This window comes from Capsicum annuum, chromosome 6, assembly GCF_002878395.1.
Source record: "Capsicum annuum cultivar UCD-10X-F1 chromosome 6, UCD10Xv1.1, whole genome shotgun sequence".
In the NCBI taxonomy this organism is placed as follows: domain Eukaryota; kingdom Viridiplantae; phylum Streptophyta; class Magnoliopsida; order Solanales; family Solanaceae; genus Capsicum; species Capsicum annuum.
Window position 1 is genome coordinate 65,088,941 of NC_061116.1, and position 72,089 is coordinate 65,161,029.

General features: G+C 34.6%; 1 protein-coding gene across 1 annotated transcript; it reads right to left on the minus strand.

Annotated features, from left to right (window-relative positions):
- Positions 1 to 16,571: 16,571 nt before the first annotated feature.
- LOC107873378 (acid phosphatase 1) lies at positions 16,572 to 20,598 on the minus strand. Its single transcript, XM_016720215.2, has 3 exons — positions 19,811 to 20,598; positions 18,035 to 18,244; positions 16,572 to 16,961 (listed from the first exon to the last, which is right to left on the minus strand). The coding sequence occupies exons 1-3, from the start codon at positions 20,218 to 20,220 to the stop codon at positions 16,784 to 16,786; spliced, it is 798 nt and encodes a 265-aa protein (XP_016575701.1). The 5' UTR covers positions 20,221 to 20,598; the 3' UTR covers positions 16,572 to 16,783.
- Between the last annotated feature and the right edge of the window lie 51,491 nt (positions 20,599 to 72,089).

Genomic DNA, 72,089 nt, shown 5'->3' on the forward strand with positions numbered 1-72,089 from the left:
TTGTTCTTAAACTTGAAGAACTTGAATTTTTTAGTTTCTTAAAGAAGGGTTTGAATCTTGTTCTTGGGTTTTGATCTTTAAAGAAACCCTAATTTTGATGTTATGGATAAATGAGGAGTTATTTTCTTTGATTTGATGTGATTGGGTGTAATATAGGGTGAAAAAAGACCCCAAAATCCCGTTAAAAAGGCGTTTCAATATTGTTTCGGACAAAACTGACAGTCTGAGAGATGGACCGTCACTCTGGTGACTGACCATCACTCCAACTGTCATTTTTATGCCAGAAAACAGCCTTACTGCTTCAGTTGTGACATCCAAAGCGACGTTCCATAGCTAACTTGACGATCCATCAGCTTGCCCGTCGCTCCTGGACAGCTCGAATAGATCTCAGTAAAATGGCCATAACTTTTTATTCCTATATCGAATTTTGGAGAAATTGGTATCATTAGAAAGATAATTCAATTATCTATCTTTAAATGGGTCATGATCTCAAAAATTTGTAGTATAACAAAAGATATGCTCGCTTGAAGTTGACTATACCAAAATTCTTCTCAAGAATTCAATTGGTAAGGGATGTTTTGATTCGTCTAATAGCGAGGACATATTTAAGGCATTAATATACATCAAACTTGATCATAAAACTACCAAATCACTAAGATTTATTTCTTATGAGCTTGAAGCATGGATCTACTATCGACTGGGATTCTCGGGGTATTACAATATCTCCCCCTTGGGAACGTTCGTCGTTGAATGAGGTTGGTTAGGCTGAGATACTAGCAGGCTGAACTTAATTATTGGGCATGAGCATCTGAAACATGACTATATGACTGGAACTACTGATATTCTGAGTTCTTATACTGAACATCTATATCTGATGTATGGATACGTGACTGAGTTATTTTCATGAAAGCCTTTCTAAAATTTCTAATAAGCTGAGCTTCTTCTATTGAACATGCATATCTAATGCAAGAATGTCTGACTGAACTAACTCTTGAAAGCATAACTGACTATGCAATGATATTTGATGCAAAGTTTGTAATGAGGATTTGAGCATGAAACTGAATGGTTTTAAGGAATGAAAAACATCGGGGAGTTATAGGGTATCTCCCCCTTGGGACACTATGTCCCTCTAAGAATGCTTACTTTACTAATATACTGGGGCGATGCACAGGGAATCTACGGACTGGATCATAACTGAACCTCGGAGAGCTAAACTAATACATGACTCATGAACTGAATTTATCTTACAACTACTAGGACTTTCTTCCTTGGAATAGATATCTTCCTAAGATTTCTAATAGCATGACTAGATAGAAAGATAAGAAAACAAACTACACGGATCTGATTATCTGACTGCTAAACTAACTTAATGGCTCTACTAACTAACTCATGCTGAAAACTTAAGATCAAAATGGGAGAAAAGGATTTAAGGATGCATATCATAAAGATGAAGAACTCATAACGTTCCTGAATCTATATCGGGGAACTTTTCCTTATCATGGTGAGTCAAAAGCGCATAGAGTCTGTTCTGACGCTGACTATTATTGGCACCAAAAGTGCCACCCTGCTGATGTAATTCTCTACCACTCTGATCTAGCACTCTATATTCTCGCATTCTATGGCCTGGCTTACCACATCCAGAACATACCTGACTGTTAGCTCTACACACTCCTAGGTGATTCTTGCCATATTGTCCACAAAGTGGATAGGTACGAACACTAATTGCACTACCCTGGGTTTTGGAGCCTGGTACCCCATCCTGACTGACATTCTCAAACTTTGGTGCGGGTACACTAGCTGAGGATGGAGTTGGGACTGAAAATTTTTGGCTATGCTGAGAACGACTACCACCATGTGACTCGGCCTGAGAAAAGTTGTAACTACCTGCTCTGGATCTCTTATTAGATCTCTCTCTCTCCTTAGATTTATCTGCCTTTATCTGTTGAGCATGCATCATTAACCTAGCAAGATCCATGTCTCTATTGAGCATAACAGTTCTACACTCTTTCAAGATCAACCCGAATACACCAGTCAAAAACTTACTCATGCTAGCTCTAGGGTCAGCTATCAATTCAGGAGCATACTTAGCTAACTAGTTGAACTTAAGAAAATACTCCTTCACTACCATGGAGACTTGTATTAGGTTCATAAACACTTTTACCTTAGCATCTCTCATCTCTATTGGGAAACACTTATCTAGAAAGGCATCCTGAAACTCCTGCCAAGTCATGGGAGCTGCATCCTCCCCTCTACTCTTCTTCCACATCACTACCCAATCATGAGAAATATCCTTTAGCCTATAGAATGCTAACTCAACACTCTCCTCCTCATCAATATGTATAATCTGGGTGATCTTCTTCACCTCCTCAAGATAAAGTTGTGGGTCCTCACCTGCTACTGACCCAAAAAATTTTGGCGGGTTCATTCTCATAAAATTTTTTATCTTGGCTGTAAATGAATCCCCATCTTGCTGAGGTGGGGTCGCATCCTAACGATTCCCCTGAACATTAATTATCACATCTTGGGCTAGCACCTGAAAAGCTGCTCGAAATACTACATATGATACATTCTCATTTGGAGGATCTACGGGTTAAGGTGGTTGGTTATCAACCCTATGGGCATTATATCTGTGAGGAGGCATATTCTTTAAACGAAAGGAGAAAATCTATTAGACTGAGAGTTCAACTTGAGCTCATACTCACTCGCATGATATGAATACTGGAAAAAGGGAAACTACTCTTAAAACATCTTATATCCTCCTATACATAAGTGTGACTCGTAACACACCCATGCATAAGACTACTAGATGTGGATTTTTAGACTTCCTAGGATACTATTGAACCTTAGGATCTGATACAAACTTTGTAACACCTTGATTTTTCTTGAATCAGAATGACACACGGTGCTCATGATCCTGAAGGACCACAAGCTAACCCTCTGCTGGTACCTGTAACTGAGCACTACATAATATACTAAAATAAATATAGAAAACTGGCAAAAACTTTCCATAAGGTTCAAAATATCTAAAATACTCAAAATTGAAAACTGAATACTGATATATATCTATCCAAAAAGTCTCTAAACTATCTGAACTGTGGAGTTGATGGGACATGTCCCCAACTAACTTCATCTGTTGAAAATAAACTAAATCTAATACAATAATAAAATATGGATCACCTTTGAATGAAGAGGACTCACTACTATGCCTACTGCTGCTGACTAAGTCTGGATGGCTATGGGTGCTCTGGATCTCGTACGTCTGAACCTATGGTATAAGACACCATAGCACAGGAAAGTATACATTAGTACTTTGAATATACTGGTATGCTAGATGAGGTAAGGCTGAATGCAAGGGCTTATGCATGAACATTACTGAACTGAATAACATGAGAATATAGAATGGAGATATATGCATAAACGCATAAACCAAAACTGAAATCACAGTAACACTGAATACGAACTCTGAATATTGGTTTCTAAATACTGACTTACTAATGACTAAGTCTACTAATACTGATATCTGAGTTTACTAACTTTGGTATACTGAATAGCTGAATCTACTCATATTAATAACTGATTTCTGAGCTTGCTACAATCGACTGACTAAGTTTGAGATCAAACTTCTCTAATGGATGATCTCTAAATCTACTAATAATGGTAAGAAATGATTGTATCTGAGATCAGACCTCTCTAGAAGAAGATCTCTGAATCTTTTAATAATAAAAATGATGGGCTGAGTTTGAGATCAGGCCTATCTAACGGGTGATCTCTGGATCTATTAGTACTGATACTAATTAACTTTATGTGAGACCAGGCCTATCTAGTGGGTGGTCCATGAATCTATGGAACTATCTAAGTTCCTTACTGAGATCGATGACTGTATCTGACAATCCTAATTTCTAAGTTCTACTATGAAGACTGATACTGAAACTGCCATTATGGGAGTTCTCACTTAACCGACATACCCTAAATTTGAACTAGTGGGATCCAAGCTATAACCCCAGCTGGAAAGGTGTCAATACCGTGCCATGGGTAAAGACCACTACTATGGTCAAGCCTCTCTAACGGGTGACCCTAAACAGGAAGTCAAGCCTAAAGCAGTATGATAGTCAAGCTTTAATCTAATGGGTGACTCCGGGTCCTGCGTTGGCTATGCAGTTTTGGAGTTCAGGAAATGTTACTAACAACTCTACCTCTCTAACGGGGAAGCCGTCATCCCTACACTCTCTCAGAGCTAGTTTCTACTCCCAACTAAAGGACTCTGAACTGGTTCTTAGCTGAACTTAGACTGAGCTAAATTTGTTATTTTTTATATTTCTTGACTGATCTGAATGAGTTTACTTGGTTTCGTTATCTGACGGAATGCCACTTGGATTCTACTATCTGGCTAAAAGCTACTGAATTTTATTAGCCTACTGAGTCTCACTGATGTATGAGTTAAATACTGAATACTACTGGGTACTACTGAATACTAAATGCTTCTAAGTACTGTTAAGTCGAAACTAAATACTAAGTCGGATTAGACTAATACTAAGACTGGATTGAACTTATACTGAGATTACTAAATTTTATTAAGTTCTGTAACTGTCTGAATTCTACTAAGCATAGCACGACTGAGATTATCTTAAGACTGACTCATCTCTAGACAAGCAGCTAAATTTTGGGTATTAAATACCCCCAAAACTCGATAACATAAATATCACAAAACAGGACAACTCGTACATGACATGACAATAGGCTATGATCCACAACATAATCAATGTGACATCTTGCCAATCACTTGAATATCATGAATATGTAATGGTATAGGAAGTGCATACTAATATCTCAAAGCTCGCTGAATAAGGAATACACGTGAATGGGAATGCATACAACATATCATAAATTATTCAATAAGGCTTTTCAACAAACACTTGGCTTACATGAACTTATACATAATTGGAAATTTCTTGCTAACCATGCTATAGTGACTCTATTTCCTTCACATAAGCATTTTTTCAAACATGTGGGGAGCATGCTTTAGTTATACATCAAATACTACACCCAAGTTTCATGATTACACCAACCAACTTGTAAAATTTAGGTATTTAACATGGACATGATGCAATTCAACCCATATCAAGATCAAGACTTGCAACTTGTATTCAAAAACATGAATTACAACTCAAAAATAACATGAACAGGAACTTTGATTCACACAAATCATAAAAATCTCATAAAATTATAATCTTTGAATTTAGAAAAGGATTCTTGAACTTCTTGGGTGGAATGGACCCAAGAATTAAAATCTAACATACCTTAAAAATTTGAATCTTGAAAGATAACTAACGTTTCTTAAACGTTCTTGTATTGGGAAACATGGATCTTGATGTTTTCTTGATGGTTCTTGCACTTGAAGAACTTGAATTTCTTAGTTTCTTGAAGAAAGGTTTGAATCTTGTTCTTAGGTTTTTATCTTGAAACAAACCCTAATTTTGATGTTATGGATGAATGAGGAGTTATGTGCTTTGATTTGACATGATTGGGTGTTTAATAGGGTAGAAAAAACCAAAAATCCTGTTAAAACGATGTTTCAATGCTGTTTCGGACAAAACTAACGGTCTGAGTGATGGACCATCACTCTGGTGACTGACCATCACTCCAACCATCATTTTTGGCCAGAAAATGGCCTTACTACTTCAGTTGCGATGGCCAAAGTGATGGTCCATCGCTAACTTGACGGTTCATCAGCTTGCCCGTCGCTCCTGGTTAGCTCGGATAGGTCTCAGTACAACGGCCATAACTTTTTACTCCGATACTAGATTTTGGATAAATTGGTATATTTGGAAATATAATTCAATTATCCATCTTTTTATGGGTCATGAGATCAGAAATTCATAGTATAACAAAATTTATGCTCATTTGATTTGACAATACCAAAATCCTTCTCAAGAATTCAATCGGTAAAGGATCTTTTGATTCGTCTAATAGCTAGGAAGTATTTAAGGCATTAATATACATCAAACTTTATCATACCAAATCACTAATATTTATTTCTCATGAGCTTGAAGCATGGTTCTACTATCAGTTGGGATTCTCAGGGTATTACAACCCCAATTAGCTCAAATTAGGGCATGTTTGTTAAATGTTATCTCCCATAGTTTAAGTTCAATATTCAAAATACCTTAGTTCAGGTTTACATGGCCAAGTGTCTATATATCAGTTATGTAATTATCCAGATCATTTCAGTACATATTTATGCTTGGTCTTGCATTCTATTTTCATGTTCATACATTCATGCTCAGTTTATGTGTATATCGGTCAGTCCTCATCTCCCATACCATTACATTAAAAAGTACTAACTGCATTCTCTTTTGTGCTATGTGTCTTATAATATAGGTATGGATAAGAAGTTCCCCGATCGTACTTAAACAGTTCGTGTGCCACTCAATTGCAGTATTGGTGAGTCCTCATCAGTCGAGGACTAACTATATTATTTATCATGGTTTCTAGTATTTTAGTTCATGTTTATTCCAGTAGTCAGGTTAGTTGTGTACCTTTCCCCACAAGTCATCATGTTTAGAGACTTTCAGACAGTTAATCAGTTAGTTATATTTTCAGTAATGTGTTTCAGACTCCTTTGTTATTGACTTGACTATTTAAACATTTATTACATGACTTTTGCACAGTATTTTGTTGTCTTCCATCAGTATTTATAGCTTATTCCAGATCATGGGTTAGCTTAGGGTCACTCATGGCTTTAAGCACCGTATTACAAATAGGGGGTATGCTTGGGTCGTGACATTAAGACTAGATATTCAAGAAGGGCTCACCAATAAAGATAACGCTAAGTTGTGTGTTGCGGAGTTAGAAGCTCTTGATGAGAACAGGCTAGAGGCTCAACAAAATATTGAATGTTACAAAGACTGTCTATCTTGTTGTTTCAATAAAAAACTCGCTTGAGGTTCTTTCAAGTTGGAGATCAAGTCCTTGAAGTAAAAAGGCCCATTATTACTTCTCGTAAGTGTAAGGTCAAATTCACCCCAAAGTGGGATGAACCATATGTCGTACAAGAAGTATATTCAAATAGGATTACAAGCATATCGATGCAGATGGTGAGAAAATAAGTCCTATTAATGTCAAGTTCTTGAAGAAATAATATCCTTGAAGGAAGATGCTACTCGTTAAGGCATGAGTATAAATTGTATGTACACTCCTGAGCCGAAAGAGTATAAATTGTGTACGGCTCAAAAAAAAGTCCACTGGGTTGAAAACCTCAAAAGAGGAGGCCTAGGAAAAAGTCAAGACTCAAAGAAAAAGAGTTCTCTAGGTTGAAAAACTCAAAAGAGGCAACCTAGGCAAAAGTTAGGACGCAAAAAAAAACACTCACCTAAAACTACGTTGTGACTTGATCCTGTTCACTGAGGTATATAGGCACTTGAAATTTTATTCAGAGTTCAGTAGCATGAGTGTCAAAAAATACATGTTTCCACTTGATCCACCATATAAAAGTGAAGTCTGCAAATGTTTTGATTAAATTTGGAACTTATGCCAAATATTTGTGGCTTAACGAGGGCAGCCCATCAAAAAGAAGGGAGCTCCTTCAATGAAATTTGGAATGCTAAAGTTCTCCAATCCTACAACTAAGGGAGAAAATCAACCAAACTTGTAGTTTGAAGTAAAAAAAAAATATCAAGTTTGCATAAGACTCCAAATTCACCAACTTTGAATGTTGAACCACTCAAATCGCCAATTTTGCGAGTGAAAGTTGATAAGATCTCCAAGTCTTCAAATCAAGGCCTCCAAAACTTCCATGCCTTAAGGTGGACAAGATTTATCCTTTTGCACCTTAAGCTGGTCTCTTTATGGATTTATCCTTAAGAAGATATAAAAAAAGTTTCCATGCCTTAATGTGGACAAGATTTTTTCCTTTGCACCTTAAGTTGGCCTCTTATGGGTTTATCCTTAAAAGAATCTCCAAAACTTCCAAGCCTTAAGGTGGACAAGATTTGTCCCTTTGCACCCTTAAGCTGGTATCTTTACGGATTTATCCTTAAGAAGATATAGAAAAAATTAATGCCTTAAGGTGGACAAGATTTATCCCTTTGAGACCTTAAGTTGGCTTCTCACGAGTTTATCCTTAAAAGGATCTCAAAATTTCAATGTTTTAAGGTGGACAAGATTTATCCCTTTGCACCTTAAGTTGTTCTTTCATGGGTTAATCCTAAAAAGGAGCTCGAAATTTCCATGATTTAAGGTGGACAAGATTTTTCCCTTTACACCTTAAGCTGGTCTCTTTCGAGGATTTATCCTTAAAAGAATCTCAAAACTTTCATGCCTTAAGGGGGATAATATTTTTCCTTTCGCACTTTAAGTCAATTGTTGTACAGTCATCATCTTAATGCCAACCTTCCTAAAAAATATTTGTTCTTATTATTAACCTTCCTAAAAAATATAGTATTAATGTGAAGGCTATACGAGTAGTCCACCAACTGAGGGACCTGGTCCCTACTCAATGTATGCAGTAATGAACAAGAGTACATAGAAAATACAAGAGAAATAATGCACACATAATATTTACGAGAAAACCTCATTGATCAAGGGAGTAAAACCACGACCACCACATGGGATTTTCAACCACTTTAATATCTTCAAACAATCTTAAATACAGACTCTGTAGTTAAAGGATTAACCTCTTAATCCTCAACAACTTGAAATATCTCTATTATAAAACTCCAAAGTAATAACTTTATTGGTAACACTAAAATAACTAACTTTAACTAAATCAATCACTGGCTAACTCTAACCTCAACTGTTAACTAACTCTAGCTAACCCAAAACATATGAAGAGAACAAACAATGAACACCTATAATCTATGGACTAGAGAAGTAGGTTAAGAATTTACAAATTACTAAACAAGGACTTACATATTACATGATCATAAGACAAAAGTGACGATTGAGCAGGTCCCTGTTGCAAGTGAGGTTTTGGTCAAAAAATTTGCTTCAAGAGAGATTGAGAGTTCTTTGCATATGGAAGATTATATTTTCTTGTTTTAACATGTTCAATATATATGAGACAAAAAAACCTAGAATCTTTTTGATTGGTTAGAGCAAAAAGATTGTTGCAGCTGTGCCACTAACTTTTTGCCATCCGATGTTATTTCCAGTTATAATGTTGACTTGGTACAGAAAGAATAGACCCGATAAACCTGGTCCCTGAGTAGTTGCTACTTTATTATCAGAATGGTTTTGTATGGATCTGCGGGAACCAGGTCCCAAGGTTGGTTTGTCAATAATCAAAACTAAGAACTTAACTATTTCCCTCTTTTTGATGTGACAAACCCCTACTAAGACGATCACAAGATCATTTACAAATTTCTTTCCCTTGTCACTGATACCTATGAGAACTCCCCCTGATACACATACTTATTAAATAATAATAAAGCATTTTCTCAAGTTCTGCCTTCTTATAGGGATATGTTCCTTTTCTATTGACCCATACATATACCTCATCTTTCCTTTTTTGGCATCATCAAAGAGGAAAATAGTAAACCACGCAAAAGATAAGTGCACAAATTAACTCATAGCCATTGAGGCTACACTTACATGAATAAGTAAAAGCAAGGAAAGAGAGAAAGATGATAGCATCAAGACACAATATTCATTAATCATAACAACCAGCATAATACATTGTTTAAAATAAGAGCATAAGAAACCCAAGTACTGAGTAAACACCATGATAACAAAAAGAAGGACATTTTCGTATACTATAAGGACCAGGTTATATGGACATTAAGCAAAAGGACTAGAAAGAGGACCAGAGAGTTGGCAGAGAAGAAGAGTCATTAGTTTATTTCCGGTTGCGTGGTTCTTCAAGAGTTGTTGATTTAAGTCCTTAACCTTGGCTTCTAATTTCTGAACCTTGGCCCTTAGCATTTTATTCTCAACATGGAGACCCTCATTTCTACATGGTTCCTCCTCTTGCAACATTAAGTGGGTTTCCTTCAACATAACAATATCTACATCTTTTTGTGCCAGTAAGATATCATTTCTTCTAACACACTAGTCAACCTGGATTGAACCTCAATCAGATCGACCACCACCAACTTAGACTTGACTTCACTCCTCTGATGGATGCACTCATTTTCTTCCAAGGTAGACAGGATGAACATCTGCTTAACTAATCCATCCTTTCTAAGGCCACACTCCACATAAAAATAATCAAACACTTTGTTCAATAGGAACTCGTAGGCTAAACTATGCTTGGCACTCTTCGTCCTCATCACCTTGTGCATATGTTATGTCATGATAGCAGTAAGGTTTATATGATTGAGCTTGTTTAGTGATTCCATTAGGAATAGGTCAGAGCTACTTACAACAGTATATTTTTCAGTACATAGAAGGGGAGCTTTCTTAACTAATTCAAACAAAAGTTAAAATTCTTCCTTAAGGGACTTCTTGGTTACAAATTTGATATTCAAATCATCAAGTTTGCCAATATACCTCAAGAACTTCTCAGACCCACAATCGTCCTTTAGGGATCTAGTTTTTTGAGTGGTCACTTCCAAAGACTCAGCCAGCACTTTTACATCAAGGTCAATGTTCACATTATGAACTTGACTAGTCAAGTATAGGGCATCATCAGAGATAGTGTGGTTGTGATTGAACATTCTCAACTCATTTCATCGAGTACAAAAACATGGGGCTCAAAAAGGTGTTTCCAACTCTAAAACTTGACCATCTCCAATAGCTCAACCATTTCCATCATACCAGCAATCTCTGGGTCAAACACAGGTCTTCTTAATAATTTTTAAGTATTAAGAATCTCTTATCTCTCTTCTCTCATAAAACCTATTTCTTTTTCTTTAGAGGTGGATGCTTTATTGCTGGGACCTGGTACCTTAACAGATAGACCAAATCTTTTGAAGGATATGGAAGTTTTGGGATTAGGACTTGGTCTCTTGAGATCCTGTGACTCTTTCCTTTTTATCTTACTTTAACTAGTGGATGCAGGATTATTAATTAACACCCTTTTGGTTTTTATCGTCTTTGTTAGGGGAGAAATTCCAGCCTTAGACTTTTGTCTTTGAGCAGCCACACGTTTGGCTACATCATCATCAACCTCTTCTTCAAAATCATACTCACTCTCTATATCATCTGACTCCTCCACAGTTACCACATTTTTTATGGGCATATCAAACTTATTCACAACCTTTTGCTTTAAGATCTTGTTCTTTCGAGTGTTAGGCTTACTCTCTACCAGGGCAGCTTCCAATAACTTTTAAGAACTCGACCAGTTCCTATGAACTTTAGTAAATTTTGATGGATGCTAGGCTGTATTAAATACTTTTTATTTTGTAACTTTCTAGCATAAGGGTTATCATCACTGTCAGTGTACTTTTTTTCATCTACAAGCTTGTCAGTCACATCGAGAATAATTTACATAATTATATCTTCTTCATTAATATTTATAGGGCCATTATTTTAACGTCCTGTGGCTAAAGAAATAGGGGTGTTGTCCCACTTAGAAAGAGAGGGAGTTCCAGTTCCCTTAGGTAACTCTTCACTAAGAGCTTTCAACCCTTGGATGACCATGGCCGTGCTTATAGTAAGTATATTAGAAGACATGCCTTTCTCAGATGACAGATCCTCATTAAATATTTTCTCAGGAAAATTATAGATAAAGGAACTGATGACGGGCGGCCCTGGGGACCAGGTTGAGAGAATGGTTCAGGAATAGACTCAGACTCTTTTTCATTGAAATGGAGATAACCGAGGTGTCAGAGAAATTAAGTAAACTGATCATTACTGGAAGAAAAGAGGATGGTGTATTTGTGGCTTCTAGAGAGATAAAAAAATGACATCACTTGCCATGAAGATAGAGTAAACTAGATAGAGGCAAAAGGATTGTGAAATTCGGTATCATAAGGAGGTGGGGGAGAAACAACTTAGAGTGTTTTGGGTTTACTTGGAGAAGGAGATAAAGGGATGAATGAGACATAGCGAAGAGATTTCTTGATTGTTATATGCTAGAAGGAAATTACAGAAGACCCTAAAAATGAGTCATTCCTGAGGTGCTCTTCCGGTCAACTAAGTACCCAGCATAGTCAGCATCAGCATAGTCATGGGGAACTGATTGTAGCTCCAAATATGATATCATCTATATAAACTTGCACAATCATAAGTTTCTTCCCCTGATCTTCAAAAAAAGGGTGTTGTTAATCTTGTCTTTTTTGAAACAATTTTCCAACATAAATTTAGAGAGTTTTTGATACCAAGCCCTGGGTGTTTGCTTCAATTCATATAGTGTCTTGTCAAGCTTAAACACATGATTTAGAAAGTCAACATCTTCTAATTTAGGAGGATGCTTTACATATACTTTTTCCTTGAGAATTCCATTGAGGAAAGCACTTTTTATATCTATTTAAAACAGTTTGAACTATATGTAAAAAGCAAAATCTATGAGGATTCGAATAGCTTTCATTCTTATAATTGGTGCAAATATTTCATCATAATTTATCCTTTTTTCTTGATTATATCCCTTCATAACCAACCTTTCCTTGTTCTTGATTGTGTTGCCATATTCATATGCCTTGTTCTTGTATTTCTACCTAGTGCTTATAACAATTCTGGCAACAGGGGGATCAGGTGTCATACTTGGCTTCTCTCAAACTGATGCAACTTTCTTGCATGGCATTTATCCAATCATCATCTTTTAGAGCTTTCTTCACATTCTTTGGCTCAATTTAAGACAAAAATGCTGAAAAACATACAAGTTTCTAGCTTGATTCCTAGTTTGCATTCCAGAATCCAAGGAGACAGAGTATTATCAAGAGGATATGAGAATTGATGCTTCTAGTTAGATTTTTTTTGAGTAGGCTAAGATGAGATGGGACTAGTTCCCATAAATATTTTACCCTGAGGGGACTAGTATTCTACTGAGCTTGAATGAGGATTCAAATCTTCATAACGAGATTGGGGTGAACTAGGTTTGTGATTATAAAGTGAGTTATCCTCATCTTCATAGGTTGAACCTGGTCCCTTAGAGTCTATAGTATCCTTTGTTCTTTCATCTATCTTATCACCATCACCGTTTGAGTTTTATGAAGATTGAGAAGTTCTTCAAGATCTGTAGCATAATAAGTATGACCTTGACGAACTTCCCACTTGATCAAACACCACATGCACACTTTCCTCTAGTTCAAGTTCATCAATGCTTTTATTTAACAGATCTTATATTTTGTGAGGTCACAAGCAAAATCTATCAAGACAGCTGCAAGATTTAACTCCTTAAGATAGTAATCTTTAAGATTTTCTTTAATGTCCATAATAGTTACCTTATTATCATCTTAATCATCAGATTTGTCCATCAAAGCAAAGAGGGAGTCATAGATCTAATCATCGTCTTCAATCACTATTATTAAAGCATCCTTCTATTTCCCAAACTTACTGGAAAAGTCTCTCAATGCTGCAAGAGTTTGATTCATAATTTTGTTAGATGTAGCTCTTCTGCTGAATTTCTTAAGGACCCGGTCCTTATCTTCTTTTTGTCACCAGTTGTCTTGATATACTCCTTATACTCCATTTTGTGAAGAGGACAATATTTTATAAAGTGACCTGTTTTTCCACACTTGTGGCATAATTCGTTATTCCTATTATGCCTCCTTGAATCTCCTCTTCTAGTTATTCCACTATTCTTCCTCAAAATATTGAGGAATCTTTTAGTGATGTATGTTGTCTCTTCATCCTCTTCACTGGATTCTCCTTTATAGATTTCCGCAACAAATTCTTTTCCTTCTTCTGTTCACTTTTTGCTTTGTCTTTTTGTTTATTGAGTTCATAAGTTTTTAGGTTTCCAATCAGTTCATCCATGGTTAGGGTTTTTAGGTCCCTGACTTCAGTGATAGCATTTACCTTTCTCTCCTATGACTTTGGAAAAATATTGAGAATTTTTGGGGACATGTTTGGTAGGTTTAATCACCTCATCAAGACAATATAGTTCATTAGTGATGGTTGTAAACCTGGTATGCATCTCTTAAATAGTTTTACCTTCCTTCATGTTGAAGGCCTCATATTGAGTGGGCAGCATATCAACTTTGGATTATTTAACCTTACTAGTTCCCTCATGAACCACTTATAGACATTCCCAGATTTCCTTGGGTGTTTCACAAACTGAGATCTTGCTATATTCTTTAGGACCATTTGTACATACAATGAGTTTCTTGGCTTTGAAGTTTTTCTCGATCTTCTTCTTGACAGCATCATCAAACTCCTTCCTTGTTTTAGGAACAATGAGGTGACTTCCCCAACTTTCACAGGCTTAGTAGGAACAAAGATCTATTGATAATAACATCCCATAACTCATAGTCCTCAGCCATGATAAAATCATGTATGCGAGTTTTCCACCACCTATAGTACTGACCATTAAATCTAGGTGGCCTAGTAGTGAATTCACTTTCTTAAAAAATTTGGTGGTGCTGCCATTGAGACAATCTTTCCTAGGTGTTAACCATTTAGGAAGAACCTTCTCTGATATCAACTGAAAGACACGAGTAGCCTACCAACTTAGGGACCCTGTCCCTACTCAATGTATGTAATAATGAACAAGAGTAAATAGAAAATGCAGTGTAAGAGAAAAAATGCACACGCAATATTTACGTGGAAACCTCCTTGCTCAAGGGAGTAAAACCACGACCTACCACGTAGGATTTCCAACCACTTCACTATCTTCAAGCAATGTTGAATACAGACTCCGTAGTTCAAGGATTAACCTACTTGTCCTAAGTAACTTGCAATAGCTCTATTACAAGACTCCAAAGCAATAACTCTATTGCTAAAACTGAAATAGCTAACTGAATCAATCACTGGCTAACTCTAGCCTCAATTGTCAACTAACTCTAGCTGACTCAACACACATGAAGAGAACAAATAATGAAAACACCTATAATCTATGGACTAAAGTAGTAGGTTAAGCGTTTACAAATCACTAAACAAAAACTCAAATACAACACGAGCCTAAGACAAAAGTTATGACTAAGCAGGTCCCTGTTACAAGTGAGGCTTTGGTTGAAAGATTTGCTTCAAGAGAGATTGAGAGTTCTTTGTATAAGGAAACTTAATTTTTCTTGTTCTAACATGTTCAATATATATATGAGACAAGAAAACCTAGGATCTTTTTATTTGGTTGGAGCAAAAAGTTTGTTGGAGCAGAAAGGTTGTCGCAGCTTTGCCACCAACTTTCTAGCATCCGGTACTATTTGAAGTTGTAATGCTAACTTGGTGCAGTAAGCATAGACCCGATGAACCTAGTCCCTGAGTAGTTGCCCCTTTATCATCAGAAGGGTTGTGCATGGCTCTACGGGACCTGGGTCGCAAGGTTGGTCTGTCAATCATCAAAACTAAGGACTTAACATAATACCAAAATAGTGATGGTAACTTTTTATGCGCAATTTGCTGGCGGAAGTTCATAAATTTTATTCAATCATAGAACGCAACGTTGTAAAATTTGCTTCAAACTTTGTTAGAATCGTTACTGCCTGCATTTGTTTTGCTAGTTTTTTGGGGCTAAGAGCTGAGTTGATGTGAAGAGAGCAGGAGAATCTGCAAGATTTTTTCATCATCAAAAACAAAGAAGGTCGAGGATAGCCTGCAGAGGCTACAATGCACCTTAATTGAAGGGAACACGCTTTTTGAGTTGCTTAGTGTATAGCCCATAAGAAATTACACAAGGTATTTCACTCGCTTTTCAGATAAAAGAGAATGCCCTGAATTGTTGCTTTCAACCATGACCACAAGAATCAGACTAGAAATTGCTATTTTATCCGATGCAGTTAGCTCTATTCCCTGACCGCACTTGTTACACAATTGTATGGGCCCTGTTAAAGGTAAAGCATGCTACAACTTTATATATTATAGATCATTTACTCCATTGTTGTTGAGTGTACAACTAATAATGAGTGTAAACATGTGTTCTTAACTGTTGAATTAAGGCCTGCAGGGGAGGATCGATTGCCAAACGTCTCCTAGAAATCAGAATCTAATGACAATAAGTACATGGAATGTATTTTTGATCTGGATATATGTCCCAGAAAATGCATCTGCAAGAATGTTAGAGGTCCCTTCTTATATTTGTTGCTCATCTTCAAGAAAATACTTCAGAGCCTACTAATATGAGCAAACAATGATGGACTTGGTAAACATGGTGCTCGTTTAAATTTACGCACAACAAATACTTGGATACTAAATACACTATATTGTGTCTTACAGAGTAATGTTATCTCATCAAATTATTCCTTTCACCACCATTCAGTTAAGTTATATCAATATTTGTGGGATCAAAAGGAATTTAGTTTAGTTTCCATCCCTGTCCCTCAGTTGAAGATTAAATAATTTAAGAAAAACATAACATCTATTCATCGTTTTTTCCTCGCTAATGTAAGATCATGAAGATGGATAATATGTGTTCTGTGGTAATCCACATATTAGTTGCCAAATACTACCAAGGCTGTGAAAGAAACAATAGTTTATAAAGCAGCAAACTTCTGAAAATTCGCCAACTTCAGAACGTTGCTATGATACAGCAGTGGAGCTAAAACAAAACAATACAGTAGAGTGGTTTAAAATCAGAGAGATGGAAATGGTGGTTATTCACAATTGTTGCTGCTATGGCATACATTAATTGAATCATCAATAATCCCACTCAAGGGATTACAAGAATTACAGTTCCATCATTTATAATTGGCATGTTGCACCAGCATGGGCTACCCAACCTACTGAAAGAAGACTAGTTACAATTTTTACTTTAGGGAATGTAATAGATGGGATTTGGAAGCTTGAATGAGCGATTAGACATGGAGGAACCTAGCAGATCACTCCATTGATCTCCTGAGTTGCCCACTATTCGGAACCCCTCTTCTACCATCTCATTTCGTCTCTCTGATTTATAGGTTGTTGCTGTCTTGCCATGATCGTCTGAGCCTCTGCATAGAATCATTAATCAAAATTTCAATCCAGTTACATAGAAAGGCATGATACAGTAGGAACATTTGTACTGATCTGTGTCCTGACTATAGAAAAACAAGAGGTGTTCAAATACTAAGTGCAACCGTGGAAATTTATGGAGTCCACAAACATTTCCCTCCTCCAAGTTTCATGCCATATTCAATAAATAAGCATCAATACTAATGTTTTATCCCACATATTCAACCTCCATTCTGCACAAAACTAGTAATCAATCATAATCTGGGATCAGACCATCATGTCATGGATAAGTGAAATAAGTAAAAATCTGCATAAGCAAATAAAAAAGGAATTTTACAAGAACAATCTGCAGTACAGTAAAAAAGTTTAATTCAACATGACAATGCATCAACCAAATCTATTTGCCAGTGTTCACCAATGTGAAATCACATTGTGATTGGGGAAACATCTGATATAATTTGTGATTGGGGAAACAAGAATATTTCATAAGTTATCAATTCTTGGAGACAACTGAATGAAGGATGATTTTGCAGCAAATATATGCACATACAAGTAAGCAAGCAGCATACTCAGAAGCACCTAGATTAGAGGTAGTCAGACACGCAGTTGTAGAGAGTTAGGTTCCTATATACATGTTCAAAGCATTAACCTTCAGAGATTAACATTTCATTGATGAAGAATCTTGGAAATGGGAGCAAGTTCAACTTTTGTATAAAGTTCAAGAGTATACACACAAAAAAAAATTCAGCGACCAACCAAACATGTGAAACAAGAAGCAAGGCTTTTACTGCTTTCATTTAATGGACTTGTGTGATCCTTCCGAGAAAAGTAATAATGTGCCTTCATACATATCAAGTCTTAGTAAGATAAAAACGGAAACTAAATACGGGATTAGCAATGGCATGATTCGCAAAAACTGTTATGGAATGTTTCAAAGCATCTTCATAGGACACAGAACAAACATTAGACAAATTTCATTCTGAATGTTTACTGTTTCCTGTAAGTTTTCCATTTTTATCACCAGGAATGAAATCAACAAACTTTGTTCATAAAATCATAGTAATTTACTCACCTCAGAATGAGCTTGTCCCAATCGTGAAATCCAGCATTCATTAAATTCTCCACTGTAACATTTCTGTGTCTTTCGCTGCGCCCAGTTAGCAAGAAAACTTTGAATCCCAGACTCAGAACTTCTTGATAAAGCTTCAAACTGGACCCTAAGGCTGGCGCCATTCCCGTCTCAACCCATTTATCGAATTCCATACTATCAAATATCTCCAATCTGCAACATAGAGGTCAACACAAACCACCACTAGCTTAGTATTATACATAGTATGATGCCAAAAAAGGAAATCTCATGAACAGTAATATCTCATACAGTCACTGCACCACATTTTTTGATGGTACATAAAGAAACTTTATTGTTGGTGGAGAAGTTATTTTCAAAATACTGCCTGTTGATTTTAAATTTCATTTAATAAATTAGTCACACTTCTGATCAGGACAAGTGGGTTGGTTCGTTTCGTCCTCCTATCTACGCAATTCTCTGTCTTCGTTCGTGATCATGTTGGGCGAAATTTATGGTGCTTCACTTGTGTCTATGTACTGTCAATTGTGTACATATATGTCTGACCCACTCTCCCGAACCCACTCACGTTTCTGCTTTGATAATACGAAGATTTTTCAGAAGCAGAACCAACTCTAAGTAAAACAGGAAAAATCCCCTTCAAAATGGAAATTAGCAAAAGTGATAGTCAATGTATCTCATTTTACATAATGGATTTTGACTGAATAGGAAAATTTTTCAGTAAGATAGGTTTAAGAATCTATGGGGTGGGAGCTTCAGTCCAGGTGGAAGAATGACATGGTGTCACGTGCACACGCATCTGATCATGAGGGACCGATTAGGAAGTGTTGAACAAACATCCCCGAGGCTCGAATCAAGGAACAAAGTTCAATCCCAAAGAGACTCCGGAATCCACAATGTCGAGACCAGTGCCTCACCAGCATAGCTCGTCTAGCTCCGAAAGGGTAAGATCCAGAGATAGAGACAATAACCGATGATAAAGATAAGATATGTTCATCAACCCCAAAATCACGACAAAGGTTGAGATTTTCGCCAGTCAGTACGCTACAGCAGAGTTAGTGATCAAGTGGAAGACTATGAGAGGGGTGAACCCTATGCAATTAGTTCCCTAGTTTGTTCTCTATAAATAGTCCACTAGTCATCTATGTGGCCCCAAATTTCGATTCATACATTGTATACTCATACTATCTCTTTAAGCAAGAGTTCATTAGCTTCCCAATTCTTAAACTATTCTGGATAAGTTGTACTTAGGCCATTAAGGCCCAATTATCAAGATCCAATACACCGCTGGATCAAAAATTTTTTTATAACCGTGGTATCTGGGCCAACTTTCATGCACCTCGACTAAATCCACGGGATACGTGACACCTCCCACCAGCAACACCAAGGTTAGCAATAGATACCAGGTAACCTGTCCACCAAGGCTAGGATGGATGGGAAGAATCCCCTAGTATTTTTTTGTCTCTGCTGGGATATGAACTTGAGACCTCAGGTTCTCAATCCACTTCATTGACCACTAGGCCACACCCTTGGGCGGCATACACGGCTAGATCAATTTCGTGCTCCTATATTCATCCAGCTTACTTTTGTTGCCATTTCTTTCGTTCTTATTTCATTTACTAGATCATCAATTTAACTCACATGCCCTTAAACCACTAATAAATTCAACTATAACTTTTACGAGTAAACAAAGACGTGTAAGGGTACCAATAAGGAAGTAAATATAACAAAAAATAAAAACGAAATAGTGAAGAATCATACCCATAACCATGATCAGCATAATAGGGAAGATTAGAAAGCAAGGTTTCATCAACATCGAAAACCCACACATCTTTTGCATCAGCTCCCAAATTCACACTATTCGCAAAAGCTACAGCTTCATCAGAAACCCTGTCAATGTCCATGTTATAACCTGGACCCACAATGTATTGCCTGACATAGTGAGCACATTCCTCTGGAACAGTCTTCCATGGGCTTAAATTATTAGCTTCAACAGCAAACCTCCAACTCGTACACTTCAACTGAACCTCATCATCCTTGTAATACTGGGGTTCATTATTTTCGGGATACTCGATAATTAATGGCCTAGGAAAGACATGGGAGTTGAGATTTTCGTTACCAATGGCGACGGTAAACAGCACCAAGAATATGAAAATTCTCAAAATTGTCATTCTGGATATCAAGAAAATTCTTCCAATTTGGTCCAAGAATATGTGAAATACACAGTAAAAAATGATGGGTCCTTTTCTTGATTCCGATACAAAAGAAGTTCAAATTGTTAAGGATAACCCTAGTTTTTATGCAATTTAGGGGGAAACTGGAAGAAATCAGAAAAGATGAAGAGATTATATGGGCCCCAAAACTTGCTAATGAAGTAATGGAGTCAATAGAAGGGGGTTAAAGAATACGTATGTATGTATGTATATATATATATATAGTTGTACGTACGCGTACAAGACAGGAAATTGTGGTGATGGATTCCCAGCCAATAAGATTGCTTCATTTCCTACGGACGTTAATATAGGTTAGTGCCGTTATATTCACTTCTTTCCTCTTTTTTTTCTTTTCGGCCTTTTGTAATCCAAGTATCGTGGTTCGTCCGTTTCCTTTCACACGTGTTTTGTTGCTTAAAAAAAAAAAAAATAGAATATTGCCCGATTTTGACTTTTTTTTTTTTTTTTGCCCAAGATATCCCACAGCCGGCAACCGTGAGACTAATTCTTCGTTAGCGCATTTTGCATTAGGGAAGATCGAACTCCCGACCTCTTGCTCAAGGGACATAGCGCTGAACCACTATGCCAACTATAACTCTGGTGGTTGCCCGATTTTGACTTAGTATGGCTTTAATTAATTAATACAAATGAAATTGGCACAAATTTTTTGATGGCATTTTCATAATTAATGCATTTAGTAAGGGTGGGCTAGTAACTTCACAATTTTTTGACTAGCCAAAATATTCTTCAAACTTTAAAATCACCCTTTGTCAAAACCACAAATCAGAATTTCTATATCCAAAGAAAAAACATCTCCGTCCAACAATCTTTTGTCTAAGATTTCACTTGGCTAGTGGATCTTGGATCCCACTTTAATAGAAAGAGTTAAAGCTTTAGGATCCTCTTTTTAAGTCTCTTTTCTTCCTTCGATAAGAAACAACTTTTAGTATTACTATGAGAATGTGTGTTGCGTAATTAGGATTTAGGGATAGTGAGTGCTTAAAAAATTAAAAAAACTTAATGAGGTTTGAACTCGGGACCAAGGACCTTAACATCAACCCAAATTCCAATGCACCCAACCAACTTTCTATTATAGTAGGTGCTTTCATATGTTTTGTACATATTTTCATATATTTTCTATGTAATTATACCTATTTCACGTCGAGTTTAGTAGGTGCCAGAGAACCCCAAAATACAACATAGGTCCGCCCCTGGAATGTTTCTCCCTGATGGTTTATATAGATTTAAAAATACTTTATCAGATTAAATGAAATATATGTTGGGTTCAATTTGTGTGAATGAAAAATGGAGGGACACAACCCTTTGAGAAAACGACACATTGTTTTGGAAAAGAAGTGACTGTTCGAATAGTTGTGTTTGTTCAGAAAAAAGATACAATGTTTCGAATGAACAAACATGACACTTTCAAAGGATACACCTTTTCGGATGAATCATTGCCACCTTTCGGAAGGGGCACTTTATGGCTATATAAACCTGCATCTTTTCAACAGGTTAAGTATGAAAAATTTCTGCATAAGAAAAATATTCTCTTGCTTCCAAAAATTCTATGTAATCATCTCCCGTTGAGTGAGTTCGAAGAAAATCAGAAAGTTTGAGGTACCGCTACATTTTGGTTGTGAAGCCATTTTATCCTGGGAGAAAAATTCCGCAACCTTGGGTACTTGAGGGGAATTGTTTCCTTAAGGACACTCTGTGAATTCGGAGGACTTGGGTTTTTCTGCTTCATCTATTTTTCTTTAAGAAATTGAAAACATACTTCTTTGAAAGATCATTTTGATCTTGTGTTGAAGGTGTTGGACAACGTCATAAGTGTTCTTGGTTTATTCTTGAACTTGTGTTGAAGTAGTGTTGTGAAAATACAGATTTTGTGTACTCGAAAAAATAACAATCTTAAGGAAATAGTATTACTAATCTGTATTATTTCGTTTATTGTTTTTGCAGTAAATAGTTAAACTTCATATTGATAGTTCTTCAACCTTTTGAACTTGTGTTTGAAGTTCTTTAAACTTCATTTTGATAGTTCATAAATTGATTGAACTTGTGTTGAATTCTTAACATTTGGTTTTGCTATTTTCTAGAAAATAGTTTGAACTTCATTTTGTTGATGTTCATAAGTTGGGTTGAACTTATTGTTAAAAGTTCAAAGTTGTAAAACAGAGTTAAAACTTCATTTGATTCTTCATATGTTAATTTGAACATGTGTTTGAAGTTATTATTGAAAAATACAGATTTTATCAAAAATGAGAAAAACAACATTAAGGAAAGTATAAAAATATTTATTTTTTGTGTTTGTTTGGTGAAGGAAAAACAAATTTATCGCCATTTATAAATCAAGTATTTGATTAATCTGTATTGGGTTTGATTTTGTAGAGACTAAAATCTTTTGATTTCTACTCCCTCTATTAGAAGAATATAAAAACTTCATCGAGAAATCAGTATGAGAATTTGGTTCGAAAAATATAAAAACTTCACCGATTCGTTAAGATCTTTGTATTGGTTTCTGGAGTTTAAAATCTGTGGAATTTCACTCTGTTTGATTTTGATTATGATTTGAAGTCATAAAAACTTCGTTATGTTTCATAGTTCATTCGGTTGATGATTTTAAGATATAAAAACTTCATCATTTATTAGAAATAATTTGGCTAAAGATTAAATTCTTTATTGTTAATATTCTGAAATACTAAAGAGTATGTCAAAGATTGACAAGAAAATGACGAATGAAACTGAACAATAAATTGATTTGGTTGTGAATGGTACTGTCCCAACGACTACCAATGTTGTGTCATTAAGTCGTTCAGGTATTGCTCTAGCAATGAAAATGACAAAGAAATAGAAAAATATTTTGGTGTGAACTTCAAAGAATGGCAGCAAGTGATGTCATTTTGACTGACCAAACTTGCAATGCAAATGTTCACAAGTATAGATCCTCATATTCTTAAATAATAATAATAATAATAATAATAATAATAATGGTTGAAAATCAATTGTCTGATTTGAAAGATCTTTTGATTCATTCCAAGATAGACGGGGATAATGAGTTGAATGAAAAATCATCAATGATGGTTGCAAATCCAGTTAAGGATGATGCTCCAAATAATAAGAAGATGAAGAAATCTTCTGGACAAGAAAAGAGATTAGATAAACATGTTGGAAACAACTAGAAAATTTGAAAATCTATGTGATATAATCACTGAAAGCAATCTAGTTGGATATCCAAATGAATGGTGGTTTAATTTAGGAGCCACTAGATATGTTTGAGCGGACAAAGAAGCTTTTGCTACTTATGATTCCGTTGGTCCCAAAGAATTGATCTTCATGGGAAATAATATAATAGTCAAGGTTGAAGGAAGTGGGAAGATATTCTCAAAAGTAACTTTCGACAAGGTGTTAACTCTCACCAATGTTCTGCATGTTCCTACTATTAGGAAAAACTTAGTGTCGATGACACTTCTCATTAAAAATAGATTTAAGTGTCTGTTTATTTTGGAGAAAGTTGTAATAAGAAAGAATGAAACATATGCAGGAATGGGCTACCTCAATAAGGGCCTTTTCAAACTTTATGTAATGGTTATTGAAATGAAGAAAGTTGGGGCTTCTTCTTACTTGCTAAGAGTCAAACGATTTATGGCATAGTCGTTTAGGATATGTCAAGTACAAAATCTTGCAAAAATTGATTAACTTAAAAGTTTTGTCAAACTTTGAGTGTAATAAATCAAAATGTCAAATGTGTGTGGAATCAAAGTGTGCTAAGCATCCGTATAAGTCCGTTGAAAGGAATTCCAATTCCTTAGACTTAATCCACACTGACATTTGTGATATGAAGTCAACACTATTTCGTGGTGAAAAAAAGTATTTTATAACTTTTATTGATGATTGCACTAGATATTGTTGTGTCTATTTGCTAACTAGTAAGAATGAAGTAATAGATGAATTTAGGCAACATAAAACTGAAGTTGAAAATCAGTTAGAGAAAAAGATTAAAATGATAAGAAGTGATAGGGGCGGGGAATATGAATCTCCCTTTGCGGAAATATGTGTAGAGAATGGAATTGTCCATCAAACTACAGCCCCGTATTCACCTCAATCTAATGAAATTACGAAAAGAAAATGATGAATGTCTTACTTATAGGTTTAGGTTTACCACAAAACTTGTTGGGGAAGCTATCCTTACGGCTAACCGAATACTCAATAGAGTGCCCCATAGTAAGACACAATCAATTTCATATGAAAAATGGAAAGAAAGGAAACTCAACTCAAAATATTTCAAAGTGTGAGGGTGTCTAGCAAAGTTTCAAGTTCCTATGCCTAAAAGAGTAAGGATAAGGCCTAGGACGGTGGACTGTATGTTCATAGGATATGCTAAAAGTAGCAAAGCATATCGGCTTTTGGTTCATAAGTCCGAACATTCAGATATTAATGAAAATACAATAATTGAATCAGATAATGTTGAATTCTTTGAAAATATTTATCCGTATAAAACTAGACATGAACAGTATAGTAGGGGTCTAAACGATCTCGAAATGAACCAAGTAAAGATGTACATAATGATGAGAATCCAAGACGTAGTATACGTTAAAGAACGGAAACTTCGTTTGGATCGGATTTTGTAACATATGTTAGAAAATGAGCCTCAAACATTTAAAGAAGTGATGGTGTCTTCGAACTCATCCTTTTGGAAAGAGGCAGTCGATAGTGAGATTGATTCAATCTTAAGCAACCATACGTGGGAGTTGGTTGATCTTCCTCCAGGAAATAAACCTTTAGTTTCTAAATGTATCTTCAAAAGGAAAATGAAATCGGATGGTATTATTGACAAATATAAGGCAAGACTTATAGTAAAAGGCTTTAAACAGAAAAAAGGCCTTGATTACTTTGATACATACTCGCCAGTAACAAGGATAATATCGATTCGAATGTTAATTACCTTAGTGGCAGTATCTAGTCTTGAAATCCATCAAATGAATGTAAAAATAGTATTCCTGAATGGAGAATTGGAGGAAGAAATCTATATGGAACAACCCGAGGGTTTTGTGGTTCCAGGAAAAGAAAATAAGGTGTGTAAACTTGTAAAGTCACTATATAAAATAAAAGAAGCACCTAAACAATGGCATGTGAAGTTTGACCAGACCATGTTGGCAAACGGGTTCAAGATAAATGAATGTGATAAGTGTGTCTACATTAGAGACACTCCAAATTACTAAGTCATTATTTGTTTATATGTAGATGATATGTTGATCATCAGTAGAGACATTTCTGACATAAAGTCCGCAAAGTAAATGCTCGAGAGCAAGTTCGATATGAAAGATCTTGGAGTTGCGGATGTGATCTTAGGAATAAGAATCCATAGAACTCCACAAGGGTTGGCATTGTCACAGTCTCATTATATCAAAAAAGTACTTGACAAATTCAAGTATTTGGAATTTGGTATTGTCAAAACTCCATTGGATGTGAGCTTCGCACTTTAAAAAAATGAAGGTGAAAGTGACTCACAATTGGAGTACGCAAGAGTATTGGGATGTTTAATATATATAATGAATTGTACACGATTAAACATAGCATGCTCTATTAGTAAGTTGAGCCGGTGCACGAATAATCCCAACAAAACTCATTGGATGATAATGAAAAGAGTTTTGAGGTATCTTAAATACACCCAAGACTGTACTTTGCATTATAATAAATATCCTGCGGTACTTGAAGGATATAGTGATACAAATTGGATCACCGGTTCAAATGAAGTAAGATCCACGAGTGGATATGTATTTATAATAGGCGGAGGAGCAGTCTCTTGGAAATCATCCAAACAGACATGTATTGCTCTCTCTACGATGGAATCTGAATTTATCGCGTTAGATAAAATCGGTTAAAAAGCAGAATGACTCCAAAATTTCTTGAAAGATATACCTTATTGGACCAAACCTGTGGCACCAGTATGTATACACTACGATAGCCAAGCGGCAATAGGTAGGGCAGAGAGTATGATGTACAATGGTAAATCTCGTCACATAAGACAGAGACATAATACCGTTAGAGAACTTCTCTCTAGTGGAATTATCACTGTTGACTATATAAAATCAAAGGATAATGTGTCGGATCCACTTACAAAAGGCCTGCCTAGAGAAGGAATTGAGAGGACATCCAATGAAATAGGTTACGGCCCAGGACAAGTCAGCATGACGGTAACTCTACCTAGAAGGCTGGAGATCCCAAGATCTAGGTTCAAGAAGATCAAACAAAGTTGTGTCTGACAGGCTCAACATTGTTAATATACTCAACCCATTCACATGATGTAGACAATGTTTAGTAAACAAGAATAAGACTTATGGTGTGAAGTCTTTTAATGATTATCTAAATTTGGTAGATTTGACTAAATAGTTCAATCTACAGGATTGAACATTTAGAAATCACCTATGTGAGGGCGAAGTTGAAGCCGCTTCAAGGAGAATGTTCGTAAAGGCCTATTCTCTAAGCTCTCATGAGACCGGGACGTGTACATGGCTGAAATGAACAAAATTGTGAGAACCATAAATGGTAAAAGGATGGTTATGTGACATGTGTTGTCTAGGTGTACATTAAAGCTCAACGGTTCAAAGATATCAAATCTACCGATTGACCGAGTGCATCCGATGCATGATCACTACGGAAAGTTCAAAGGGAAACTCACTTATCCAGATGCAATCAGTCTTTGCTTGATGATCACATACTTGTCTGTAAAGTTTTACAAAGAATAGCCATTCACCATTCATGTGGGGGATTGTTGGATTCAATTGGTGTGAATGGAAAATGGAGGGACATAACCCATTGAGGAAAAGACACATTGTTTTGGAAAAGGAGTGATTGTTCGGATAGTTGTGTCTGTTTAGAAAAAAGACACAATGTTTCGAATGAACAAACATGACTCTTTCAAATGATACACCTTTTCGGATGAACCATTTCCACCTTTCGAAAGGGGTACTTTATGGCTATATAAACCTGCATTTTTTCCACAGGCTAATTATGAAAAATTTCTGCATAAGAAAAATATTCTCTTGCTTCTAAAAACTCTGTGTAATCATCTCCTGTTGAGTGAGTTCGAAGAAAATTAGAAAGTTTGAGGTACCACTATATTCTGATTGTGAAGCCATTTTATCTTGGGAGAAAAATTCCGCAACCTCGGGTACTTGAGGGGAATTATTTCCTTAAGGACACTCCATGAATTCAGAGGACTTGGCTTTTTCTGCTTCAAATATTTTTCTTTAAGAAACTGAAAACATACTTTTTTGAAAGATCATTTTGATCTTGTGTTGAAGGTGTTGGACAACGTCATAAGTGTTCTTGATTTATTCTTGAACTTGTGTTGAAGTAGTATTACGAAAATACAGATTTTGTGTACCCAAAAAAACAACAATCTTAAATATAAAGCGTTAAAATACGAAAAATTTAAGAAGTACCATATTTTAAAAAGTTTTAAGTACGTAATTACTATGTAATCAATGATTTTGTAAAGATTTGACTTTAAAAATAAGGAAAGATTTTAAATATATGAAAAAATGACAGTATTTTATGATCTTAATTCTCAAAAGCTAAAAAGGAGTAATCGCAATATTTTTGGGATAATTTTCTGATATTGTATTGACTAATATTGAATGATGATTACAACTAATGGAAACTAAAGGATAACTGAGACATGGAAAACTATCTACTCGACTTTATAGATGAGCTTGTAATTTGTAGAATGGAAGAGAAGAGAAAAGAAGAAAAGAGATCTAGGTTAGAGGATAGAAAGAAAGACAAGAGGATTCAGAAGAGAAGAGAAGGGGATTTGGATTATACCAGTTATGCGATAATACTCTGCCCAACGAATTTGTTAGGCTTTATAGCAGAACTCGTCCAGCTGGCTCGTCTGTGCCCTCGGAGCTCATTAACTGAATTCTGATAGTGGCCGTTGATTTTAGTGTTAGTTATTTCCTTCGTTGTCTTTCTAGTTTCGAACTTGAGTGGATGCATTCATTTTATTGCCATTTCTCACGTCATTACACCATACCACAAATATGATTCAAATTGATTCGTCTTTCTTAGCCCTCGCGGCAAGGAAAAGAGGTACTGCATCACAAATGCAAAAGTGATGATCCATCCATCAACTACTCAACTTTTCAGGGTAAAGAATTTTTGAAAAGTGATTTAAACTTTTACACTTTATTAAAAATCCCCGCAATAGATAAAAGTATTTAATTTTAAATCATTAAATGTTACAGGTGCGAGACACGTACGACTAAACTAGTATAAAAAAATTCTATTTGATTAAGGTAAAAATTTACTTATTTCTTAACAATTTTAATTATAGTTAGGTCCAACGAAACCTTTCCAACTCAAAGCGCGACAATATCATATTTTTAGTTAACACCTTATTAAACCGCAAATAAGCGAAGGAATCGAAAGGCTAAATGTCAAAAAATCTTTCACGTATGTTAGACGGGAACTTTTGAGTAATGACTCCCAAAGGGAAAAAAAAAAAAGCACCCATAAGATTCGAACACAAATTACTTTAGGATTTAATTGGTTTTGAATTCATAAATATTAAGAAATAATTAAATTTCTATTTATCAAAAAATATTAAAAAATATAGTAAAGGAGTCCTTTCCTAATTGAGCATGCATATAAGGAAATTTGTCTTTCATATATTTTAGGAACCTACTTAATATTTATAAAAATAATTTAATAATAATTTAAAGATAATATTAAATAACGATTTTGTCTATTACAAAATCTTTTAATGAGGGAAAAAAGTTCAGATAATATTTCATAATTTATTACGTGTACGTTATTTTATTAAGTACAAAAATTTTTAAAATATAACGTAAAATTATGAAGATAAAAAAGTGTAGTTAAATCAAGAGGAACATGATAAATCACAACGTAGCCAAAATAAATTCCCTCGTTTTAATTTATGTTAGTCTTTTTTTTATAAGTTGAGATTGTCCGAATTAATGACAACCATATTTTAGACATTCTATATAGTAGTTAGTCATATATTTATTTTTAATTCTAAAAGAACTTTATTTTGATGGAGAGTCATTTTTTTCCTCAAAAGTGTATATTTTTATTAAAATTGAGGGCATTTTAGATGATTATATGACACGACCCGAATCAAGGCCTAGTCTTGTTGGGCATCTCAAGTCCAATCAGGACCAGAGACCAACCCTAGTACCTAGCCACAACCGCCCTGCACCCTATGTCAGATGAATTCCGAACATATAACAAGATAAAACAATAATAGTTTAAAGACATTAAATAAAGTCTATAATCATAATCCAATAACCTCAACCAATTATCCAACCGGTGCTAACCCCAATGCCAATACCAATACCAAGGCTGACATCAATACCTACACCGTCCATGCCCACAGTAGTCTGACAAAGCCTATAACCATAATCAAATAATATCTGGTCGGGACATTCCCCTGACCATAGCCAAAACCAAAATCCAAGAAACAAAAATAATAAAAAGAAATCCATAGCATGAAATAGAATCTGAAGCTCACCACTTTAATCTGACTCAAAGTTGTTTCCGAATCCAAGTCACTGAGTAGGAGGAATGGTGGTATCGACGGTTCCTGCATCTCGTGGAAAAACGGTTAGCAAAGTGAACGCTAACATTTACTCAGGGATAAGATAAAATAATTCCAGTAATTTAAAATCAAATCAATTAACCATGTGTAATCACATATATACATATCTATATACCATATCGCGATAGGAAATAAGGTTTAGCATGTATTTAATACCTTTACCTGGGCTGTGTAGCTTTGGTCATCCTAAAACCACTAGCAGGCTATATGGGTTCAGCTCCCCCTACTGAAAGGGCCCCAGTGCGTGTTAGCTGTACGACTGGAGAAAAGAACCTGAAATGACTAGTACATCTCTCAAAATATAAAGTGTGACATCATGCACACGATTACCATGATCAAACCTCACATCGACAGACATGAATTTCTAGTATTGGTCCTCCTTAGACCTCTACCTTCCACGGCTATGCTACATCTCCCCATTAAACCCATAGTAAAACCATTCACAGTTTAACGTTTTACCAATGAGTCTTTTATTAGGCATTAACCATTAGTAGCGTCATACCAAAATTAGAGCTTGCAAGTCTATCCTTTTATGACATACCAATGCCATTAAACCAAGTTGACTCCAAAGTTTCCAATTAAACCAAGACCATGACCACCAAGGCCTTTCCAAACCAATTAAAACCAACCAAACCAATTTAAGTTCCATTACTTTTTATGTAATGCAAAGATTTCAAGAATAGTCAAACTATTTGACGAAATCATTCTCATTGGCATTTTAACAAACAGGCTGAGAGCACAAATATTTCAAAACCATAACCAAATAATTTGGGGAATCCATAATACCCCAAAATCTATTTACCATCAACATGCATCCCATAATGTCAAAATCATACTAAAAGCATGAAAAAAAATATAATTAAACCATGAGAAACATTATTCAACTATGAACATACAAAACCTCAAACCATTAGTTCAAACATAAGAATATCATGAAAATCACACACTAAAATAGATGCTCTTTGTAAAATAACAATGAGGGAAGAGTAATATGTCTTAGACACTAAGGAAGACAGAGAGAATTATTCTTGAAAGCCCCTAATTGATTGTCTTGAATAAACCCTAGCCTCTTGCTAGAACAGAGAGTTTGAGAGATTTTTAAGAGTGTTTGATTGGGAATAATAGGTTAATGAAGTCCCAAAAGGTGTTTTATGTCATGTTATCAAAGAAAGTTAAAAAGGAAAATTTCTAAAATGCCCTCAACTTAAAATTGTTAAATTACCGCAGGTGGTTACGAGTCGACCCCTTGACTCGTGACCATAACATATGACTCATACTATGGAGTCGTAACCAAATCAGTGAGTTGGACACTCATACACTATCCACCATACGAGTCGCACCTAAGGCAGAATCTAAAGAGATTGACACTGGACAACATACGACTTATCACAATGACTTATAACCTATCCTCACGGATCCTAGTGAGTCACTCATACTCAAAGACAAGTCAAGTTACTAAGTTTATGATTTGATAAAGGATCGACCTAATGACCCGTTACTACACCTAATGACTCATACCACTAAACCGTAACCTCAATAAAAACCCAACCACCATCACTGGACACCTTACGAGTTAGGTCACCTGACTTGTATCCACACGATATGACTCGTATGATAAGTCGTTACAAGGACAGTGAGCTCAAGGCTCAGGATGTTTCTAAGGGCCAAAACCTAGGGTATTTTAATTCTCCCCCATTTAGATCATTCATCCTCGAATGATGGGACAAGGCATTACAAGTACCATTTGGACTCTACACGCCTCTACTCTTACCTTTAACTAAGTTAAAAAATAAAGATGTTAAGAATAAAACATACCTTACGCACGAATTTTCGAAGCGAAAAATAGGAATAGATATTTGAACTTCATATCCTCTTCAGCTTCCCAAGTAGCCTCTTCGACTTTATAGTTCCTCCATAGAACCTTTACTGAGGCCACGTCCTTGGTCCGCAATCGACAAACCTGCTGATCCAAGACCTCAATCGACATCTCCTCATAAGATAAAGAATCTAAAATACCAATATCCTTGATAGGCACAATTTGCGATGGATTACCTATACACTTCCTCATTATTGAAACATGGACTACTGGGTGAATGGAGCTCAAACTAGAAGGCAACTCCAACTCATATGCAACACTATCAGCCCTCCTCAAAACCAAATACTGACTAATATACCGGGGTCTGAGCTTCCTCTTCTTCCCAAACTGTATCACTCCCTTTATGAGAGATACCTTCAAGAACACCCTATCCCAGCCTCAAACTCTAACTTCTTTTGCCTTACATTCACATAGGACTTTTGGCAACTTTGGGTAGCCTTAAGTCTATCTCGAATCACATTCACCTTCTTCATGTCTTGGTGAACCAAATTTGGGCCAAATATCTCTGCCTCACCAACCTCGAACCACCGAATAGGAGATCTACACATCCTATCTTACTACGCCTCAAACAAAGCCATTCCCATGCTAGAGTGGTAGCTATTATTATAGGCAAACTCTATAAGAGGCAAATGCTCAACCCAACTACCACCATAGTCAATCACACAAGTTTGAAGTATATCCTCCAACATCTGAATAGTTCTTTCTGCTTGCGCATCCGATTATGGGTGAAAAGTTATACTAAGACTTATCTTTGTCCCCATACGTTTCTGAAATGGCCACCAAAAGTGAGATAAAAACTGCATACCACGATCTAAGATGATAGAAACAAGCACCTCATGCAACTTTACAATCTCTTGAAGGTACAACATTGCATAATCATCTATCAAAAAATTGGTCCTCACAGGAAAAAAATGAGCAGACTTTGTCATCTTATCCACGACGACCCAAACAGAATCAAACTGATTTCGAGATCAAGGAAGACTGGTAACGAAATCCATGTTGATAACTTCTCATTTCCATACAGGCAGCTCGATTTCTTCTTACAATCCTCCGGGCCTCATGTACTCAACTTCACTTTTGGCACACCATGCATTTAGCCACAAAACTAGCCACATCCCGCTTCATATTATTCTACCAATACATCTCCTTAAGGTCATGATACATTTTCACCAAACTGGGATAAATAACATATCATGACTCATGTGCCTCAGCTAAGACCCTCTTTCGTAAACCATATATATTGGGAACACATAACCTCCCTTGGTACCGCCATGTACTATCACCACCAATCTTAAAAGGCCATCACCTTTTGGCCACCTACATCGCCCTTGATCCTCATCAAGATAGGATCTAACACTTGTTTCTCCTTAATCTTTGTACTAAGAGACGACTATGCCACCTCCTGCATAAATACACCACCGTCCTCAAAGTCCAAGAGGCAAACTCCAAGGTTAGCCAAATAGTGAATATCCTTTACCAACTCCCGCTTCTCCTTTTCCACTTGAGCTAGACTCCCTATAGACAACCTGTTAAAAGCATCAACAACCACATTAGCTTTACCTGGATGGTAGTGAAGACTCATCATAATTTTTAATCAGCTCAAGCCATCTTCTTTGCCTGAGATTTCTCTTTCTGAGTAAACACGTATTGCAAGCTCTTATAATCTAAAAAGATATCCACATGCACTCCATATAAATAGTGACGTCAGATTTTCAACACAAATATTACAACCAATAGCTCCAAGTCAAGAGTCAGATAATTCTTCTTATGGACTTTCAACTATCTAGAGGCATAAGCGATCACCTTGCCATACTGCATTAAGACGCAACCAAGCCCCATACGGGACATATCACAATAGACCACAAATGCATTCATGCCTTCAGACAAAGTCAAGACCGGCGCCAAAGTTATCTTATCCTTCAGCTTTTCAAAACTACCCTCACAAGCATCAGACTACAAAAACTTTACATTCTTCTGAGTCAGCTTAGTCAACAGGGCATCTATAGAAGAAAAACTTTCCACAAAACTTTTGTAGTAACCAGCTAAACCCAAGAAGCTCTGAATATCGATTGGAGTCGTGGGTCTAGGCCACCTTGTAACCACTACAACTTTCTGCGGATCCACCATAATCCCTTTACTAAAAATGACATAACTTAGAAAAGTGATAGTGTTCAAGCAAAATTCACATTTCAAAAATTTGGCATACAACTATTTCTCCTTCAGGGTCTACAATACAATACGGAGGTGATCAACATGATCCACCTCGCTCTTAGAGTACACCAAAATATTATCTACAAACATAACAATGAACAAATCCAAAAACAGACAAAATACTCTATTCATTAAATTTATAAATGCCACTGGGATATTGGTCAACCCAAAAGACAACCAGAAACTCAAAATTCCCATATTGAGTATGAAAAACGGTCTTAGGGATATTTACCTCCCTAATCTTTAACTGATTCAATCTTGGAGAAAAACTTAGCACCCTGCAACTGATCAAACAAATCATATATCCTTGGAAGAGGGTACCTACTCTTTATTGTCACGTTATTCAACTATCGGTAGTCAATACACATCCGAAGGAAATCATACTTCTTTCGCACGAACAAAATAGGTGCAACCCATAGGGACACACTAGGACGGGTGAAACCCTTGTCTTAAAGATCCATTAGTTTCTTTTTAAGGTGTTTCAACTCAACCGGAGCCATTCTATACGGAGGAATAGAAATCGACTAGTATCCGAAGCAAGATCAATCCCAAACTCAATCTCCTTATTAGGGGGGACACCAGGAAGGTTATCAGGGAAGACCTCAGGAAATTCATTCACCACCGGGACAGAATAAAAAGAAGGATCCTCTGAGCTAGAATCTTTAACCAAGACCAGATGATAGAGACATCCCTTGGAGATTAATCTCTGAACTCTAAGATACGATATGAACCTTCTCTTAGGAGCTAAGGAACCACCCTTCCACTCAATAACCGGCTTATTATGGAATTTAAGGACAACCATATGGGTCCAATAATTTAGAGAAGCATAGCATGAGTGCAACCAATCTATCCGCAATATGACATCAAAATCAACCACATCTAATTGAAATAGATCCATCAGAGTCTCTTAACCACTCACGAATACCACACAACACCTATAGACTCTTCTAGGCACTATAGAGTTACCCATCGGGTTATAAACAAAAAAGGGTCCAAAACACACTCGGGACCTAAACTAAAATGCATAGCCACAAATGAATCATATAAGAGAGAATGGACCCCAAATTAAGTAAATAGTACACATAACAGAAAAAAAGTTTCAACATACCAGTCATGACATCAGGCGATGCCTCAGACTCCTAGCGGGTAGTGAGAGTATAGAGTCGATTTCGACCAATATAGAAGCTAGATGGTGCACCCTTTGGTGTCAGAGCTAAAGAAGAGGCAACAGGAACCTTGTTTGCCCCCGAAGCAACCTTGGCCACCGGAAAACTTCTAACCATGTGCCCTGACTGACCATAGTTGAAGAACTTGTCCTTTCCCTCATCACAGTAAACCTGATGCAATCGACCACAAAAATATGTAGGGAGGATACCCGCAAGCCTGAGATTGGGCATCATGTGCCCTATAATTATCGCTACCTTAGAAATGCCTGTCACCGATGGCTTTGGGTAGAGAGAACTAGCCGTCGAGTAAGACACAGAATTGCACCGCTTCTTCTTGAGCCACTTTCTACCATCCGTGCCACTCTACTATTGGCCACCCCCTACTTAAAAAATCTAAAATTCTTCTCTACCTTTCTACTATCTTAACCTACTTCTTCTTTTCTTTCTCTACTTACTACATATACACAACCAACCTGGAGATATCCATATCCTTGTTCAATAAGGCAACCTTACTCTGAAAAATTAAATCTCAAGATAACCCCGAAGTAAACTTTCTCATTCTAGCCCTCATACTAGAAACTAACTCTGGAGCATACCGAGATAACTGGTGAAACTTCAAAGCATACTCCTTAACTAACATCTTACCTTGCTTCAAATTAACAAACTCTTCCTCTTTTGCTTCTCTTAACTCTTGAGGAAAGAAGCGGTCCAAAAAAGCATTAGAAAAACCCTTCTACAGGGCTGATTCAGCATCGTCACCCCTTGACTGATCCTATTCCTCATACCACCAGTACGCCATATTTTTCAGCTGGTAAGCGGCAAACTCCATGCCCTCCATATTTGTGGCATGCATAACACGGAAGATATTTTCTATCTCATCCAGAAAACCTTAAGGATCCTCCTCTACCTTAACACTGGTAAAGGTTCAAGGATTCAACCTCATGAACTGGCCAACCCTTGTAGCCTTAGAAGATAAAGTAACAGAAGTATCTCACTCAGCCTGAGAAACTAGCAACTGCGCCAACATATGGATAGACTAACGAAACTCAACATTCATCACATCAGCCTAAGGGGCTTGAGAAAGACTAGAGGCAACCGGTGGAACTCCAAGAGGGCAATCAGGAATTAGACCCCTAGATCGGGTCTAGACCCCATAAGTAAGATGGGTCCCATAAACACTGTCCTTGGGTGGGACAGAAAAGTTTCTGTGAGCTTCAGATCTTTGAGGAGGCATAATCTGATAAGCGAACAAATGGAAATTAGAGAAGATTTTAGGACCTTAGACCCTATAACTTGAAAACAGAACACAAGAAAGAGAAATATTCCAAAATGCCTTGTACCTATCCCTTATGAGTGTGGCGCGCTACACAACCTTAAAAGAGTCTCTACTCGATATGGATTTATCAGACACCTAATTGACCATGAACCTAGGGCTTTGGTATCAATCTAACATAACCCAAACTAGGTCCTATTCGTGTTGAGAATCTCAAGTCTAACCAGGATAGGAGACCACCCCCAATACCCAACCATAACCGCCCTGCACCCTATGTCAGATGAATTTTAAACATATTAAAAGATAAAGTAATAAAAGTTTAAACACATTAAATAAAGTCTATAATCATAATCTAATATCCTTAACCAATTATCTAATCGGTGTCAACCCCAATGACAATACCAATACCAATACCAAGGCTGACACCAATACCGATACCACCTATGCCCATAGTAGTCTGACAAAGCCTCTAACCAGAATCAAATAACACTTGGTCAGGATATGCCTCCAATCATAGACAAAACCAAAATCCAAGAAACAAAAATAATAAAAAGAAATCCATAGCATGAAATGGAGTCTTCCGGATTATAGAAGCGCACCACTTCAACCTAACTCAAAGCTGTCCCCAAATCTAAGTCACTAAGAAGGAGAAATGGTAGTATGGCTTATTTCTAAATCGCGTGGGGATACAACGCTCGAAGACAGTTAGCAGAGTGAACGCTAGCATATAATCAGGGATAAGATAAAATAATGCTAGTAATTCAAAAACCAAATTAATTAACCATGTTTAATCACATATACACATATATATACCATGCCGGGATAGGGAATGAGATATAGCATGCATTTAAAACCTTTACCTGGGCTGTGTAGCTTTTGTCTTCCTAAAACCGCCCAGGGCTATATGGGTTCGGCTCCCCCTACTGAAAGGGCCCAGTGCATTTTAGTCGCACAACCGGAGAAAAGAACCTGAGATGACTAGTACATCTCCCAAAATATAAAGTGTGACATCATGCACACAGTCACTATGACCAAACCTCACATCGGCAAACATGAATTTCTAGTATTGGTCCCTCCGGGACCTCCACCTTCCACGGCTTTGCTGCACACCTCTCTTTAAGCCCATATTAAAACCATCTACACGTTCCAACCTTTTACTAAGGATTCTTTTATTAGGAATTAACCATTGGTATCGTCATACGAAAATTAGAGCTTGCAAGTCTATCCTTTTATGCCATACCAAAGCCATTAAACCAAGTTGACTCCAAAGTTTCCAATTAAACCAAGACCATGGGCACCAAGGCCTTTTCAAACCATTTAAAACCAACCAAACCAATTTAAGTTCCATCTTTTATACAAGACAAAGATTTCAAGATTAGTCAAACTATGTGACAAAATCATTCTCATTGCCATTTTAACAAACAAGTTAAGGGCACATATATTTCAAAATCATAACCAAGTAATTTGGGGAATCCATAATATCCAGAAATACACTTACCATTAACATGCATCCCATAATGTCAAAATTATACCAAAGGCATGAAAGAAAACATAATTAAACCATGAGAAACATTATTCAACCTTGAATATCCAACACCCTCAACCATTATTTCAAACCATAACAATATCATGAAAATCATACACTAAAACACATGCTCTTTGTAAAATAACAATGGGGGAGAAGTAACATGCCTTATACACTAAGAAAGACGGAGAGAGTCACTCTTGAAAGCCCCTAATTGTTTGTCTTAAAGAAACCCTAACCTCTTGATTGAACAAAGAGTTTTAGATATTTTTAAGAGTGTTTGATTGGGAATAATAGATTAATAAAGTCTCAAAAGGTGTTTTATGTCATGGTATCAAAAGGAGTTAAAAAGGAAAATGTCTAGAATGCCCTAACCTTAAAACTGTAAAATTACCGCAGGTGGTTACGAGTCGACCCCTTGTCTCGTGACTACAACATATGACTCGCACTATGAGTTGTCACCAAATCTGTGAGTTGGACACCCATACACTATCCACCATACGACTCCCTGACCCCCACCCGTAACCAGACCATAGGACTCATATGGTCCAGTCGTACCCACGGCAGAATCCAAAAGGATTGACACTGGACAACATACGACTTGTCACAACAACTCTAACCTATCCTCACGGCTACTAGTGAGCCACTCATACTCAAAGCCTAGTCAAGTTAGTAAGTTTCTTATTTGATGAAGGATCGTCCTAACGACCCCTCACCACCCCTAACGACCCATACCACTAAACCGTAACCACAACAGAAACCCAACCACCATCTCTAGACACCTTAAGAGTTGGGTCACCTGACCCATACCCACACCATACGACTCGTATGATGGGTCGTTACAAGGACAGTGAGCTCAAGGCTCAGGAAGATATAGCTGAGCTAGACTGAAGTTGTTAATTCTCTAATAATAATAATAATAATAATAATAATAATAATAATAATAATTTTTATAATAATAATAATTATTATTATTATTATTATTGTTGTTATTATTATTATTATTGCCCAAACATTCAAAATATTTTTTTACTTTCTTTTGAATTTTAGGATGATATAGCTGAAGATTTTGCTGTGTTTGACTATATATTTTATAATGGATATTAGAAATGATGTACACGTTTGAATGTACACAACTTCTAACTGAAAGAAAGTATAAAATAAATTATGGGTTATTTGTCAAATTTGAAATATAACTTCAAGTTGAAAAAGTTGTATTTCAAATTTATATGACTGAACAACGAATTTTAAATAAAGTGAAAGTTGTTACAAAGAAAGAAGATGTTAATAGTCAGATGGGTCCTAAGAATAGAATTTGAAAAGATATGAGTTATGAAGGTAAGATTTTTTAAAGTACGATGAATGAAAAATTGAGATGAAAAAATAAAAAATAATTTTAATAGGCAATTCTAACTACTTAAGTGATCATTCAAAGAATTAACTCGATTTTTTCTACGTTCACGGACTCTAATTATCTACATGGACTTGATAAAGTTATTTTTTATTTGTCATAGCAAAAACTTCTGTAAAAGAGTATCAGACTCAAAACTTATATATTAATCTCAAAAATTAATTTAAAGATTCACTACATAATTAAAAAAAACATAAAACTAATTAAATGGTCAACCGAATCTATTAAAGATCACTCCAAAATTAAATTCTCAAAACAGAAAAAAAAAAACCTAAACCGTGTTGTATAACTAATAAATAAACACTTGATGTAAATAGAAAATAAAGTATCTTGGAAGAGTTAAAAAATGGCAAGTTATGAAATAAGAAAGAAGATAAATGAGGGGAACTAAGGGTGTATTTGGTATGAAGGAAAATGTTTTCCATGTAAAATATTTTCCTATTTTTTGTTTCTTACTTATTTTTTTATGTTTGGTTGGTGAGTGAAAAATATTTTTCGAAAAATATTTTCTAGTGTTTGGTTGGTGAATGAAAAAATATTTTTCAGAAAATACATTTTAGTGTTTAGCTAAATAGTAGAAAATATATTTTATAAAAATAATTTTTCACCCCAAAAAATATTATTTTTTAGGGTGTGTTCGGTATGGAGAAGGAAAATGTTTTCTAGAAAAATAAGTTGTTTCTTACTTATATTCTTGTATTTGTTACATAAGTAGAATTTTTTTCTAAAAGTATTTATATATTTAACAAAACACAATGAGAACGAATAGGGTAAGAGGGGTGAGATAAAAAAAGGTTTTGAAATTTTTTTTTAAAATAAAATAATTAAATCCTTATTTTTTGGGGAAGGAGGCTGGTTTGGGGGGGGCGGGTAGTAGGGGGGATGGGGTTGGGGAGTAAAGATGGGTAAAAAATTGAAATTTTTTAAAAATAATTTTATTTTTTTTTTGCGGGGGAGGGCAGTGAGGGTTGGATAGGAAAAAAAATTAAAGTTAAAAAAAATACTGGAAAAAATTATTATTCTTTTTTTTTTTTTGGGGGGGGGGGAGGAGAGGTAAGGATAGGGTCAGGGAGCGAGCGTGGGATAGCAAAAAAATCAAAGTTTAAGAAAAATACTTGAAAAATTTAATTCTTTTTTTTGGGGGGGGCGGGGGGGGGGGGGTGGTAAGGATGGGGGGCGGGGGGCGGGGGTGAGGTAAGAAAAAAATTAAAGTTTAAATATTTAATTCTTGTTTTTTGTGTGTGGAGGGGGAGGGGTAGAGATAGGGGTGGTAGGGGGTGAGAGTAGTAGGGGATTGGGGGTGGGGTAAGGGTGGGTGATTTTGAGAGCTGTATGAATATTTCAACTTGAGAGTGCGGTTGGAAGAGAGTTTTGAAAAAATATTTTCCTTACATTTTGATGGGAAGTCATTTTCTTTAGATTTGAGGAAAATAAGTTGATTTGAAAAAATATTTAAGCTAACCAAACATGAGAAAATGAAAAAATATTTTTCTTCATACCAAACACACCCTAAAAGCATGACTGAGAGCTAGTGAACGACATTAATGTGTCTTTTGATAGCTTGACAAACGGGTCCCCCTTCTGTCCATTTATCAGTCAATCAATGCTTCACGCAATTATGATTTGGTGTGCCTCAAACATAGTATAGGAATCAAACAATGCTTCACACAAGCATGACTAGGTGTGCCTCACACATAGTAAAGGAAACTTAGTAGGTGTTTGGCCATAAAAACTAAAAAAATTTGAAGTTGGAGTTGAAGTTGGAGTTGGAGTTGTGTTTGACCATGTATTTTTGAAAGATGTGTTTTGACTTTTGAAAAGTTTTTTTAAAATTTAATTCTATACCCCAAACTTTTTAAAACTATCAAAATTGCCCAACTAATTTATCTACTGATTATACTCATGAATGAAAAGAATTTCACATCAATGATGGAAGGGGTCCTGAGTTTAAAAATGAAAATACACCTACAAATAATGAAATATACTGATCTTTTAGCTTAAAAATCTTTATTTGTTGTTCAAAAGTGTCTTTTACCGAGAAGAAATATCTTTCAAAAATGTGTCCGGACTTGATTTGTTGTTCATAAAAAATGTCTTTCTTTCCAGATTTGCTCCAAAACTCATCTAAATCATTTAAGGGTCTTTTATATAATATTAAAAAAATTAAGGTTATATGTAATAAAAAAAACTTGGAATTAGAGTTGCAAAAAGGTGAAAACAAAAAAAAGTTGTTTTCACTTTTTTTCAAAAAAATTTTGAAATGTTTTTGGAATATCTATGGCCAAACACCATGATTCCATAAAGTGAAAAAAAATTCCAGAAAAAAGTAAAAAATATCTATGGCCAAACGGCCTCTTAATTGTACACCTTTTTTATTTTTTTCCTTAATTAAATTAGTTTAAAAACAAATCTTCAACTAAGTGAGGGAAGTCCCTTCAAAATAAACATAGAGTCAACGTGTGACCTATGAACTTTTAACTTAACACTTAAATCATTTGTTGGAATAGCATCATCTTCGGTATCCTGCAACTCTAATTGTTCTGTCCTTTACTCAGTAAATTAATACTCCCTCCGTCTCATTTTATGTGTCATCATTTTTTTTTGGCCATCTAAAAAAGTATCACCTTTTCTTATTTAATAACTATTTAAAGATACAATTCCACTTTTACCATTGTTGGTCCCACTTAATTAAAAATAATAATAGTACATTATTTTAATATATGACAATTTGGTAAAAAAATATCATGTCTACCTATTTCTTAAATTTCGTGTCTGATAAACTATAACACATAAAATGAGACACAAGGAGTATAATGTATATTCATATTCTTCTTATAATATTAAAAATAAAAAATGTTAGTGACAATTTTTAACGATTTAAAAGGTTCAAAAATAAATTAGGTCTCACAAATCAATAAAAATTAATTTTAGTCTCTATTTATTATGATTATAGTCAACAAAATTAGTTGACTTCGAATTTGGAAATATTGATTCAATCTTATGTTAGGATTGAATTGAGTCTCAAATTGTTATAACTATATTTAATATAAATGGTTGACTTCTAAATGGAGAATGCTGATTCAATCTATGTTAGGATTGAATTGAGTCTCAATTTTCTATGACGATAGTCAACATAAATGATTTATTTCTAAATAGAAATGTTGATTCAATCTATGTTAGCATTGAATTGAGTCTCAGTTTTTCACGATTATAGTCTAATTTGAAATCTAAGGGCTCTTAATTTAACACTTGATCAACTAGCTGGAATAACATCATCTCCGATCATCTGCAACCCTAGTTGTTTTATTCCTTTATTTAGTAAATCATAGTAAATCAATAAAGATGTACATGTATGTATTCATGTATGAATGTGTTTGTGTGTGTGTGTGTATATATATATATATATATATATATATATATAAAAACATCTGAATCTATTATCATTCAGTAAATTATTTACTGAAAAAATATATATTGAAATATCCGATTATTGAAATATCCGATTATTATTTACTGAAAAAATATATATTGAAATATCCGATTATTGAAATATCCGATTATTTTGGTATCAGAGCGAGAAGGTTTTGGGAACATTACCTATTAACTCGCAAATAATTTTCAAAATTTTATATGAAAAGACATAGATCATTTCAAGACATAAGGTGTAGTTATTTTTATTTATACCGAGAAATTAGAAAACAAAAACATATATTGACTAAACTACGTAATTTAGAAGAAGGTCAAAAAAGGTTATTAAAAGTTAAAAAAGTACGAACAAACTATTATCACGACTTATTGAGCGCAGTAAATTGGGAAATACAGGGCTGTGAAAGAGACTTAGAAAATAGTACTTCCGCAATAAGGTGGCTTAAAGAACGCATTAGAAGAAAAGCTTATCAGTTAGGATAATAAATGCCAATAAGATATATTGAGGTCATACGGCAAATACAACAACAATATTATAGGGAATTTATATATAAACATCAACTTGAAAAAATTCGTAAACAATTTGTAGAAAGACTAGAGCTGTTAAATAAAGAAATAAGAAATCTAGAAACAGATATTTTAAATTTTAAGGAAACAGACGAAATAATTACTATAACATCTAACTATTATAAAAAAGCTTTAATTAGCGAAAAATCTAGGTTATTAGAGAATATACAAGAAGTAGACTTGGATATAACTTATACAAATAGTAGATTGAGATATCAAACTAAGCTAAGTAAAAAATACCTTAACTTAAATCACCTGGGATAACAAAATAGCTTCTTTAAAACATCTCGATTACCTAGATCTTAGATTCCAACCTGAAAAGAAATATAGAATATTAAAAAATAACTCCACTATAAGGTGTAATTTTAATCAAGGAGAGCATATTTTACATTCGGAAGATAAACAATATAACACGATAATAGATTTCCTGATAAATACAAGTGAAAAAACTCAAGAAAAAGATAACAGTATAATAAGAACTCTAGACCAAATAGAAGTTACTCAAAGTAAAAACAAAAAGACACTAGAAAAGATAGAACAAAATTTAGATTATCTTAAGTCACAAGAAGTAGAAATAGACAGAAAAATCCAGTATTTAAACCATAAGTTTAACTTGGAAAAAATACCTACAAAATTAGAAATTGAAAAACTAATAGCAACCATAATAGAAAAACCTAAAGAATTAGAACTAAAAACAACTCAACTAATAGCTAAGCTTGTAGAACAAGTAGAAAATATAACAACAGAAATTAAGGACTTACAAAAAATAACAAAAAGATTAGAAGAGATATCACTTTCATGAGTGAAGAAGATATAAACTACAATAAAGCACTAGAAAAATCAAAAAATTATCATAGTGACCCTGAAGGACTATCTAGGCATATACCTTCAAGTCAAACAGATAAAATCCTACTAAAACAAAATAACACTATAATAGAATTACTATTAGACTTACACAGAAAAATAGACATTTTAATAAAAGGCAAGGAAACTCAAAAATCTCTCCACAAAGAGCCAGAATTACCCGAATTACACAAGAAAATAGACATCTTAATAAATAAAGAAACCCAACCAAAAAATAACCTAGAAATAGACGAACTAGTTAACCAATTAAAAAGAATTGAATTAACTCCCAAACAAGAACGAAAAAACATAATACGAAAACCACAAAAATGGACTTTCTATCAAATAGACGGAGAGCCATCGAAAATAATACAGGAGAAGAAAGACAAAGAATAAGTTTTTCAGAAAATAGAATAGGAAACAATAATATATTAGCCAGAATATGCAGACGACAACCTAATGCAGAACAGAATCAAGAACTTAACGAAATAATAGACGTAGATAAAGACCTACAGATTTTTCAACAACATCAATTAAAATTATTAAATCCCAAGACACTATATAATGCAGGATATTTTTCTACCGATAACCAGTTATATAGACACTATAGAGAAGAACAAATATCTGCCATAGGAGAAGACTTTAAGATACTAGATTTAGTAAATGCTCATTCTTTAAAACATCTAAAGAATAGAATGGTATTAATGCATATGGGATTAATAGTTATAGGAATAAAAGGATTAACTAGAAAAAATTTAGGATCCAAAGTATTAATCACTATATATGATGATAGATGGTCAGACATTAAAAAATCAATAATAGGATTAACTGAAGTAGATATGACTAATAATGGAGGAATATTTTATATAAGCCCAGACTTCCTAATGAATTTAAAAGAATTTGGACAAAATCTTAAAATAGGAATTCAGACTAAGGGATACGAAGAAATGAATAGCGGAAATAATTTACTAATGTGCATAGGTTTTATTGGAAAATTAACTTTAAGCAGTAATACAAAATTTAAATTAAAAGTAAATGATGTAGTCGAAATAATGGGAAATAAAGGCATAAGTTTAATAAAACCAATAAAAATAGATCCCGAAATATACGCAGGTTTAGAATGGAATTTAAATAAATTTACTAAACCACAAATTTTTACACCAGACTCTCATCTACTATATACTACAAGTAAGGGCGAAACTTCCGTAAGGTTTACAGATTACAATTACACAACTAAAAGGAATTTAGACGATGATGAAACAGAAAGTAATATAGAAACAGAAAGCGGGTTTATGAATATAGAAGTCCTACAAGAAGGATATGAAGTAGACATGGCCATAGAAAAGGCTGAAGCTTTAGCGGAAGAATATAAAAATATAACTTTTAAATGTAAAGGATGTCAAAAAGACAACATGAAAATCGAAGAATGCATAAAACATTTCAAAAACTGTTTAGAACGAAATGATAATTTCGGATATAGAAATAACGAAACTAGCTTTGAAAGAAAAGATGAAGACACACTTTCTATATTAAGTTCCACTATCAGTTATAAAGAACTAGCAGAATTGGAACCAACTAGCTCCTCGAGTGCTAGCCCATTCCAACAGACAAACCCTAATCCTCAACCAATAGATTATAGTACAGGCAATGTACCTAGAAGACCAGCAATTAGGATAAACCCAGATACAGAACTTAGGGGAGACCATATAAAACCAGCAGGAAAAAGAATGCCAATAGAGGAACCAATTAAATTACAAGAAGGAGGTAGTAAAGGTAAAATTCTAAATATAGCAGCACATGATCCCCAAATGTGGGATACAGTAATAGACTTATGGAAAGGAATAGTAGCTGCAGATTACTTAAGACATTATACAGAAACAGATACAGAAACAATGTATAAATATTTGGAAACTTTCCTAGGCGAATCTGCAAAGGCTACATGGGAGAGTTTTAAGACAAACTGCCCATATGACTTCCAGGTTCTATTAAGTATGGGACCTAACCCCTATAATTTTACAAATAAAATGCATATGTTATTAACAGGAAAAGATCCAAATAGTGGATTACTAGCTCTACAAAAAGAAGCATTAATAAAACTAGAACAATTAAGTATTTCACATTGGGTATATATAAAGAAATTCTTACAAGACTATTTTTATTATTGTACTGTCAGTGGAAATACTTTTAATGAAGAATTAGGCAAAAAATTATTTAATAAATTACCAGGAGCTTTAGGAAGAGAAATAGAGGATAGATGGTATAAGAGAGATGGGGTAGTTGCTAACCCAAATTTAAAATGGACAATAGGACATAGAACACAACATATAATGGATATATTAACAGAAAAATGTACAAACATACAAATACAAAAACAATTGAAAAGAAATGAAATGAATTTCTGTAAATCTGTTATATACACAACTCAAAATTATGATCAGAAACAACATAAAAGGTATAAGAAAAGAAATAATCAGAAACCATATAATAGAAAACAATACTTCTTAAGAAAGTCAAAGGCTAAAAAACCTTGGTTAAATAGAGATCGACATGTTAGAAAATATAGAAACGACAGAAATTATAAAAATAAACTAGAATGTTATACGTGTGGCAGTATAGACCATCTAGCCAACGTATGTCCCAAGAGAAATAATAGTAGAACTAGAAATTCTCAATTAATAGAAGATTTCCAAGAAACTTTATTAAACGTAGATGAATATATGTCCGATACAGAAAGTATATACTCAATAATAAGTATTGACATAAATGATAAAGATAATCTAAAATCTGACTCTTCTGAATCAGACGAAGATAACCTAGTTAACGAGCTAGGTCAAGAAATGGAAGATTTAGACTTAAGCAACCTAATGATTAATAATTTAATGAATGTTAATCAAGAATGTATACATGAATTTCAAAGAAATAAGGGTTTAGATAGTAATCGATGCCGTATATGTAATTGGTACCCAAGTAAAGACAACAGAGCTAAATGCAAAAAATGTTACCTAGAGGCATGTATAAATTGTATAGAAAACACTTTAAAAATAAAAGTAGAATCAGAAATAAATAATGGACAAAAATATACGAGCAATCAAATTTTAAACCTAAGGGTGTCTACACTAGAGACTCGATTAAATGATCTAGAACAAAGATTAACCATTCTAGAAAAAGGAAAAACAAAAGTCACCATAGAAGAAACGGATACACAAGAAGCGGTACATTTAGAAAAGATAGAAGCAGAACTTATGAATTTAGAAGAAAATAGCACTGGTCTAATATGCAACGAAGATAAAGAATTCTCTACCATAAAAGTATTAGTAAAAATTAAAATAAAAGACGTAGAAATAGAAACTCTAGCATTAATAGATCCTGGATGTACTAGCTGTTTAATCAATAAAGAAATAGTACCAGAATACTTATTAAAAATACTAGATAAACCTATAATGGCCACTCAAATGGATGGGTCGCACAATATTTATAATTATTACATAGACAAAGCACAAATAAGCTTTTTAAATACATGCAATCAATTCTATAACCCAGTGTACAATGCCAATAAAATACTAGCACGAGATTTAAATATAGGATCAGATTTTGTTATTGGATTAAGATTTTGTATACAGAATCAAGGAGGATGTCTCTTGACAAGGGACGGAATAATGCTCTTTAAAAATTTAACTTATACACCAGTACAAACAGTAACACTGCCTACAGTATTTAGAAAACTAAATACAAATAAAAAGAAATCGCTTCCAGAACCATGTTGCGACGATTGCCAAAATAATCAATGCAGCAACCTGCTAAGGGAAAATCTGGAAGAAGTTAGAACCTATACACTACTTAATGCAGAAGGACAAGAATGTTTAACAGATATCGAAAAAGACTATACCCTAATAAGTATAGAAACTCAGTTTTATAATTTTAGAAAAGGAATAGATAAAATAGGAATAATAAACAGTCCAAAAGACTTGGAAAATATAATCTCTATATTAGATGAAATGGAAATAATAGGAGAAAAACCGTTAGCTCATTGGGAAGCCAATGAGATAATGTGCAAATTAGATATAATTAATTTAGAGTATACAATAAAAACGGCACCTATAGAAGCAAATAATGAAGATACTAAAGAATTTGACATACAGATAAAAGAACTATTACAATTAGGAGTAATAAGAAGATCCACCTCTAAACATAGATCAGCAGCCTTTATGGTGAGAAATCATAGTGATCAAATAAGAGGAAAAGCTCGTATGGTAATAAATTACAAAAGATTAAATGACAATACTAGAACAGATGCTTACAAACTACCCGACAAAAGTGAGTTAATAAACAGAATTCAAAACAAAAAGGTTTATAGTAAATTTGATTGCAAGTCAGGTTACTGGCAAGTTAAAATGCATCCAGATAGCATAGAATGGACTGCCTTCACATGTCCAAGCGGACATTTCGAATGGTTAGTCATGCCGTTTGGATTAAAAACAGCTCCGCCCATTTTTCAAAGAAAAATGGATAATATATTCGGAGAATACAACCATTTCATCCTAGTATATGTAGATGATATTCTAGTTTTTAGCCCAACCATGCAAGAACATTTAGGACACCTACAAATAATTTTTCGATTATTCATTAAACATGGTATTATAATAAGCAAAAAGAAGATGGAGTTATGTAAAACCTATATTAATTTTTTAGGAATTCCTTTAGGAAATGGAAAAGTAAAACTACAACCACACATAGCAAAAAAGGTATTAGACATGCCAGATAAATTAGAAACAACAAAGGATTTACAAAAATTTTTAGGATTAGTCAATTATGCACGTGGCATCTATGAATGCTTTATGTCATTACATGGCCGACAAAAATAGGCCTCGTTTTAAATACTATGTAGTAATTCATGGAAAAACTAATGGCATTTTTCAAACCTGGTTAGAGGTACTAGATTCTATACAAGGTTTTAAAGCTCCTCTCTTTAAAGGTTTTAATGATTTCACAGAAGCTACTAATCATGCTAGGGGATACTTAGGCCCAAACTATTACATATCTCCTTCTCTGAGACAAAATCCAGATCAGATACCCCAGTACAATTTGCAAAAGGAAACTGGGAAGATTATTTTTTGTAATCACTGTTCTTCCATGACTGAAAATTTCAAAACTCTCAATACCCAGAAAGAGTCCTTACTCATGGAAAACACCAGCCTAATCAAACACATACACATGTTAGAAATAAAACTCAGACAACAGACTCCCGTGAGCAACACTGATGCACAAACCCAGACCCCAACTCCGAGTTCTCCATCTCCTCAAAAAATGGATGAGAAGGGTGTGCATTTCCCAATAAATGCTCAGAAATCCACTGTACCGGATGTTGGTACAGCTAGTCCGATTCAAACGGTGATCGGTAAAGACGCATCAAATCCGTTAATGGCTGTCACTTTGCCAAAAAGTGAAGATGAAGGTTGCTCTTCATCAAAAATCAAGCTCAAACCTAAGACATCAAAAAAGACTTTAACATCCAGAAGAAAAAATGAGACAATAGAGACTATAATCAAACAAACACTAGATAGATTTTTTAGACACCAACCTCAAGACAAATATATAAATGAAGGATCAGACGAACAACCAGACAACACAACGCCAGCAATAAATAATACAGAGAATAATTCTGCCAGAACAGACGAAGAAGACAGCATAGCGCAATTCGAAGATAGCATCGCACAATTCCAGGATGCCCAGGATCCATATGAAGACGACGACTCAGGCATGAGTTTCGACTCCATAGCCCTGCACAACTTGGATACGTAAAGATATTCAACACAGACTCTACAGTTATCCTAGTTTGTATTATTAGATAGTATGGTCAAGTGGGGATGCCCACTTTATGTCTTGTAATAGTCCGTGTCAGTCTGAGTGCTTCCTTTATCACTACTTTCTAAAAAGAAAGAAAAACTGTTGAAGCACGCGTCCACAAAGGTACGAAAGAATATTAATAACGCATGTGACGATGGGGCCCAATGCGTACCCAACTTGCATTATTAAAGTTTTCTTTCTTATCTTTTATCTAAAAGTGTCGGCCAATTATATTTCGGCCACGTAGAAGTTTTTAAACCACTCCTTTATGTAGTTTTTGCCTATAAAAGGCTCAAATTCTTGTAGTAGAAGATCAGAGTGAAATCAACCAACTCCACATCTCCTTGTAATGTTTAACACCTTTCTCCCAAACAACCTGTCTAACCCAGTGTTTTTCATATAAACTTTGTAACATCGTGTTTTCTATAAAGCTTGAAGTTTTTTCTATTCAAATCTTTGGGGGGTTCCCGAAAGGGAAACCTCTCTCCTAGTTACTTCATGTAAGTTCTTATATTTTCCCCACAAAAATATTTCTATTTATGTTTATGCTCTTATATATATGTTTGATAATTTCTGCATAACCATGTAAATTATATGTTTGATAATTTCTGCATAACCATGTAAATTACATTAAAATTCTTACCCTTAGTATATGGTTAGTCTCTTAATTTCTTAGTATCAACGATGGATTAACCTGTAAATTCCTAGGTATATATATATATATATATATATATATATATATATTATTAAATCATGAAATTTTATATTTTAATATTCGAAATACTAAAAAACTTGTGATATTTTTTAAAATATTGGTTCACAAATAAATTAAGTCTCTTGAATCAATAAAAAAATAAGTCGAGTCTCAATTTGTCACAACTATAGTTATCATAATTAGTCGACTTCTCTTTGTAAAATATTGATTCAATCATATTAGAATTAAATTAAGTTTCAGTTTGACACGACCATAATCAACAAAAAATACTTGACTTCTAATTAAAAAATATTGATTAGGCCAAAGTTAGTATTAAATTGAGTCTCGATATGTTACGACTATAATCATCATAAATGTTTGACTTCTAATTGAAAAATATTGGTTCAATCTATGCTAGGATTGAATTATGTCTCAATTTGTCTTGATTATAGTCAACATAAATGATTGACTTCTAACTGAGGAATGTTGATTCAATCTAGATTAGGAAATTGAATTGAGTTTCAATTTGTAATGACTATAGTCAACATAAATGTCACGCCTGATTTCTTGAGACATGATAGCGCCTACTTTATTCCTAGTGGTAGGCAAGCCAAGCCTTAGCCTAAAACGATAGGTAATGGGCTAATGACATAATCTAGAAAAGACCACATATAATGATAATAGTAATAATAATAAGCGAAAAAACAGAAGGAGACATATGAAGTATATCAATATGAGAGGGAAAAGGAACAAAATATACAAACAACTCCCTTCCAAGACCTGGTAAGGTCGGTACTAGAGCCACTACTAAAAGATGCCCAAGTACTATACAAAATCCAAAATGTACAATATATACAAGCAGCCTCGAGTACAAAAGACTAAACTGGAACAGATAGAGGAGGATCAACCTTGGACAACAAAAAACTTTCCCTACTTTGGATCAGTATTAAAAGATAGAAATTATGTCAATGGCGAATGCTAGTACTCAAATTGCATCAAGGTAAAGAAGCAAAAGTGTAGTATGAGTACGAAAGCAACGGGTATTCAGAGACATCATTGGCCGACTGAGCGTAATACAAGAAAAGTATAACTAAAATGCAAAGGTATAGTATAAGTCAATAGTAAATAGGGATAGAAAGGTAAATAATTATCGAGCTATACAAATGCAATAAAGTAATAAATAAAAGCAATACAGGAAGATAAATAATGCAATAATAAAAGACAAACCAAACATAACCTAACTGGGCCTCCATAAGCTCGCCAGGAACACTGAAAAAAATAATTAACCTAACCATGCCCCCATAATTTGGTGGGACATGCAAGAACTAATTAAAGAAAATAAAGGTAAATAACCCATAACTGAACCAATTCCATGAAACCATAGTAAACCTTCAGATGTGCACCGAGCTTGAACCAGTACCAATGGGTAGTAACGAGAGGCTAGATGTCGGGCGTGAACCGGTAGTGATGGTATGAACCGAGCTTGAACCAGTACCAATGGGTAGTAACGAGAGGCTAGATGTCGGGCATGAACCAGTAGTGATGGATAATAACAAGAGGACATATATCGAATTCAAATCAAAAATAGTGGGTAATAACAAGAGGCCACATACATCATATATAATGGAATTCATGATCAGATGCTGGACTCAAATAGAAACTCAGAGGAACCACAACTCCTAGAATAACAGTAATTAGTACCAGAACTCCCAAATCACTATATCAGATGCTGGACTCAAACCAGAACTTATAGTAATCATACCCAACTGTAAAATTAATCCAAACCATACCATAACCGATGCCACAGTGGTGCGAAATTTCACAATAAATGACAGAAATAAAGTATATGCAGACCTTAAACTGTATCTAAAATATTTAAATAACCTTTCATGTAATTTAGTTAAAAAAAGATGAATCCAAGGTTTCACAACTTATATACCACATCCTAAGCTCATAAATACTACATCGTACTAAAAGATAATGGAACTGAAATTCACCAGAATAGAGTCTTAACCAAATAAATAATGCATGATATCTATATTAAATGGTACACAAACAATAACTACCTGTCCAAAACTAAATAGCACATAATTACCATAAATAAGCTCAATTTAAAGATAAGGTAAGCCTAGCCTACTTGAACTCTAAAGCTAAAAACCTCTTCGAGAAGCCTCCGAATAGTGCCATACTAGAATCTAAGCTTGAATAATTGATGTGGATAATTATTTTCCTTTTGGGAGCCATGTTTGATATCAACATATATTTGTCCAAAATCATATATTCAACATATTTCATATATAACATGTACTAATTTTAGTACTATTTTCATACAAAGAAGGAAAAGTCCCTAAGAAATACTTATTGGTAGTATATATGTAACACCCAGATTTTTGGCTCTAAGAATTTCTTGAGTTTGGAGCTCACTGCTTATACTATGAATCACCTAATAAGTCGTAAGTTTTTCTTATAGGTCGTAGGGCTTGAGTCATATAGTGACCAGTGAGGGTTGCCCATGTTTTTGTTGTGAATATGACTGAGATGTCACAAGTTGTAATGACTCTTTGTGAGTCGTAGGATGCTTTCCGTAGTCAAACCAGTGTTGGTGCCTAAGTCACTGTTGTGGTTATGACTAGGACCATTCGATTTGTAAGGTTTGTGTATGAGTTGTAGGGTATGACTCATAGGGGAAAAGTGAGAAGGCCCCATGTATCTACACAGACTATAAGTCGTGGACTAGAGGTCATGAGTCGTGAGTGACTTTTAGTCACTAGCGATAGTTTTGTCTGTGTTTTAATTAAGGGCACTTTGGTCATTTTCCCCAATTGTGACCCACGACTTAAAAACACTTTAGGGTCTTACTATTACTCCAAAAGAAATCAAAATACACTTCTCTTTTATCAAATTACTCAAAGTAAGAACAACGCTAGGGTTTCTTAAGATTGATCATCTATGGCTCAAAGGTTGATTTTCCTTCATAATTCTGAATACTTTCAGGCATGTACCTCTTTCCTTAAACTTGTTTTACTTAAAGTATGTGTTTAAATGGTTATTCATGTGGATTTGAATATAGATTTTGAATTGGGTTGAGGGTTTTGGAAGGATTATTACTTGATTTAAATCATGGTTTTAATGCAAGTGCTTATGTTTTATTATATACTTTGAAACTCGTTGGGGTGCATGAGTATGGTAAATTGGATAGGGTCGAGGTATTCCCCCAAATTGATGCTTGATATCCATATGTTTAGCCCTAAAGTGATGCACAGTGCACTTAGATAGGTTGATGGCACTAGTGTTATCACACCTAATAAGAATAGATTCAAAAGCTAAGTCAGAGTCAAGAAACTGGTGTATAATCCAAAAAAATTGAGTGCCATAGCTTTCGACAACTATGTATTCAGCTTCTGTGGTTGAAAGAGGCAATGAAATTTTGTTTCTTGCTATACCAAGATATAAAAGCATCACCAAGAATTTGACATATTTCGCTGGTGTTCTTTTTGTCACTTTTATCTCCTACAAAATCAGCATCTGAATATCCGATTAAATTAAAATAAGAAGAGCAGGGATACCATCGATCGAGGTCTTGTGTTCCTATTAGATATCAGATGACTCGTTTGACGGCGGTGCGATGAGATTCCTTAGAAGTTAATTGAAATCTGGCACATTTTCATATGCTGAACATAATATCTGGCCGACTTGCAGTTAAGCAGAGTAGAGATTCAATCATCCCACAGTGCATTTTTCATCAACGTCCTTTTCGGCCAAATCTAAACCAATTCTTGTGGATGGATTCATGGGAGTTCCATAGGCCTTTCCCTTCTCCATGCCAAACTTTTTGATGAGTTCTTTCGTGTATTTGGCTTGACTGATGAAGGTGCCCTTAGGAATTTGCTTGATTTGTAGTCCTGAAAATAATATGAGCTCGCCCATAAAACTCATTTTGAATTCTCCTTTTATCAAATTAGCAAAATTCTCGCACATAGAGAGGTTAGAACTACCAAAAATGATATCGTCAACATAAACTTGCACAATGAGGAGATTTGAATCGAGCTTTTGAATAAATAAAGTTGTGTCAATTTTACCCCTTTGAAAATTATTATTTAGTAGAAAAGTACTCAGTCTCTCATACCAAGATTTTGGGGCTTGTTTGAGGTCGTAGAGTATTTTTGATAACTTGAAAACATAATTTGGAAATGAAGGATCTTCAAATCCAAGGGTTGTTTTACGAAAACTTTCTCATGAATAAATCTATTTAAGAAAGAACTTTTTACACCCATTTGATATAATTTAAAACATTTGAATGCGGCAAAAGCTAGTAAAATTCGTATTGACTCTAACCTAGCCACAAGGGCAAATGTTTCATCGTAATCAATATCTTCCTGCTGAGAGTAGCTTTGAGCAACAAGCCTGGCTTTATTTCTGATAACTTTACCTTCTTCATTTACCTTATTTCTGTAGACCCATTTGGTTCCGATTACTGAGCAGTTTCTTGGTCTTTTAACTAATGTGCAAACTTGATTTCTTTCAAATTGTTCTAGTTTTTCCTTCATAGCTTCAACCCACGATTCATCATTGAGAGCTTCATCAGTTTTCTTCAATTTGATTTAAGACACGAGGGCAATGAATGCTTTTCTCCTTAATGATGCTCAGGTTTGTACTTTGTTTTCTGGATTTTCGATGATGAGTTTATTTGGATGGTTTCCATCCTGATTCAACTCTTTCGGAATGTTTGGCCTCCCTATTTCTGTTGTAGGAGTCGACTCTGTTGAGGGTGTAGTCGACTTGTCTTGAGAGGCTTCTAGAGTTGTTCTGAAATCTTCTCCAGTCTGTACATTACTTACCTGTTCTTCATCAACACTTATACTCGTAATGCAGTGGTTAGATTCATTAAAGATAATGTTCATTGATTCCTCAACAACCAATGTTCTTTTAATAAAAGCCCTGCAAGTACGACTAGTGGGAGAGTACCCAAGGAAAATACCTTTATCACTTTATGGATTGAACTTTCCTAGGATATTCTTACCATTATTATGAATAAAATATTTGCAGCCAAAGGGATAGAAGTAGCCAATGTTGGGCTTCTTTCCTCTCTAGAGTTCATACGGTGTTTTCTTCAAAATAGGTCTGATCAGACACCGTTGGTGATATGATATGCTGCGCTAACTGCTTCTTCCCAAAAGTAATCTGGGCGATTGTGTTCTAACAGCATTGTTCTGGTGGTTTCCTGTAGGAACCGGTTCTAAGAGTAACCATTTTGAGCACAATATTCTTCAAACGCCTTTCAAATTCTCCTCTATGATCACTGTGAATGTAGGTGATGAGGTGCCCGGCCTCTCTCTATATTTTCTACAAAAAATCTCAAAAATTTGTGAAAGCTTTATGTTTATATGCAAGAAACATAACCCAGGTAAATCGTGAGTAATCGTCAACTATGACAAAAACATATCTTTCACTACTAAAAAAGGCCCAAAAACGACGGCCAACGTCACTTTTTTGGCCAAATCCACGAAAAAGTGTCGCACTCACTTGTATCGCAAAAAGACCCGTTGTTTTTTGAAAACGACGACCTGCGTCACTTTTTTTTATGACGGATGTCGCTTTTTAAAAAAAAATCTATTATTTTTAGAAATAGCGATGCTGTGCATTTTTTATTCTTCATGTGAAGAACACATGATTAGCAAAAAGCGACACTGTGCATTTTTTTTGTAGAACACATGATGAACAAAAAACTACGGATGTCGTCATTTTATTAAAGAAAAAAATTATTTTTTTTCCAGAAAAACTGACACTGTCCGTCGTATTTTGAGAAAAATAAAATCTTTTTTTTTAGAAAAAGCGACATTGGTTGTCGCTTTTTGCTTTTCATAATGAAGACAAAAAGCGATGAACAGAATCGCATTTTTCAAAATTTATTTTTAAAAAAATCAAAAAAGCGACGAACAATGACACATTTTTGAAAATTTATTTTAAAAATTTCAGAAAAACGACGGACAAAAGGGACCCTGTCTATCGCTTTTCTGTATTTTTTTGGATGCGGAAATTTGCATTTTCTACATCTCACCTGCCAAATAAAAATGCAATTCAATATATACAGTCTCATGCAACACACATTTCTAAAATAACCATACAACGCACTACCTTATCAAAATATTTAAGCAATTCAAATCTACAACACTTAACAATCAATTCAAAATCTAAAGTACTTAATAATTAATCCAACAGCATCCAAAACTCTTAGACAATCCTAAAGTTTCTTCATTAGAGTCTATAGGCATCCTAGATTTCTTCTTAGCAGTTGACTTCGGACTCTTATCAGGACGAGGTCGATCACCGCACCACCGGATGTCATCTATATGCAACTTTACATCAAAACATATAAAAATCAAGTCATTAGTTCATATGTGACTACACTTAACTATTTTCGAGTTACTAGTACACATTTCAAGTCACTACACTCAAACAATTTTCAAATAGCTAATTGACATTTTATTTCACTATACTTAACCATTTTCAAATAACTAATTCACATTTCAAGTAACTACACTTAGCCATTTTCAAGTCACTACTACGCACTTCAAGTCACTACACTTAATCATTTTCAAATAACTAATTCACATTGCAAGTCACTACACTTAAATCATTTTCAAGTCACTACACTTAATAATTTTTAAATAACTTATTCACATTTCAAGTCACTAGTACGCATTTCAAGTCACTACACTCAAACCATTTTCAAATAGCTAATTGACATTTCAAGTCACTATACTTAACCATTTTCAAGTAACTACACTTAACCATTTTCAAGTCACTAGTACACATTTCAAGTCACTACACTTAATCATTTTCAAACAACTAGTAGACATTTCAAGACACTACACTTAATCATTTCAAATAACTAATTCACATTGCAAGTCACTACACTTAATCATTTTCAAATAATTAATTCACATTTCAAGTCACTATACTTAACCATTTTAAAGTAACTACACATTTCAAATAACTATTCTTAATCATTTTTAAGTAACTACTTCACACTTTAAATAACTATGCTTAATCATTTTCAAGTCACTACACTTAATCATTCATTTCAGGTCACTATACTTAACCGGTTTCAAGTAACTAATTCATATTTCAAGTAACTACACTTAACCATTTTCAAGTCACTAGTACACATTTCAAGTCACTATGCTTAACCATTTTCAAGTAACTACGCTTAACTATTTTCAAGTCACTAGTACATATTTCAAGTCAATACACAATCATTTTAAAGTCACTAATATACATTTCAAGACACTACATTTAATTATTTTCAAGTCACAAGTTCATAATTTCAAGTCACTAGTACACATTTCAAGTCACTATACTTAACCAATTTCAAGTAACTACGCTTAACTATTTTCAAGTCAATAGTACACTTTTCAAGTCACTACAATTAACCATTTTAAAGTCACAAGTATACATTTCAAGTAACTGCACTTAATCATTTTCAAGTCACAAGTTCACAATTTCAAATGACTACACTTAACGATTTTCAAGTAACTAATTCACATTTTAAGTAATTACACTTAACCATTTTCAAGTCACTACTACACTTCAAGTCACTACACTTAATCATTTTTAAATAACTAATTTACATTGCAAGTCACTACACTTAAAATATTTTCATGTCACTAGTACACATTTCAAATCACTACACTTAACTATTTTCAATTAACTAATTCACATTTAAAGTCACTATACTTAATCATTTTCAAGTAACTATAATTTATTATTTTCAAGTTATTAGTACACATTTTAAGTGACTACACTTAACCATTTCCAAGTCACAAGTTCACGGTTTCAAGTAACTACACTTAACCATTTTCAAGTCACAAGTTTGCAATTTCAAGTAACTACACTTAAATCATTTTCAAGTCAATACACTTAATAATTTTCAAATAACTTATTCACATTGCAAGTCACTATGCTCAAACCATTTTCAAATAGCTAATTGACATTTCAATTCACTATACTTAACCATTTTCAAAAACACAAGTTCACCCTTCAAGTAACTACACTAAACCATTTTCAAGTCGCTAATCCAATTCTCAAGTGACTACACTTGATCATTTTGAAGTCACTAGTACACATTTCAAAACACTAAACTTGACCATTTTCATCTCTCTAAATCACATTTTAAGTGACTAAATCTAACCATTTTCAAGTCATAAATTCACATTTTCAATTGATTACACTTTACTAATTTCAAAAAATAAGTTCACCTTTCAAGTAACTACACTAAGCCATTTTCAAGTCGCTAATCCACTTCTCAAGTGACTACACTTGATCATTTTGAAGTCACTAGTACACATTTCAAAATGCTACACTTGACCATTTTCAACTCTCTAATTCACATTTCAAGTAATGCAAGGGTAACAACAAATTATGAGTTCAAAGTTTCAAAGAGTAGAATTACACAACTTGAAATGGCGAAAGGGCAAAATTTCACATATTTTGATTTTAAAAAAAAAAAGAATATACCGACTCCTAATTTTTCATAATTACACAATGACCATGCTTTGTAATTAATGGTAAAAAAGCACCAAATACTCATAGTTCAAATTACTCCTAGTTTTACACACAATTAGATCCAAATTATTCAAAATAACTACGTACAGCTCAATCATTGACAATATTGAGGTGAATAAAATATCACAACTATTGATATAATAAAATTAGGATTTCCAATTAGTCTAAGAACTACTACCACAATAGCAAAAGTTCATAACAATTTATCAATCACAAGTTGATACTCAAGTCACAAAGGGTAACAATGATCATGCAAAAGTTAGGACTTTTTATAGATGTCAATATACAATTATAAGAAAGCATGAAATTAGAAGAAAGAACTAGTGATTTAACATCAACTCCCACAAATTGCAAAAGCAAATTTTATCTAAAAAGAAAGAAAGAAGACGATAGTAATAATAAATTGATGAAAATTTAACAAAGAGAACAAACCCATGAATTCTGTGAATCTTTAACAATTTTTTATTAATTGAACATAATCTGGAGCGGCAACAGTTGGTTGTAGTTGTAGCGGCTGGTTTTGTAGTGGTAACAGCTAGAGGAGATGATGAGATACGGCGACATAGGGTTGTTAGATCATGAGGGAGGTGAAGAAAAAGAAGTTGTTGATTTGACGGTGGTTGGTGGCGTAGAACAGGGCATTTCAGCGGGTGAAAACTGCCAGCTGAAATGGATGGCGGTGTTAGTTTTCTGATGCATGGCTGCTTTACCAGTGAGGTGGCTGAAAACCGAAACCGTGAAGGAGAAAAAAAAGCGATGGCGAAGGGCGGCGGCGATTGAAGCGTGGGGTCATCGATTGGGTGTGTTGTTGCACTTTCTGGAGAGGGAAAATAGATCGAGACATGGTGGTGTGTAGGTAGCCAGCTCCAGTGATGGCATAGAGGAAGCGACAACCGCTAGTTTAGAGAGAAGAAGAAAAGAGAGAAAAAGGGAAGGGCCTTGCGGCTGTTTTGGAAAGAATGAGGCTAGGGTTTGGGGAATTTAGGTTTAAGAGGAAATAAGAGAGAACTTGCTCTCAGTTGTTGGATCAGTTTAGATCAGCGGCTGAGATTAAAATTATTTAAAAAGGTCAAAAATTGACTTTCAATTTGTATTCAAAATTGGTATCAATTTGGCTATAATCGTCATCAATTGAATAAAAAATGGCTAATAATTAGTGAAAGTGACGAGAAAAATAGTAAGACATCGTCGATATTAAAATAAACTAAGCATGTAAGAATTAATGTTGTGTAAAATTATTATATAAAATAACAGCCTAAGAGGGGTATCGTGAGGTCAAAATTGGGTGTCAACACAACTAACCCGATTTAGTCCCACAAATTGGGCATGTGGAGGGTACAATGTACGCAGACCTTACCGCTAAGGTAGATAGGTTGTTTCCAATAGACCCTCGTTCAAGAAAAATAGTTTGAAGCAGTCTAATTTCAAGAAAAAGAATAGTGAAAATGATTTAATAATGATCGTTGATCAAATATGATGAACGGTTGAGATTATAATTGAGGAGATAAGTCAAATTGGGATTAGAAATTGGGTTAAAGAAAGATTGAATTAAAGATTTTGATTAGGTTAATACAACGTATTAATCTGATGAATTGTTGGTTAATTAGCTTCATTATTATAACTACAATAGTGTATTATTACCTCGATCATATGATGTTAATGTATTATTCAAAATATTTGGATATACAAATTTAGTTAGCTAGCTTTTAACTACTATGTACATCACTATACAGGAGATACGTATTTATACATATATATTTGATTGACTATCAACTTTGTAATATGTACTATATACATCACATACACGAGCATATTACCTCGTAATACAACCTATTTCATATATAATCTAATGAATTATCATTTAATTTAGCTTACATTATTATATTATAACTTCAACAGTATATTACTACCTTGATCAATCGATTGTGTGATATCAATGTATTCAATATATATAGTTGATTGACATCAACTTCGAAATATGTACTACGTACATTACATACACATATATATTACCTCATAATACAACGTATTTCATATGTACTCTGATTAATTATCGTTTAATTTAGCTTATATTATAACTTCAACAATATATTATTACTTTGATCAATCGATCATATGATATAAATGTATTCAATATATGATTGAATACATTTATTTTTTTAAATATAAAAATTATTTATTTAATAGTAAATTAAAAATATCAAATATCGACGGACAGTGTCGTTTTCATAAAGTTAATTTTTATTTATTTTTAAGAAAAGTCACACTGTCCGTTGCTTTTTGTAAAAAATACGAAAAAATAAAAAATAATTAAAAATTATGATGGATAGCGTTGCTTTTCTATAATTAATATTATAAAAATAAAAATCTATAGCGACATTGTCCGTCGATTTTAATAAAAATAAATAAAAATAAATATTTAATTTAAAAATCGACGGACAACGTTGCTTTTTATCATAAAGTTAATTTTTATTTATTTTTAAAAATGCGACACTGTCCGTCGCTTTTTGTAAAAATACAAATAAATAAAAATAATTAAAAATTATGACAGATAGCATCGCTTTTCTATAATTAATATTTTTAAATTAAAAAATTATAGCGACCTTGTCCGTCGATTTTAATAAAAATAAATAAAAATAAAAATTTAATTTAAAAACTGACGAACAACTTCGCTTTTTATCATAAAGTTAATTTTTATTTATTTTTATTAATTTTTATTTATTTTTAACAAAAACGACATTGTCTGTCGCTTTTTGTAAAAATGCAAAAAAAATAAAAATAATTAAAAAATACGATGAATAGCGTCTCTTTTCTAGAATTAATATTTTAAAAATTAAAAATTACAACGACGTTGTCCGTTGATTTTAATAAAAATAAAAATTAAATTTAAAAAATCGATGGACGTCACTCTTTTAAAATTAATTATTATTATTTTTAAATAAATAACGATGCTATCCGTCACATTTATTAAAAAAATTATAAATTATTTATTAATTAGTTGGCATAATAATTTGCAAACAAAAGCGACGAATATTAAGACGTTGGCCGTCGATTCTAATAAAAATAAATAAAAATTAAAATTAGACTAAAAAAGCGACGAACAGTGTCGCTTAGCGACACAGTTCGTTGCTTTTTAATGTCACTTTTTGGCCTTTTTTAGTAGTGTTTTTACACAAATACTTGCAGTGTTGGTGGGACCAAATAGATCCATGTGGATTGTTTGGAGAGGCCTGGTAGTAAAGATAATGTCCTTGGCTTTGAAAGATGTTCTAGTGTGTTTACCTAGTTGGCAAGCATTACAGATGTGATCTTTTTCAAACTTGAGTTTTGGCAGACCTTTCACCAAATCAAGCCTGGACAGTTTCTCAATATTATGCATGCTGGCATACCCGAGCTTCTTATGCCACATCCAAGTGTCATTGGCTTGCATAGTGAAGTAGGTCAGCGTGGTAAAGTCAGGACTATTTAAAACATAAATGTTATCAACGTGTTCACCAATAAGGGATATATTTCTTTTATCATTTTTAATTGAGCAACTTTAAGTTTTGAAGAGCACTCCAAATCCAGCGTCATATAGTTGATTGATGCTGAGCAGATTGTGTTTGAGACCGTCTACTAGGTATACTTTGGTAAATTCGCACGATGAGCTGAGTCTTACTGAGCCGACTCTAATGACGTTTCCTCTAGCATTGTCACCGAATCTGACTGACCCTCCATCCACGTTCTTTAGGGAAAAAAAAGTTTTCCTTCTTTCTAGTCATATGTCTAGAAAATCTGTTGTCAATCACCCACATTCCTTTTCTATAGCTCTTGCGGATCTGTTCTTCACTAGGTACACTTGTTTCCATAAAGCACATATTTGCAGCCTTTATTTCTTCTTCAGTTTCATCTTCATTGCTCTAGGCCCAGAAATTTTGATTTTTTATAATCGATCTTCATCTCAATTCCAAATAGTTTTGTTTGAAGTGTCTAGGTATTCCACAGTAGTAACAAAGATCATCGTTTCTGGTGGAGTCATTATTTTTGCCTTCCTGGGATCTTTGTTTTCTCTTTTTATGATCTGTCTTACTCTACGGTTGATGAGGGCCATTTCTTCACTATCAGCATTTTCCAGAATGTCGTCTTCTCCTGTTGGAGTAGCATTGAAGGATACTATTTTCTTTCTTCCATCCTTGTGAAACCTGTTGATATAATTTTTCTCATATGCAATAAGGTTACCTTGTAGTTCATCATATGTCATGTTGTGAAGGTCTCCGTCTTCCAAAATAGCAGCCTTGGTTTCCCAAGTCTTTGGAAACTTAAGACCAACTTCTGGACTTGTAGGTTGTGATGATATATCATCCCTAGTGACTTCAGTTTGCACACGATTTTGCTGAATCTAGCGAACATTATTTCAATATCCTCATTTTCCTCCATTTTGAATAATTCATATTCATTCACAAGAGTAGCAATTTTTATTTTCTTGACTTTGGTGGTTCCTTCATAGGTTACCTCCAGTTTGTCCCATATTTATTTTGTTGTCTCATATATCGAGATCTTGTCGTATTTTTCTTTGTTAACTGCACACAAAGTAAGCTTATAGAACATGTGTTAGTTTGGATTGCCTCTTGTTGTTCTTTGGTAATATCAAAATTTTCAAGATCTTCCATATCAATACTATTGGATTCTTTATCCTTGTCCTTTTGTTTCTCCTTGAGCCCTGGAATTGGCTTAGGACCCTTTTTTATGACAACCCAGGCTTGGTAGTCATTTGATTTGACAAAGATGGTGAATCTATTTTTCTAGTATGAGTATTGTTGTCCATTGAAGTATGGTGATCTTCTGGAAGAGTGACCATCCTGAAAAAAAGCACCGAGAATTTGGTAATTGGTTATTTGATCTTTGCTCACTTGCGGTTAGACAATGCTATCTGTGAGACTTACTCTGATACCAATTGAAATTCAAGAAGGAGGGGTGAATTAAAATTTTCTTCTGTGAGTCGACTACTGACTCCCCAAAGTCGACTCGCCTACAGATCAAAACACTTCACAAACAAATTAACTTAAACAGTGAAACACGTAAAGAATAAAGCATAAAGTAAACAACACAAAGATTTATCCTAGTTCGGCACACCAATCCAGCGCCTACGTTCGGTCCCTTTGGGTTTCAAGTTTCCTTTAGATTGTTGAAGGTTTGGTTCGAGAACAATCATAGAAAATAAGTTCTGAAGACTTATTTTGCTCTTCAGATCTTGTGACACAGCTTCAGTTGATGTTATAAAGATGACTTGATCCTACTCTTTATATAACAATTGTAAACTAACGTTACAGAGCTTTGTGAGACTAATAATGAGACACTTTGAATTTTCTCCTTGAAGTTGCATGAAAATATCCGTCTTTGATCTTCTCCTTTTCTAGTCTTTGGTTACTACCCTTCATAAGGAAACCCAAGGGATTTCTTCTCAATCAAGGATGTGAATTGATTCCTTGATTGAGGGATGTAGCCATGTATGATGTCCATGTCAGGATTTGAATCACGTCCATATCAGATATGTCCGTGATCTATATTTCCTTTTTGATTTTGATGCCTTACTGATGTACTTGTGATATCTCTTCTTCTTGATTGATTCATTCTGTCGTGAATTTGGGGACCGCAACCATGATTGTGGGAAAGTTGATCCTTCTTCTATTTTCGTGATGCTTGATTGATTTGCTTGCCATGCTGAGGTCCTCCATATCATTGTGTCATGATTTTCCATAATATTTGGGACTATGATGCTCCTTCCATTTGTCTTCTCATGATTGATTATACTTGGATGCTACTTGGATACGATGGATGTCTTTCCATTCTTGATGTCCTTCTATTTTTTAAGCCGGATTCCTTTATCTTTCCATTATTACCAGTTGCAGAGATACACTTGTGAGTTTGTCATTATTAAAACATAAACTTGGGAGGTCAACACGTTTGACCTGAATTTTCCAAGAATGGAATACGTAGGCGGCCTATGTCGGCTTCGATCAATCCCTTACAAAAGTTATTTTTTCATCTTATGGTGGAACTACATTTGATATGATTCGTACATCAATGGAATACGTGAGCACCACACTTGTTCGATCATAGAAGCTGGTGTAAATTTTTGAGTGGGTCTTAAAATATTATCAAGAGGATCTTCTCAAGTTACATGGAGATGACATTGAATCATGTAACTAGAGCAAATTTTTTGAGAAGGTCTCAAGAATTTCACAAGAACTTGACATTTTCTACAAAGTTAAACATCAGACATTGTAAAAGATGGATTGATGCATAATTTTGAGAAGTTCTAAAATTTCAAGCCACGTTATTCTAGAAAGAACTCAAGTATTTTGCATTTTGGACTGGGCAGAATTTTTTAGAAGATCTCAAAAATTCCATACTAAATAATGACATAGGTTACAAAGAAGTTTGAGAGCGTCTAAACTGAGGCAAATTTTTTAGGAAAATCCTCAAAATGTGACAAATACAGCACTTCAAGCCTGCAAATCGATGATCAACAAAGAGCATTAGGAGATCAAGGCAAGGCCAACACAGTCAGTCTCTAAAACCTAAGAATTTTTCTTTAGGTGCAGGAACAGTGAAGTCATGATGTTAACATCGTTAAGAATTATAAAGAACATTATCAGACCCACAGTGGCTTTGCCATAATAATCCAGACAACTTCTTTTCTCCCATTTTCTCTTGATTTATGTTTCTTTTACTTTGTTATGATCTCTAACACTTCCTCTGATTTTTTTAGGAAAATGATCTGACATAACGATTAAGTAATAGGGATGTCATTCAAAATACTATTTTCAAATCATCATGAGTCAAACGAGTTCATCTTTAAACTCTATCTTTTGTTATATGTTGGATTAGTTACAACAAATTGTTATGCTATTAATAAGTGTTGCTTGAGTTATGCAGGTGACGTTATGAAAGACCGTCTCTAAGAACTGACATAAATCAATCCTCTCAAAGTTTGAGGATTCAAGCCAGAAGATTAGGATATGCACAAGTCCTTTCAAGGATTCTCATTTCAAAGAATGAAGTTCAACAAATCAACTTTTATCTTTTCCTATATGTTTGGGTTTTCTACCCTCCAAGAAAATCTTTGGATTGTCAGCCCATTTGAGGTGACACATCTTATTATGTTTGGGTCATTACCCTTTTAAGAGGTCATATTGAATTATCACTTTGTTTGAGGTGACACCTCTTATTGTATTTGGGTAATTCATCCTTTAAAAAGGATACATATTATTATATTTGAGATTTCCATTCTTTGAAAGGATGCATTGGACCATCACTTTATTGGTGACATCATGTTATTATGTTATGGACCGTCATCTCCTTTAGAGTGACATATTAGATTACGAACTGTCACCTCCTTCAGAGTGACATGTTAATATGTTATGGTTGTCACCTCCTTCAGAGTAACATGTTATTATGCTATGGATGGTCACCTCCTTCAGAGTGATATGTTATTATGGTATGAACCGCCACCTCCTTTAGGGTGACATATTATTATATTATGGATCATCACCTCCTTCAGAGTTACATATTATAATGTTATGGACCGTCATCTCCTTCAGTACGATATGTTATTATACTATAAAATATCATCTCCTTAAAAGTGACACATTATTAAATGAATTATCACCTCCTTTTGCATGAGTGACATGTTATCATGTTATGGATCATCACCTCCTTCAGAGACATGTTACTATGTTATGGACTGTCACCACCTTCAGAGTAACACATTATCATGTTATGGATTGTCAACCCTTTCAGAGTGACATGTCATTATATTATGGACCGTCACCTTCTTCATCGTGACATGTTATGTTATTGACCATCACCTCCTTCAAAGTGACATGCTATTATGTTATGGATTGTCACCTCCTTCAGAGTGGTACGTTATTTTGCTATGGACTATCACCTCCTTTCAGAGTGACATGTCATTATATCATAGACCGTCACCTCCTTCAAAGTGACATGTTATGTTATGGACTGTCACCTCATTCAGAGTGACATATTATTATGTTACGGATCGTTACCTTCTTCAGAGTGGCATGTTATATGTTATGTACTATCACCTTCTTCAACGTCATATGTTATGGAGCGTGACCTCCTTTAGTGTGGTATACTAAAACAAGTTATGCACGATTGCCCTTATATTGCATTTGATACTAATAAGTTTAGTGTAATTGATTAATAGACATGTTGGACTGTCACTCCATTCAAAGTGGCATGCTATATTTAAAATGGGTCATCCGCCCTTCAATAAAACACGTTGGACCGTCACTCCGTTCAAAGTGGCATGTTATATTCAAAATGGGTCATCCGCCCTTCAATAAAACACGTTGGACGGTCACTCCGTTCAAAGTAGCATGTTATATTTAAATGGGTGTTCTCCCTTCAATGAGACACGTTATAGCGTCACTCCGTTTAAAGTGGCATGTTACATTTAAATGGGTCGTCCACCTTGTAATGAGATACATTGGACCATCATTTTGTTTAAATTTGCATGTTATATTTAAATGGGTCATCCGTCCTTTAATGAGACATGTTGGATCATCACTCTACTCAAAGTGGCATGCTACATTTAAATTGGTTCGTTCGCCCTTCAATGAGACACGTTGGACCGCCACTCCATTCAAAATGGAATATTACATCCAAAATAGGTCATTCATCTTTCAATAAGACACATTGGACCGTTACTTCATTCAAAGTTGTATGTTATATTAAAATGAGTCGTCCGCCCTTCAATAAGACACATTGGACTATCACTTTATTCAGAGTGGCATGTTACATTCAAAATGGGTCGTCCGCCTTACAATGAGACACGTTGGACTGTCACTCCATTCAAAATGGCATGTTACATTCAAGATAAATCATTTGCCTTCTACTAGTACATGTTGGGTTGTCACCTCTTTTAAAGTGGCAGAACATTTTTAGAACAGGTTGTGCAAATTGGTTCATCAACAATCTTAGCACAGCATGTTCAAACAGGATTGTACTAATTTATGTTAGTGTAATTCTACATTTAAAACTAATAATTTTGTTTAAGATATTATCGGGAGCATCTGAAAGGATGAAATCTCAAATCAAAACCGCAGGTGCAGACGACTCCAAAAAGGACACAGCACAATGTGGAATGTTTTCTTAGCAGCAAAATGGGACATAGTCTAGAGAGGGATGTCAAGCTCTTTGAATGTGAGATAAAGGATGATTCCCACCACCATCAAACCACATGCCTGTTATATGGCATGTGGTTACTTGGGATATTTCCATTTCAGCTTCATTTTCGGGATATTTCAAAACTCATACCAAGGGTAACCTTCTCTTTTCTTCAAATTCTAGTGACAATGTACTTAGAGTTTTGGAAATTATGTCCGGGTAGATTCTTACATATGGATGTGAAGAGCTCCACATTCATGTTTAAGAGGTTACAATCCTTTTTTTGATAACTCGAATGACTTGTCACTCATCCTGCGCCAAAGCTCGGGTGAAATAAAGACTATCTTTTCTACCGACGAGTCAAACTACAAGCAGTCTGATTACCTAAGTCTCTAAAATATGTAGATTAGGCACTATGTTGAAAACTCCACTGCATTCGAACTTTCTCCCAATCTGTTTATTCCCCAGCTTTATTATTTCATCAAAATTCAAAAGTAAAAATTGCTTATGAACTCTTTGAAAATCGTGCTTAAAATCAAGGGTTATGAACTACAACTGGCCTGAATTCTCATGTAACCTGAGATATGTAAGAAACCTAATGCCGAGGTCTGATCATAACTCCATGAAACTTGTGTAAATACTAATCTCTTTTAGAAATAAATTCGAGGTCGGACAAAATTAGGAATGTCAAACTCCCTTACCCAAGGTTACTTGTATCCACCTTACCCAAAGGGAGGGGGCGGTAGTTGACACCTAATTTTTGCCCTCCACGACTAAATTTAATCCTAAGTTTCTTCAATTTTTAATAAAATTAGAATATTTATTTTATCCGGATAAATGCGCTCTAAAATATCTATTTGGATTAATTTTTTCATTTAAGTGATGAGTATTCATTTTTGTATTTACATAAGATTGTATAAATTTTGTTACTTAAATGAATATTTTTATCAAAATTGGACTTTTATTGATATTAAGCTTGAAAATTAATTTAAATTGGTAAAATCTTGATTAAAATATAATTTTGTAATACCCCGTATTAGTCTTAGCTCAGTTTAGCCCATATTACATGCATAAGAGGCTTAGCACCTGAAAATCTAGCTAAGTGTTGGGGACTTAATTTTATTTTTGGCCCCTTAACTTCAATGATTTTTAAGGTGACCTTCCCGACCCCGAGATGATGGTTTCTAAGTTAATTCATATTCAGGGGTGTTGGTAGCATGTCTCGGGGAAGTTTTTAATTTTTCAGATGAGGATTGAGGCACGTTTGGATTTTGTTTCCAAAACCTCACCTCGATTGCAATGTGTCGCAGTGGGTATAGCGATGAGGAGTTCATCGCGGCGTGATGGTGGCTAAATCCACATTTCAATTGCAAATTTAAATTCTACCAGGGCAGTTAGGTCATTTCTCATTCCCCCAATCTGTGAAAACACAGGATTTATCACCAGTTAAGGCATTATATGCTAAATTTCCTCAATTTTCTCTCTAAAATAAACCCTAGACACCACCCATATTCATCAAATTCAATCATTATTCTTTCAATAAAACTCAAGAATTCAAGCTTCGCCACCCAAGAATGTTCAAGAAAGTTAATTCTCTTACAAGATTAAAACTTTAAGGTATGTTAAATGTTTGTCCATGGGCCCTTTTTCACCCATGGAGTCCAAGAACCTATTTTCATATTTTAAAACACGAATTCACATGTTTACACGAATTATTTTCATGAAACTGTTACGACTCTCAAATATGTCTGATATGTACAAGTAATTTTCAATTGAACTAACCTTACACATTTGAATGATGGAATTTTTCATGTTAAATCATTAATTCATGGTCTTAGTATTGAAGTTATGCTACCATCACATGTTTTAACTATTCCATGCTTTAATTCGTGACCTGAAGTGTTTGATGAAATGCCTAAGTAATGATTTTGGAGTAATGCTTACTTATTATGGTTTCAAATACTCTCATGTGTTCTTATTGTTATTGCTATCGAGTCCAAGGGGTTATGAATACCCGAAAACTTAGCTATTTGTATAGTGTCAGTATTTTTCAGAATGGTTTTGGATAAACCATGAGCCTCATCAGTCCAGTCAGTTATCTGATCCAGTTAAACTTATATCAATCCAGAATCCAGTGTCTTTCAATTGGAAGTAAACCTTAGCACAGAGCGAACATAGGGATGGCATCTCTCCCATCAATAGGCATGAAGCACTTGTCTCCCTCATCAATAGGCATGAGATATTAGTAGAAGTCCCTTTATTCAAGAACTATGAAGCCAGCGTAAGATATGAGGGATCCCTCGTAAGGTAGGCATGATACTCTAGTCCTTCGGGATATCATATTAGTGGATCCACACAGCCATTATTAGTACCTATGGCACAGTACTGACGCCCTTCCAACAGAGGTTACAAGTTGTACCTTGATAGTGTATTAGGGCATGTTGGTTATAGCTAGCTCTCACAGTCTCAATTCAGTATTCAGTATAGAGTATAGTTTCAAGTTTACTCGACCATAGCATACAGTTATCAGTTATTCAGCATCATTGTTCTAGTACTTTAGTTTACAAACTGTTTCAATATTATGTTATATGCTTAGTCATGCACCCTCAGATTCTACATCTTTCACATATACTATGCATCAGTTATTATTCGTGTACATAAGCCCGTGCATATTAGCCTAACCTCATTTAACATACCAGTACATTCAAAGTACTGACCGCATACTCATTTCTTACGCTATGATATCTCATATCATAGGTTCGGACACTCAGGTTCCCGACCGCACTTAGACATTCCAGCGCATCAGAATCAGTAGCAGTGGTGAGTCCTCATATGCTGAGGGTCGATTATGTTTATTTCAGCATTTTAGTTTAGTAGTCAGCCGAAGTTAGTTGGAGACTTATCCCATCAACTCCATAGTTAGTTAGTTAGAGGCTTTCAGATATTTTCAAACAATTAGTTAGTTTTTCAATTATTATCGACAGTTATTACAGTATTATTTTTAGACAGTTATTTTCAAGCTTATTATTTCAGAGATTATTTTAGTTATTTAACCCTTATGGCACATCTAACTTTGTTTTCGCACATGTATCTTTCTTATCAATATTTTTCAGTGATCACAGTAGGTACCCGCTCATGGATTAGCTTGGTATCACATATAATCGTAAGCACCTAGTGGCATCTAGGGTGTACTCCCGGGGTGTTACAAACTTGGTATCAAATCCAAAGGTTTTTAAGTGTCCTAGGGTGTCTGAAAGCCACTTTGAGTAGAGTCTTATGATGGGTGTGAAGCACGCCACACTTATGGACAGGAGGCTACAAGATATTTTAGGAAAAGTTTCCCTTCTTTCAGTGTTCATATAATGTGAAAGAGCATGATCTCTATTTAAACTCTCCTTCTCATTCATTCTTCCTTTTATTTATAGAGAATGCATCCCATAGATAACAACGTAAGAAGAAGTGGGAATTATTCCTCACCTTCGCTTGTTCAGGAAGATCCCCTAAACAAGCGTGTCTCTCATGCCAAATTCAGAGTTGTTTTCATTACCTTAGTTTACTTAGTAGCTGCTCAGAACTATCAGCATGTTGTTCTATTTTCTAGACTTATGGTTTATGATCACCAGATTGAGG

Excerpts from the sequence above, each read along its gene's own strand:
- LOC107873378 (XM_016720215.2), bottom strand. The coding sequence starts at position 20,220 with ATGACAATTTTGAGAATTTTCATATTCTTGGTGCTGTTTACCGTCGCC. Across the intron at positions 18,245-19,810 it reads TATGCTGATCATGGTTATGG|ATTGGAGATATTTGATAGTA; the intron begins GTATGATTCTTC and ends TCTATGTTGCAG. Across the intron at positions 16,962-18,034 it reads TGGGACAAGCTCATTCTGAG|AGGCTCAGACGATCATGGCA; the intron begins GTGAGTAAATTA and ends GATTCTATGCAG.